The 72089-nt window shown below is 36.7% G+C and overlaps 4 protein-coding genes across 4 annotated transcripts; 2 read left to right on the top strand and 2 right to left on the bottom strand.

Annotated features, from left to right (window-relative positions):
- Positions 1-16755: 16755 nt before the first annotated feature.
- On the top strand, positions 16756-21262 carry LOC104088008 (cytochrome b-c1 complex subunit 8-like). The gene is made up of 2 exons (XM_009592611.4): positions 16756-17039; positions 20822-21262. Exons 1-2 carry the CDS (start codon positions 16870-16872, stop codon positions 20868-20870), a joined length of 219 nt encoding a protein of 72 aa, XP_009590906.1. The 5' UTR covers positions 16756-16869; the 3' UTR covers positions 20871-21262.
- An 11706-nt stretch (positions 21263-32968) lies between these two features.
- Positions 32969-59623, bottom strand: LOC138906231 (uncharacterized). Its single transcript, XM_070194762.1, has 5 exons — positions 59287-59623; positions 36086-36760; positions 34575-36036; positions 33984-34104; positions 32969-33145 (listed from the first exon to the last, which is right to left on the bottom strand). Exons 1-5 carry the CDS (start codon positions 59621-59623, stop codon positions 32969-32971), a joined length of 2772 nt encoding a protein of 923 aa, XP_070050863.1.
- On the top strand, positions 57365-62529 carry LOC104088007 (putative B3 domain-containing protein At5g58280). The gene is made up of 8 exons (XM_009592610.3): positions 57365-57484; positions 59948-60050; positions 60410-60487; positions 60582-60677; positions 61100-61158; positions 61235-61394; positions 61795-62001; positions 62110-62529. Exons 2-8 carry the CDS (start codon positions 59973-59975, stop codon positions 62311-62313), a joined length of 882 nt encoding a protein of 293 aa, XP_009590905.1. The 5' UTR covers positions 57365-57484; positions 59948-59972; the 3' UTR covers positions 62314-62529.
- Positions 62530-64429: 1900 nt separating this feature from the next.
- LOC104088006 (large ribosomal subunit protein uL16-like) lies at positions 64430-67284 on the bottom strand. The gene is made up of 4 exons (XM_009592609.4): positions 67145-67284; positions 65372-65873; positions 64752-64833; positions 64430-64651 (listed from the first exon to the last, which is right to left on the bottom strand). Exons 1-4 carry the CDS (start codon positions 67152-67154, stop codon positions 64580-64582), a joined length of 666 nt encoding a protein of 221 aa, XP_009590904.1. The 5' UTR covers positions 67155-67284; the 3' UTR covers positions 64430-64579.
- Between the last annotated feature and the right edge of the window lie 4805 nt (positions 67285-72089).

The raw sequence follows: 72089 nt of genomic DNA, 5'->3' as shown, positions 1-72089 counted from the left end.
CATACGAAAATGGGGGATGTAACATCTTATTTCCGATATTTCGTTAATTTATTTATGGCGTACGTTCACGTACGAAAATATAGGGTGTAATAGATTCGGGCAGAGTCCCCGAGTTGTTGGAGATCGAAGATGTTTCCCATCGAATCCAACGTATGGGGGGATATGTCTGAAGGGGGTCTCCTCGAATTTCTTCGAACCGAAGAGAATACTCCAAGTGATTTACTTGGGGCAGTAGCAATCGAGGACTCGTCCACCTTCCCCGTTTTTTTCCGCAGGGGTGATTCAGGAAGCCCAAGCTTTGGGGGCCCTTGAACTATATATGCCTCATGATGGAGAGGATCCTTTTCATGACCTGTTTACCGGTATCAAGGATGTTGCCGGTACTAGTGATGCATCAGACCTTTTTCACGGGGTGCAGCAGGTTTTGAATCAGATAAGCCTTAAATTATTTTGTTGGTATTACTTTAATGTTTGCTCTTCTTTTCTAACTTCGTTTCTTCTTTCTTTGAAGGCCGCGGCAGCTCATCGAGAAACGTGTTCTCGGTCCCGAGCCGAGCTATGTCGATATGAGGCCAATCTTTAATGGGTTACTGAGTTGAGTTGGCCAAGGCTCACCAAGATCAGATCGATCTGTCCGAGCAGGTAATGATACTTTTAAAATCCTATGGGCTTGATACCGGAACGATGGCTAATTTTTCAGTCTCACAGCTGCAGCAGAAAATCGAGATGATCGAAAAACTCTATGAAGAAGTTGATGTGATAAGAGCGGAGTCTTTGAAGTGGAAAGAAGGAATGAACCGCTTTGCTGTAGAGAAAGAAACGGCTCGAGTCCAATTATCATCGGCCAAAAACCAACTTCAAAAAATGAAGGAGAAAAACTCGGTTCAAGCAAGAAGAATAGAGGAGCTTGAGGCTCGGTTGGCCTCTGAACTTGCTAAGGCAATCTGACGCCGAAAAGGCAAAGGCCAATGCGGATGCACTCGTAGCCATCTATCGGGCCGATGCTGAAGCTGCCCAGGTCCAAGCAAGAGAGACAGCTGAGACTGCCGATATTCGAGCACATTGTGTCACTGAACTTGCTAAGTGCCGATCTCGGAGTGAGACCCTCGAGGAGATCCATGCTCGAGGTTTTGACCTCGCTGAAGAGATAAAAATGGCCAAAGAACTCGAAGCCGATGCTAAAGCCTTGGTTTTCGATGACGATGTTGATGATAATGATGATGATGGGAGTCATAGCGGGTCTAAGAACGGGGGGAGCCCGATAGAGAAGAGACCGCTCCTGGGGATAACCAGGAAGCTTAGTCCTTAATTTTTATGTTGTAATCAATCATGTAAACAATTTTGTATATAAAAAATATCCCTTTTTGCCGACTTGCTTATGTTCTGTTTCCTGTCTTGTGAAGATTTTATTCACGCCTTATGAATATTTTCACAATGATTTAAGCAACTTAATCAAGTTTGGACTCCGTAGCCTTTATAACCGAGTGAGCGCTTACTCAAACTTGAAATAAGGTAGCTCATACGCTTAGTAGTCGAGTGAATGATTCAAACTCGAAGTAATGTAGCCCGTAGGCATAATGGCCGAGTGAGTGCTTGCTCGAACTCGAAATAAAAGTAGCCTGTAGGCTTAGTAGTTGAGTGAATGTTTCGAATTCGAAGTAATGTAGCCCGTAGGCGTAATGATTGAGTGAGTGCTTGCTCGAACTCGAAATAAAAGTAGCCCGTAGTCTTAGTAGTCGAGTGAATGATTCGAACTTGAAGTAATGTAGCCCGTAGGCGTTATGTTCGAGTAAGTGCTTGCTCGAACTGGAAATAAAAGTAGCTTGTAGGCTTAGTAGTCGAGTGAATGATTCAAACTCGAAGTAATGTAGCCCGTAGGTGTAATGGTCGAGTGAGTGCTTACTCGAACTCGAAGTAATGTAGCCCGTAGGTTTAGTAGTCGAGTGAATGTTTCGAACTCGAAGTAATGTAGCATGTAGGCGTAGTGATCGAGTTAGTGCTTGCTCAAACTCGAAATAAAAGTAGCCGGTAGGCTTAGTAGTTGAGTGAATGATACGAACTCTAAATAATTTAGCCCATAAGCGTAATGGTCGAGTGAGTGCTTGCTCGAACTCGAAATAAAAGTAGCATGTAGGCTTAGTAGTCGGGTGAATGATTCGAACTCGAAGTAATGTAGCCCGTAGGCATAATGGTAGAGTGAGTGCTTGCTCGAACTCGAAGTAATGTAGCCCGTAGGCTTAATGGTAGAGTGAGTGCTTGCTCGAACTCAGAGATTTTATCTCAATCCTGTTTGCATAATCAATCTCGACATAGAGGAATATTTCTTGGATATAAGATATCGGTAAAGAAGAAAACTTTCTTTGCAAGTCATTATACATGTATTCACGATTTATGTCAGGGCTCGGGCTAACTACATGAGCATGGTTCGTTTTGACCATTTGGCTTTTACAACTTTTTTCCTATTAGAACCCTGTTGTTACGAAATAACTTTCTTGCATCAGAAGTTGATATATTTGAAGGCTAATGCCCCCCAGTATTCGAGGTTGATTGTAAAGATGCCTCACATACTGTTGAATTGTCTCCGAGTATAGCACGATTATTGGTTTCCTCATTAAAAACCTTGCCGAAAAACTCATTCGGAATAAAACCGGTCTAAGAGAAAAAGAGTGCAACACGTGCTTTCAGACCTAGGGCTTTGCGTCGAAGGATCCATCCTGGCTCCTGATCGGACTCCTGCAGGGGTTAGTTTCGAAATGTACGAATATGGGAGGGTCGTACCTTAGCAGTAGTATTGTTTTAGCTACGACACATTCCAATTGCTTGATAGTTGTTTGTTGTTTACAATACCGAGCTTGTATGATCCTTTTCCGACGTTTTCGAGAACCTGACATGGTCTTTCCCAATTCGGTCCTAGTTTTCCTTCGTTTGGATTTCGGGTACTGAGGGTGACTTTCCTTAGCACTAAGTCCCCGATTTTAAAATGGCGAAGCTTGGTTCTTCGATTATAGTATCTTTCGATTCGTTGCTTTTGGGCGGCCAATTGGACGAGAGCAGCTTCTCGATTTTCATTCGATAATTCGAGGCTAGTGTTCATAGCCTCGCTATTTGACTCTTCTATTGTATACTGAAACCTGGCACTGGGTTCCTCGACTTCGACCGGAATCAAGGCTTCGGAGCCATATACTAAGGAGAACGGGGTTGCCCCCGTACTAGATTTTGATGTTGTTCGGTATGCCCAAAGAACTTCGGGTAGGATTTCTCTCCATTTTCCTTTAGCGTCGTTCAGCCTCTTCTTTAGGTTTTGAATGATAGTTTTGTTTGTTGATTCGGCCTGTCTGTTCCTACTGGGGTGATACGGTGTTGATATTATCCTCTTTATTTTATGATCTTTGAGGAATTTCGTCACTTTGCTGCCGACAAACTGTTTCCCATTGTCACACACTATTTCGGTGGGTATCCTGAATCAACATACGATATGATCCCAGATAAAGTCTATAACCTCTTTCTCTCTTACTTTCACGAAAGCTTGTGCTTCAACCCATTTAGAGAAATAGTCAGTCATAAATAAAATGAATTTAGCTTTACCTGGGGTAGATGGCAGAGGGCCGACGATATCCATTCCCCATTTCATGAATGGCCATGGGGATAGGACTGAGTGAAGTTGCTCTCCAGGTTGATGGATCATTGGTGCAAACCTTTGACATTTGTTACATTTTCGAACAAACTCCTTTGCATTTTTGCCCATATGGATCCAATAATATCCTGCCCTGATTATTTTTCGGACTAATGAATCGGCACCGGAGTTATTCCCACAAGTGCCCTCGTGCACCTCACGTAGGATGTAATCGGTGTCTCCTGAACCTAAGCATACTGCCAACGGTCCATCGAATGTCCTTCAGTATAGCATTCCGTCTGTAGTTAACGTGAATCGAGCAGCTTTGGTTCGTAAGGCTCTCGAATCTTTGGGGTCCGACGGGAGCTTTCCATTCTTTAAGTATTCAATATACTTATTTCTTCAATCCCGGGTTAAGCTCGTAGAATTTATCTCGGCATGACCTTCTTCGATCACGGATCTCGAGAGTCGAACGACAGTCCCTGAGCTTAACTCACCTTCCTCGACCGATGATCCCAAATTCGCAAGTGCATCAGGCTCACTATTTTGCTCTCGTGGAACATGCTGTAAAGTCCATTCTTTGAAATGGTGCAAAGTGACCTGTAGTTTGTCCAAATACCTTTGCATTCTATCTTCTCGAACTTCGAAGGTTTTGTTTACTTGATTTACCACCAGTAAAGAGTCACACTTGGCTTTAATGACTTCTGCTCCCAAGCTTTTAGCTAGCTCGAGACCTGCAATCATGGTCTTATACTCAGCCTCGTTGTTAGTTAACCTGGTAGTTTTGATAGATTACCTAATAGTGTTACCCGCGGGTGGCTTTAAAACGATGCCTAGCCCGGACCCCTTCACATTCGAAGCCCCGTCCGTAAAAAGGGTCCATACCCCTGATGACGAACCCGATTTCAATAAGAGTTCTTTCTCGACTTTGGGTACGAGGGTTAGCATGAAATAGGCCACGAAGTCTTCTAAAATTTGAGACTTGATGGTCGTACGGGGTTGATATTCGATATCGTACCTACTGAGTTTGACGGCCCATTTGGCCAATCGGCCTGATAGTTCGGGCTTGTGCAAAATATTACGAAGCGGGTAAGTGGTTAATACGCATATGGGGTGACATTGATAGTGCGGTCTTAACTTCCTAGAGGCGTTTATTAGTGCAAGTGCCAATTTTTCTAGGTGCGAATATCTAGTTTCTGGTTCTCCTAAGGTCTGACTTATATAATAAACGAAAAATTGCGTACCTTGCTCTTCTCGAACTAGGACACCGCTTACCGCGATCTCTAACACTGCCAAGTAAAGCAAAGTTTTTTGTCTATTTTTGGAGTATGAAGTAGTGGTGGGATCGATAGATATCGTTTTAATTCCTCTAATGCATGTTGGCATTTCGGGGTCCAAGCGAAATCGCTCTTCTTTTTGAGTAGAGAGAAAAATTTGTGACTTCGATCTGACGATCTCGAAATGAGTCAGCCTAAAGCTGTAATCCGTCCCGTTAGACTCTGTACGGCTTTCACGCTATCCACGATGGTGATGTATTCGATGGATTTGATTTTATCGGGGTTAATCTCGATCCCCCGATTTGACACCATGAAGCCGAGGAACTTGCCCGAACCGACCCCGAAAGCATATTTCTCGGGGTTGAGCTTCATGTTGTATTTTCTTAAAATCTCGAATGTTTCGTGTAAATGGGTCAAATGGTCCTCTGCACGTAGGGACTTAACTAGCATGTCATCAATATAAACTTCCATCGATTTACCTATTTGTTTTTTGAACTTTTTATTTACTAGGCGTTGGTAAGTAGCTCCTGCATTTTTTAGCCCGAAGGGCATCACATTATAACAATATGTTCCATATTTGGTGACAAATGAAGTCTTTTTCTGGTCTTCCGGGTTCATTTGGATTTGATTATACCCGGAATAGGCATCGAGAAAAGTAAGGATCTCGTAGCCGGTCATGGCATCGATCATGTGATCGATGTTGGGCAGTGGAAAGGAATATTTGGGGCATGCTTTGTTCAAATCCTTATAATCTACACACATTCTAAGTTTGTTCCCTTTTTTAGGCACTACAACTACATTGGCTAACCATTCGGGATATTTTACCTCCCAAATGGACCCTATCTTGAGAAGTTTGGTTACCTCGTCCTTTATGGATGCGTGTTTTACCTCGGACTGGGGTCTTCTCTTTTGCTTCACCGGTCTAAACCTAGGGTCCAAACTTATCTGATGCGTCATTATATCCGGTGAGATCCCTGTTATATCTAAATGGGACCAGGAAAAGCAATCAATATTATAGATAAGAAATTGAATAAGTTTTTTCCTGAGTTCGGGGGTCAACCCCGTTACCAGGTATACCTTCCATTCGGGCTAGTGCTCGATAAGTGTGACTTGCTCCAATTGCTCAATCGTTGATTTGGTAGTGTCGAAATCATCGGGAATCATGAAGGATCGAAGGATCCTCTGATCATCATCTTCTTCGATTTTCTGATTATCTGGTCGGGTTAAAGCCGATGTCTGTGATTTCTATTTGGTATCTCGTTCACCTTTTGAGCCCGATCCCTTTACTGGTGAAGGCGAGGATATTAGATTCGCTTCCTCGAAGACGAACATTTCTCTTGCGGCCGTTTGTTCTCCGTACACTGTTTTGACTCCTCTCGATGTTGGGAATTTAAGGACCTGGTGTAGGGTCGAAGGTACAGCTCTCATGTTATGGATCCATGGCCTTCCAAAAGGGGCGTTGTACCTCATGTCGCCTTCGATTACGTGGAACTTCATTTCTTGGATGGTTCCGGCCACGTTTGTCGGTAGAACTATCTCACCTTTGGTGGTTTCACATGCCATATTGAATCCGTTTAGAACCAGGGTTGCAGGTACGACCTGGTCCTGTAAACCGTGCTATTCTACGACCTTCAATCTAATGATGTTGGGCGAGCTACCTAGATCAATTAGCACACGCTTAACTTTAGTTTTATTCATAAGTACGGATATTACCAGTGCATCGTTATGAGGTTGTATGACTCATTCTACATCTTTATCATTGAAGGACAAAGTTCCTATGGGTGTGTAATCCTGAGTTCGAGACCGTTTTTCTCTCACAATCGATGTCTTAGTGCGTTTAAGAACCGGTCCCTGAGGGGTATCGGTGCCACCGACGATCATGTGAATGACGTGTTGTGGTTCCTCTTGTTCGTTTTGCTTGTTAAATCCCTGTTTTTAAAATGGTTCTTTGCCCTATCACTCAAAAGATCTCGAAGGTGACCTTTGTTGAATAACCGGGCTACCTCCTCTCTTAGTTGCCCGCAATCTTACGTTCTGTGGCCATGAGTGCCATGATATTCGCACACTTGATTAGGATTCCTCTGGGCTGGATCGGTCTGCATGGGTCGAGGCCATATAGTGTCTTTGATGCATCCGATAGCCGACACGATGGTGGATGCATTGATGCTGAAGTCGTACTCCGATAACCGAGGCACTTCCTTAGATCCGATAGGCCTTTCGAACCTACCTCTATTCATCAGCCCCCGGGATCCTTGACCTCGATCACTTCTTTTATTATTTTGTCCGGGGTTATGTCTCGATTCACCGATTCTGTGGTTTTCGTTATACAGTCGGTATCGATCATTGATCGGACCTTGTTCTCAATTAATATCCCTTCGAGCAGCGGGTTCCGACCCCAACTGATCATCTTCGACGCTAATTTTTGATTGGTACCGATTGTGCATGTTGGCCCACATGATGGCTGGGTATTCGATCAGATTATGCTTCAACCCCCGTGAAGCCGTCGAACTTCATTCGTTCAAACCTTGAGTGAAAGCCTGAACAACCCAATCGTCTGTGACTGGTGGCAGATCCATTCGTTCCATTTGAAAACGAGATACGAACTCCCTCAGCATCTCGTTATCCTTTTGTCTTACTTTGAAGAGGTCCGATTTCCTTGTTGCGACTTTTATGGCGCCAGCATGTGCTTTCACAAAAAAATCTGCTATAACATTGCGAATGACTCGATGGAATTTGGTGGTAGGTTGTGATACCAAATCATTGCTCCCTTCGAGATGGTCTCTCTGAATTTTTTTAACACAGATTTGATTTCATCGTCTTCTAAATCACTGCCCTTGATGGCACATGTGTAAGAAGTGACGTGCTCGTTGGGGTCGGTCATTCCGTTATATTTAGGAATTTCGGGCATACGAAATTTTTTGGGGATTGGTTTTGGGGCTGCGCTCGAGGGAAAAGGTTTTTGCACGAATTCTTTTGAATCCAACCCTTTTATCATTGGTGGAGCTCCCGAGATCTGATCGACCCTGGAGTTATATGTTTCTACTTTTTTTATCGTTGGCTTCGACACACTTTGTGAGCTCCTCGAGTAATTTAGTAATTTCGGGAGTAGTCCCCGATTCTTACTCATTTGACTTCACTATGGCTGGCTCTGTTATGTGAGTGATTTCTCGAGGTGGATTGGGTTCTGGCCTGCTCCGTAGCTGGTTTGGCTCTGCAACTGAGCTATTGCTATCTGTTGAGCTTGCAACATTTCAAAAATCATACGCAAGCTAACGACGTTTTCCTCGACGTTATGGGTATCTCGATCCGTAGACCGAGTGCCACCATGAATGCTATTTTCGGGTTCATAATGTAGGTTCACCTTAATGGCCACATGCGAATTGATATCTATCAGCACTTCGATTCGAGCTCCGACGGTATTGACAAGCGGTCTTTCGGTACTGGGTGTCAAGTTATTTTTCTCATCTTGACGACCGACTTCGTTGTCGATTGGTGAGGCCATTTGATTGGTAGTTAGTCGTTGCTAATCCGAAATCCAAGATATTTTTGGAAACAAGCGCAAAATACAACGGTGTGTTTTTGCCAATCTCGAGTTTTCGGTTTTGACTTGAGCTCTCAATCTTAACTTGAGTCCGATTCTGACTTGGATCCTTGAATTGATTCAGGGTCAATATTGATCGGTCTCTGAATTATAAGCTCGATAACTTTACTTTGCATCATAGTCTGACTTGGATTCGAGCTTGATAATGATATCGAGCTCGACATTGATCGGTTCCTCGGGTTCGAAGCTTATTTGTATCATCTTCGGAACCTATCTCGAAGTCTTACTTCGATCCATTATGTTTTGACCTTGATCAATCGTACGAAAGCCGAAATCTATTTCGATCATATACAAACATATATATAATCTGACCAAAGGCTATTGGGTTCATGTGAGTTTGCTTGCTTTATGCTAGCTCCACCCAGAGGCGGATCCAGGATTTGAAGTTTATGGGTTCCTATTATAATCTAAAATTAATATACAATAATAATTGGGTTCACAGTTATATATTTATAGACATTTAATGGATTTTTAAAAATAAAAATACAAGGTCTCCGCAAAAGTTATTGGGTTCCCGTGAACCCAGTAACTATACTCTACATCCGCCACTGGCTCCACCTCAGTTACATATGTTATTGTTTACCCGTAAAACAGTACAACTAAATTTGTAATATGATTTATAAATAACAGGGGCAGAGCTACATTAGAGTGTGCGGGTTCGGACGAACCCAATGATTTTTTTTCGACCCTGTATTTGTGTTGAAAACTCTGTTTATGTATATAGATAGATAAAGCACAGAACCTAGTAACAAAGTAACTAAAAACCTAACTAAGAAATAAAACAAACGAAGTTCCAAAAGTTAAAAAGAAACATTGAAGTTCCAAACTTGTGTTTTTTCGGTTAGTTTTTCTTCTTTTTTCCTTTTTTTTTTATTTAAAAAAAAAAAAAACCAACTAACTAAGATATAAAAATTAGTTTTAGGTCATGATCTTATCTTAAAATTTAGAACTCATACACTTTAAATTCTAGTTCCGCCTCTGATAGACAAGCGAATCGATTTGATCCCAAAATAATAATTAAATTAAATAAAATGCAAGACTCAACATTAAAATCGAGATAAAACAGTAGATAACTCTGGTTCCGAGAGCAGAGTTTCCGAATGCAGTGATGCAACTATTAAGAGACGAGAAATAAAGTATTATTGAGCTTTTGAATATTATATATCATAAGTTTATCAGAAAATCACCCCCTTACCATGAATGTTGAAAACGCTATTTATACTTGCACACAGGGAACAAGGTCCTAGGATCAAACCCCTCTTAAATGACATTTTTGGGGGTGATTGAAGAATGTGTAAAGTTAGGCTATGAATGACATATTCTCTATAACTGACTATGTATTTACTTTTGCAGAATATTCTTCATGGAATACTATCGGGTGGCAGGCATTCAATTATTTTCATGAGTAACATTCCCTTCGGGGGTTTCCCAGTGCTAACCGAAACTGCTGTCCCCGGTTTTGATTTTCACCTGTCACGCTTTTTATCTGTCTCCGGTTTCACGTGTCGCTCTATTATATGAGTATTTAATACGAACTAATTTTACTCTATACAACTACGAGATAGAAAGTAGTGTGGGAGCTACATAGGCCGAAAAAATACACTATTTAGATAGGTAAAAAATATTTTTTAATGTACATATACTATGTAGTGAATCTCTTCGACTTATTCGTATATTTATTTCATTAAAATTTGACATTCCTTAGTGAAAATTATGGACCCACTGCTGATAGAAAGTTTACCTCCAAATGCAAGTAATATGAAAATAATAAGAGATAAAGAGTGAATAAATAGAAGAGTTATTGTTTTATTAACCTCAACTACCAAGATACGAGAATACTTATCTTTGGTTTTCATTTTTTACGAGACTATGTGGGCGTTTCGACGTAAGAATTGTAAAATTCCAAAAACAAAGTTTAAAAAAAAAATCAAGTGAAAATGGTATTTGAAAATTAGCGTTGTGTTTGGACATGAATATAATTTTGGGTTGTTTTTGAAGTTTTGTGAGTGATCTAAGTGAAAATTTTGAAAAGTAATTTTTTGGAGTTTTTTAAATTTTTGAAAAATTTTAAAATTTATTTTCAAGTGAAAATTGAAAAATTTATAGCTAAACACTGATTTCGTTTTTTTTTTTTTTTGAAGGTCAAAAGATGCTTATGTCCAAACGGCTCTATATATGGATAAATGAACGTTATGTAGGAAGGAAAAAAAAAACTTTGTTATCACTGAGTATACGACTTTATGGAAACGATTTTTCTTTAGGCAAATGATGATCCTTTTGAATTCCTTAGCCCCACCTGGTTCTGTTGAAAAGTTGAGATATGAAGAAGATAGGGTTGTCATGTCTAATCACGTAGGGCTCGTTTGGTACATGCGATGATAATAATAATTTCGGGATAAAATTTGGGATTAACTTTATTTCATATTTGGTTTGAGATATTAGTTAATTTCGGAATAACTTTTACACTAAAGTGGTGAGATTATCTATCCAGCGGATCTACATGGTGACTGGTGGGTGCTCAAGCACCCATTACCTTTGAGAAGATTTTATAAATTTGTATAGGTAATTATAGAATATTTGGATAAATATTGAGTGAGCACCCATAACTAAACACTTTTTTTTCTCTTATTTCAGGAATTTTATGAGCGAGCATTTATGACTTTAAAATTTTAGATCTGTCACTATATATAAAAGATGGGATATCCCACCATTATACCAAACAACTCCGTAGTGCAATTGTTGGAGTTCTTTTGCTCGTAGTTAGAAGTAGTGTCGTTTCAAGCTATTGGCATGCAGTGATGAATCTTTTGCCTATTTGGCACAAATGAATTTTTTTTATTTTTCACATTTGGTTGCACAAAAATAGTTTGGAAAATATTTTTCTAGATATCACATTTTTCTGAAATTTGAAAAAAATGACTTTCTTAGAAAAAGTTAGGAAAATATTTTTTAAAAAATTCTGCGTACCCTCACATCTAACCCCAACCCCCTCCAACTTCAATTTTTTATTTTTTTTTCGTTTTTCTGCGCCACCCATCCCCACCCCGTCAACCCTCCCCCTCCTAAATTGCCTTGATTTATCCCAAAGATTTTATTTCAATTGGAATCTGGTTATTCCCTCGCAATTTTTCATTTTTTTTTACTTTTTTTTTTTGTATTTTCAATATTCTGTTTTTTATTTTTCTGCACCACCCGTCCCCTCACCCCGCATTTTTTTTACTTACTTTTTGTATTTTCAATTTTCTGTTTTTTCGTTTTTTCTGCACCCCCCCCCCCTCCCCCCCTCCCCCACGGGCAATTTTTTTTTATTTTTTTTAAATATTTTCAGTTATAGGTTTTTCATTTTTTAATTTACAGGTTCGAAATTTTACGAGTTCCAAAAATTATGAGTTCAAAGGTTTATATGTTTGGAAGTTTACGGGTTCGAAAATTTAACGGTTCAGAAGTTTATGAAATTTGTGGGTTCGAAAGATTGTTGGTTCAAAAGTTTATGGCTTCATGTTTATTTTATCCGAACCCCAAATGATTAAACGAAAAGGTCTACCTGAAAACCTGAGTCTTGTACAAAATTAATCATATACGAAAGTTCATCTAACTAATACCGTGTTTAGCTTCTTCTTTTTTGGTTTACCATAAAGCGCTATATTATATCAGTGATACGGTGGTGTTTAGTTTCTTGTAGTGAATCTGACTTGTTTGGTGTGCAATAGTAAGTAGTAACGCTGTATAAATAGTTTTGAAATTATACCAGAAATCATTGGATTATAATCTTATAGATCATATGCTAGATAAGAATATATGTATTAATAATAGATTAATAAAAGTATTTAATTTGAAGTCCAAACTTGAAATAGACAATCTCTGCATAATAATTTGTGTATTTTGTATCTATTACATGCATGAAAATATATGTATTCAGTGGTGAAACTAAGTTCAATGAAGATGTTTAATTGAATCCCGTTCGTTTAAAAACTTTTTAGTGTAAATAGAGGAAAAATAATGCAGTATTTTTGTTGTTTATATGCAAGTTTTTAAATTCCCTTGACATAAAGGAAATATTAAACATAGTGAAAAAGAGAATTCAGAAATTATTTTAGATCACAATTCCGAATCCATATAATATTCTTATTAGAATTTCTGATTTCGCTGTATTATTATTTTCCCATAGCAATACGTACATTTGATACCTCCATTATCAGTCCACAAACCAAACGAGTTCAAATCATTTCACTTTTGTTTCTGCGACGAAGAATGGGGGTAAATATATATAAAGAGAAAATGAGAGAAAAAATATCTCTCATTTGAAATAAGTTTTAAAAAATTTAGAAATAATTTTTTAAAACATAAAACTCGACCCTTGTGCATGCCTAGCTAGTAATAACGCGAAAGAAGCCTAAGTTAGGGTTAGGGTAGGGAGACAGCAGTTGCAATTTTTGACTGGCATTTATTGTTCAAATCTTCTTAGATAACTTCAATTTGTTTAACTGTTAGATCCAATTACGTAGGTACTTATTTGAATGTCATATTTTGTTTATGCATTTTCCTCGATACCAACTTCTATTCGTGATTATTCAAATAAAATTAGAAAAAAAATCGATCAACTAATTTATGTCACATTTGATCCAATTTATAGTTGCTAAAGCGATCAACATCAAATAATGAGTTTCAGTTAGTCTTTGGTTAAATATTTGAGTCGATTGCTCACCTAACCACTCAACTTTGAATATTTAAATTAAGCTAAAAATCTTTTCCACCAGAAATTTTCCACAGTTAATAAGGTAAAATACGATACACTTGATCATTTTTTTTGCCTCATGTACAATCTACATCATACTATATTATAAGTGGGAAGACCCCGAGTTGTAAAGTTAATTTACTAAAATGTCCATAAAAAACTGAACGACACTTTTACCCCTCATCTATATATTACTCCTATAATATTTTTGTACCAAATAGTTAATTTAACTTCCAATAAGTGATAAATAATCAAATTTAATGAGAAGTGGCATGAAGTTTCATGTATCTATCTGCCAAGCATTTTGTGTAGTCTATTCATTCATGCACAATGAAGTTGGCTAATTAATTTGGATCCTATTAAATGGTAAAAGATGGCTACAAAACGTGAGAATATAATTGGAATGAATTTCTTATTACCATCTGAGCGTTTTCAACTCCTGCAAGGATAAATGCATAATGAAGTTGGTTAATTAATTTGGATCCTACTAAATGGTAAATAACGGATACAAAAAGTAGGAACTGAAATGAATTTCTAATCACCACCTAGCATTTTCAACTCCCACCATTAACGTTAGTTACAAAGTGGTGTTTGTAAACTTTTGGTTTCCCATGCTTTCTCAATCCGCAATAGTGATTCAGCTGAAACATTAATAAAGTTAATTATTATCAAATTTAATTGCTAATTAATTACCTTATTTGCTAAAGACAATTATCTGATGACCTTATATAAATGAATTATAAAACAATAATATGCATAACCATCACCATTAGAAGAAACAGTAGAGGAAATATGCATATTTTCTAGGTAAATTCTTTTTCCTTTATTACTTCCTATAAAGTATTCATGAAATTGTATACTTTGGTTCTTGCTAATTTTTACCAAGCAATACTCTCCACTGTTATTAATCATTTTTGCTGCGATGAATGATTAGAAATTTAAGCTATTTTCTATTTGACTCTACACCTGAAGCTTTGTTTACAAAGATGTTATGCGCCTATAGACTATTGTTTAACAAATTCCATGTTTAGCATCTTGTTCACTACTTAGTATGTTGAAAATGTGCCTCCGTTTACCTCAGCGTTTTTTTTTCTACGATCAGCAGAATTATGTTTTAATCCATTAGATGTCATCCTTTTAGTTTATATTACATAAGACACCATGCTTAAAGTTCATATTTTGGAGTTAAAATTTATGTGGTTCTTTTAAATTTGATTATGTGAGAGTGAGACATGTGTTTACAGCTTGGTTTTAGCTATTAAGAAGTTCCCCTTTGTTTCTGCTAATATGGAGGACGCTAATAAATCCTTTAATGTGATTTAATATAAAGGGGAATACCACAGATCATATTTCCTTTTGTTATAAAGATCTTAGAGTTATGTTATAATAAGACGGTGTAAGAATTGTGATTTAGGAGCCTTTGCTGATAATTGTACTAATTAAAATTAATGTATAACTTTTTAATTATAGATACACTCAGTTCCTTTTAACAAAATCATTTATATATTTCATCTGTTTATATCAAAGTTCTTTGTTTATGAATAGACAACATAGCAAATGAGTTCTTCCTAACATAAACGTTTTATTATTTTGTATGGGTATCGAATTTTTTATTATCTGTTAAGGCTTAATTTTATGTTACAATCATTTTAGCATGTTACTTGGATAGCTGCATCACAAAATCAGCGACAATTCTACACCTTTACAATTTCTTTTTTAAACAAAATTATTAAGATAGTCGTACATGTTACCAGTTGAAATTGCTCGCTTTTCCAATCGAACCAAAATAATTAATAGTGTGTTTATACCATTTTATTTTGCAGAAATTAGATAAGAAAAAAATTGTTTGAACTACTTGCATGGACTCGTTGCACGTATCCAAAAACTAGTATAGATGATACATATTATCCTACAATATTTATGAGTGATAAGTATTTCTTTATTATTAATTCGATACCTCGATTAGGTATGAAATCATTTTTGTTAGCGGGTGTTTTATCATTAACGTGGGACTCCTTGGGAGGGCATTTGCATATGTACCCATTTTTGGGGGCTACCAATGAATTTATACTCGCATTGCACAAAACTTTATAAAGTGTATCCGCTTGAATCTGAACTAGTTCAATCTCTTCAATGTAAGTTGAAAAATTAAATCTAAAGTTCTCGTGTCTTTCAACTGCAACTTTCAAAATTCAAATCTTAAGTAGTTCAAGCTCTTCAAAGCAACTTCACATTTCGAATCTGAAGTTGTTCTATCTTTCAATTGCAACTTCAGAAATTCAAATGTTAAATAGTTTAATTTTTTAATACAACTTCAAATAACTTCAGATTCAAAATCTGAAATTTTAAGTAGTTCAATTTTTCAATACAACTTCAGATTCAAAATCAGATTTTTAATATGAAGTTTTGAAACATAAACTAGTTATTCGAATTTCAACAATCTAACACCTAAATCTGCTCCGATAAGCTTAACTTTGAAACATAACTTTCAAATATCATAAATAACAAATCTTGATCATCAAATTGTTAAAACAACAATAAATTTAACAAACCCATTTTGCAACTAAGAAGAAGAAGAAGAAAAAAACCTAAACACAAAGAAGAAGAAAGCAACATCGAAGAAGATAAGAAAAATGTATGTATATTGAGTTACAAAAAAGTTGTGTATCAGTTACACTTTTTTTTTTTAAAAAAAAGTGGGTACAGATTCAATCGGTGGCGCAAAATTGGGCACCGCAAGAAAATTTGCGGACTTCTTGACGTGAATCCAAATTTAGTCGGACCCCAATACATATATCAAGCATCGGGCCGAAAATAAAAAGGAAATAAAAACGGGGCAAGTGCACAAATAGTCATTTTCAGGGATGTCATTTAGAGATTAGCAGTACTTATTTGTTCCTGAAATTTTAAACTAAAAATCTTAATTTCAGGATAATTCAGGACACTATTATCCCGAAAAATTGAACTAAAAAACTAAAATTTAGAATGTATTGGCTAATTGCTAAATATCAGCCCTCTAAATGATTACTTGGTGTCATTTTTACAATAAAAACATATCATCCCACGAGAAATCACCATCACCTACACCTTTCCACGGTTGGCCCAAATATTTTCTTTTGCACTTGGTCCGCTAGGTCCATTTGCTGTAACTCAAACCATGGCATTTTTTCCTAATTTTGTATCTATACGAAAAAAAACTTTTTAATAAAAATAAATGAATATTAATGAGACTAGATGCCCATACTAGTTACAAACTCAAAATAAACTCATTTTACTTTAATAACCCATTTTAATCAATGTTTACGTATTTTTTTTTACCGGTTTTAGCGAATTAAGTAGTTCTGCGAAATTGAAGGAATTTTGATTCTGAATAAAACATATTTTTATACATAACTAATAGTATATATTTGGCTAGCATGTATAATTTAGTTTTGGTTGACCGTACAAATGTGTAACTTGGTGCAGATGGCCCATTTTTTGTTGACTGACAAATATAGGGCCCATTATTCTAAGCCCAGAAGCCCAACTATTTGTTCACCAAGCACTCACTCATACCAGAAATGAACCCCCATTTCTTCTCAATCACAAATCGCAAACCCTAGAATCCTTTCAACGAACAAAGAACGATCGGAGCAATCACGCGATGGGGAAGCAACCGGTGAAGCTGAAGGCAGTTGTTTATGCTTTATCGCCATTTCAGCAGAAAGTAATGCCAGGTCTATGGAAGGATCTTCCTGGTAAGATCCATCACAAAGTTTCCGAAAATTGGATCAGCGCCACTCTCTTGCTCGCTCCCCTCGTCGGAACCTACTCGTAAGTCCTTATTTATTTTGTTTAGTGTGTTTTTTTTGCTCAATTTTGATTGTGTTTTTTTGCTCAATTTTTTATTGTGTTTTTTTGCTCAATTTATTAAATTCACTTGCTTCCATTTTGGGCTCAGACCTGAATAGAGCGTAATGGATATAGAGAATTTCTATTTAACCGATTTGGACTAATTTATTATCGAGTCACATTTGATTGATTGTTTTCATAAAGCTAATTTAGTATTAAGGAACTTTCTCATAAGTACTTTTGTTTTTTGCCTTAATTTGTATATAATTCACTTGTTATTGTTTTGGGCTCGGAGCTGAACAGAGCAAAATGAATATAGAGGAGTTGTATAACTAATTCGATCTAATTTAATATTGAGGTGTACTCATAAATACTTATTGATTGCGTTTTGTTTGCTTAATATTTTAGAAGTTACTTGTTTTTGTTTTGGGCTTGAACTTCAATAGAGCTAAATGGATATAGAGGATTATATAACTGATTTGAACTAAGTTAGCATTGGGGCGTATTCGTAAGTACTTATTGATTGTGCTTTTTTTAAGATAATTTTATTCATGATTCACTTGTTTTTTATTTGGGCTCGGACTTGAATAAAGCGAAATGGATATAGAGAATTTATTTAGCCGATTTGGACTAATTTAGTATAGAGGTGCAGGTGATTGATTTGTTCTCGAGTTATGAATTGAATAGAGCAAAATAAAGGGTTTTGATGGCTTCAGGGCTTTGGTTCAAATTCAATTGGCATTTAATTTATGCCTCCGACTCGAATAAGGGGAAACGGATATGGAGAATTTTTATAACCGACTCAAACTAATTTCGTATTGAGGTGTGCTCGTAAGTACATGTTTGTGTTTTCTTTGGTTAATTTCTTATAATTTATTGTCTTTTTTTGGGGGGGCTCGGACCCGAATAGAGCGAAATGGATATATGGGATTTATATAGGAGATAAGTAATTTAGGATTGAGCCACATTTGATTGATTGTTTTTTCTCGAGTTTATGGTTCGAACTGAGAGAAATGATATAGGGAATTTATGGCTCCGAGGGTTTGGTTCAATTGACATTTAATTTAGGGTCGATGAATAAGCGAAATGGATATGGCGGATTTATATAACTGACCGAACTAATTTAGTATTGAGGTGTAATAAATTGATTGTATTTTTCTCGAGCTTTGGCCTGAATCCAAATGGATATATAGGGGATTTATGGCTCCAAGGGCCTATTATTCATTTGGAAGCTGAAACGGTGGGTTTCTCGGTCATAAAAAATGGATACAGGGGATTTATATAGCTGACCCTAACCAATGTAGTATTGAGACATTGTTGATTGATTGTTTTGTTTCGGGTCTATCTTGAATAGAGTGAAATGGATATAGAGGATTTATAGCTCCTCAACATTGGCGATGGTCGGGAGGCCCCTTTACCTATGCAGTTCCGGAGCTGAAACAACAGATTTGTTGGTCATAAAAAATGGATATAAGGGATTATTATAGCTGATCCTAACTAATTTAGTATTGGGGCGTGGTTAATTGAATGTTTTGTTTTGGGGATCTGTCGTAAATAGAACTTAATGGTGAATATAAGTGGTTTATGGCTCCATGGATTTGGTTCAATTGGCAAAGGTAGGGCGGGCCATTATCCATTGAGTTCAAAGCTGAAACCGCGGATTTCTCGGTCATAAAAGGAATGGATATAGGGATTTATATAGCTGATCCTAACTAATTTAGTATTGAGGCTGGGATGTATTTGTTTTGTTTTGGCACTCTGGCCTGAATAGAGTTTAATGGATATAGGAGATTTATATAACCAATCCCAACTAATTTACGATTCAGGTCTAGTTGATTGATTGACTTCTCCTTGGGCTCTGATTTTGACAGTCTGTACCAACTGACTGCGTAGATTGATGTTGTTATTGATGGTTTGATTGATTGTGTATGATATGGAGAGGATGTACATGTTGCTTCACCTCTGATTACGACACCTCACTGATCAGATTCTTGACCACATGAATTATTTATGAAGTGTGGAAAAAGACTTCAAGATATGTATTTTTTTTACATGTAAAATCAAAACTTAAAGTTTCTTATTGATTTGGTGTCTTCCTAGATGTTGCTTTCTAGACTAGCTAATGGAGTGGTTAATTCCAATCAAACTAGTCTCGAGGCTGCTCATAGGTGGGTCCAGGATTCTAGATCGATATATTGTGGAGTATGACTGCATTCACTATATCTTTGTGACAACAAGCGTGGAGTTAGTATAGATATATAATTTGAAGAAAAAAATTAACTCTTTATGCAACCGCAACCAACATGACAGGAAAAACTTCTTTCTGTATATTATTTTATTATTTAGAATAATGGAATAACTCGAACCGCAACCTCTGTATGTGCCTACAATATGTTTGAGATGTGCTAAAAAACAATGAGAATAACAAAATGTAACTCCGACTGAGGAGTGTAGATTAGAGCAGAAACATACTCTTACTTGGGCTTTAGTTGGGTTGCAATACCCGATATGCCGCTTGTAGAGAGAATATGCATAAGACGATGGTCGCTAAACTCCTCCTTACAGCAAAACCAAACCGTGGTTAAACTGGTAGATTTTTTTTTTCACCTATTAAAATGTTGTACCCTTCACATATTACGAATTGCAGAACGCAGTTCCAAACTGGCTCATCTCTGATTCTACTACAAGGATTTAATTTGCTGAAGTTGAGATCCATGTTTCTTTCAAATATACGTATGGGCTAGAAAAGGCATTGAAATGGACATATACCTTGATTGGTGGAGATAGTTTTTTTTTTTATATTCTGATGTAGTGAAGATAACTGGATATAAATTTTTGTTTGGAGTTTTCTGTTGTTTGATATCATTCTGCCTGCGAGAATCTTTTATTCGTACTGAGGGAAATCAGTATTGTGTTGCCTGTTCTTAGAGCATAATATGATGACACAGAGGAATACATATCTAGAGGTTTAATGTAGAGGGTCCAAGCCTTAAATTTAATGAGTTTCAAAGCGAGATTACGCCCAGCTTAACTCAGTAAAGTAGATGAGCAGTTTTATTAGAACATTTATAAAATTTTACAAGGGGATGAACATTTTCACACTAATAGATAAATTTACTTTGATCACCAATGACATAATGTTTCAGAGAAAGTCCAAGACAATATATGTATTAGATATTTTCCTGTTTTTTGTAAAAACACAATTCTGTGCAAACATAAATGAGCCAAGTTTACAACTCTCGTCATACCATGCTTTATAAAGTGAAACTCAAAGTTCCCTGTTTTTCACATTCATTATTCGATCAAACAGAATGTCATCGAATGTTTATCTTCTACTTTTTCCTTTCGAGTGTGATAAATAAATTTCCGTAAATGAGGATGTTACTCTCGAGTTAAATTCTCAATTTTTATTTTGTCATCGCTTTCTACATCAGGCAGCTCGCCTACCCTTCTCTAGTTCCTTTGGCTAATAATGAAGTAAACTTGTTCTCTCCGACTTGCTACATAAATTTGTTTCAACCTCATCGGTTACAAAGTTGCGATGAGTTCTTTTGACAAGTTGAGGTGCTAGAGATGCATATATGTTGGTTGGTATTCTAACAAATATATCTGTACAAAGAAAAAAGGTATCAAACTAAATATATATCTGGCTCTTCCTTCTCAAAAAAAAAAATCCTTCTCAAAAAATTATGTCGGGTTCTTGAGTTTGACTTGGTTGATATTCTTGAGTGTCTGATCCTTTCCTCCATTCTTTATGCATGCAGATATGTGCAGTACTACCAGGAAAAGGAGAAGTTAGAACACAGATACTAAAGCTATTTTCTTCATATGTCTGGAAAAAACCTCTAGCTCCTTTTGCCATTTTCAACAGGAAATAAGTTACTATTGTTTGTCATTTTTTGGAACTTCTCATTCTGGAGATACTCACTTTTTATGGCCTATAAAATGCAGTCAACCTCTGTATGGTCTTTTGAACTTTTTGTGCATTCCAATCTACTCCAGGAATGGAGTCTGAAAAAATAATTTGTAATACCTTTCATTGACATGCTATTAGATCCCATGGACAAGGTACTGTGTTCATATTCAGTTGTGCTGTTTAGGCTTGATTAAGAGTATGTAAGGGAATGGTCATAACCTCTGTTTTAAAACTTATAAGTTGTTTTGCCATGTGGGATGACATGAAAAGGGTGCTGCATTTTCTTCTATTTATTTTTTTTCGATGGATGTTGGAAAATGAGACTTGTGCTAGTGGGAGTTAGTAGGTATCCTAAAAAAATAGTCGGACGCGCACAAACTGGATGATTTTGTGGAATCTGCTAAATATTGTATGTGTGAGGACTTTGACTTGGACTGTCTTGACATTGTACTCCGTAGTAAGCAATTCTTCACTGTAAAATAAAATAGAAAGAGGTGAGAAATGGGTATGTCTCGCAAATCTAGCTTCGTGTACCCCGCTAATTTGATGCAAAATGTATTCTTAGAAATAAGAAAGCTCTGGGGATTGGAGCAAATGGAATAAATCTTTAGTGGAATGTTTTTTTCTCCTTTTATGGAAAACAAATTCAAATTTGTCCTTGTACTTTGCTAAAAGGTCTACAATTATACTATGTTAGAAGTTGTGTTTATTTGGGTCTTGACCTTAAACTTTTGATCTAAAAACGTCCTTATTTTATTGCATCCGTTCAATTTGAGATATAAAAGTAAATGCACAACAGAGATCATACATTAATATGACAATAGCAGTAGCGGCGGTAAAGCTAATTTTATAAAGATATCATGACATTGTAAAGGTTATTCCAATAAGCTACTACTTATTAAGAAATGTAAAATCTAAATCTATCTATATATTATTAAAAGGAGAGGAAAAAATATCCACATTAAGCCAAGTGACAACCTAACAATAGGCCACTTGACAATTTAGGACAAAGTTAGTTAGGTTAGGTAATGATTATTTTTTAAAAATTATGCATTATGTGTTGTTAATAATTAGATACACTTTTTGAGTTAACAAATTTAGAGTTTTAAAATTACTCTAAAATAAAAAAAGAATAAGAAGAAAAAAACTGCTAATATGGTAGTCTATATCTATAAAATACTACAAATTGTTATAAATATATATTATATTATGGATGGTCATTTAATACTCCGTTGTAAATAAGCTTCCTGAAGAATCTTATCTATATGAGACTCCGCCGTAAATATGTTTATCTATTTAGTATTCTATTGGAAATAAGCCTCATGAAGAAACTTATTCTTTCGGTATTCCGTTATGGATAAACATCACCTCCGGTAGAAGATTATCTATAACTGTTACAATGAGCTTATCCTTTCGGTACTCCGTTATGGATAAACATCACCCCCGATAGAAAATTATCTATATTTGATACAATGGGCTTATCATGGTACTTTGTTATGGATAAACATCACCCCGACAGAAGATTATCTATATCTCGTACAATGAGCTTATCATTTCGGTACTCCTTTATGGATAAACATCACCCTCGGTAGAAGATTATCTATATCTGGTATAGTAACAGCTTACACAACAGCTTCCTTTATTGTATAAATAGAGGATATTTTAGTTCATTATGTACATAAGTTTGAAGTTTGAATAATATATTAATTTCTCTCTATACTTGTCTTTACTTTACAATCTTTATTTTATAACACAAATATATTTTTTGATAAAGAAAATAATTTGATTTCGAATTTAAAGATAAAAATATCTATATATTATTAAAAGGAGAGGAAAAAACATCCACATTAAGCCAAGTGGCAATTTAGGACAATGTTAGTTAGGTTAGGTAATAATTATTTTTAAAAAATTATGCATTATGTGTTGTTAATAATTAGATAATCTTTTTGAGTTAACAAAATTGAAGTTTTAAAATTACTCTAAAATAAAAAAGAATAAGAAGAAAAAAACTGCTAATATGGTAGTCTATATCTATAAAATACTACAAATATATTTTTTGATAAAGAAAATAATGATTTCGAATTTAAAGATAAAAATATTATTTTAAATTTATAGATAGAAATATTTGAGTTGAGATAAAATAAAAGCTCATTTGCTTATGACAAATAATGCAAAAATAAAAATTATTAAAAATATTAGTAAATGTATGACAAAATAGTAAAATTACTTATCTATTTATATTTTTAAAAAATTAAAAATTATAATTTAAATATGATAGTATTTTGATTGTATGTAAAATTCAAAATGAAAAAACTAATTATAATATTACAGTAGAAAAAATTTACAAAGATGAAAATAGAGATAATGTTAGGATATTTTAACTTTGAATTAATTTATAAAAATAAAATAAATTAAATAACTAATATACAAAGTATTATTGATAAATTTAGAATATTGAAGTATTGTGAACAATATAAAAATAAAAATAAAAAACTAAAAAAATGTCAATTCTAATTGAGGAGTGGTTTCTTTCCAATAAAAAAATAATATTGGATATTTAAAGTTTCTTACTTAATAAAATCTTACTACAGCTTTAAATTAGAAACAATTACAATTTTTATTATTTTTGAAGGAAAGGTAAAAAATTTAAATATATGTGTTAAGATTAGAGTAGCTTTCAACTCTATTCAAATTAAAATTTGGATGTTTATCACATTTTTTATTTTCGTTTATTTTTCTCTAATCATTATTAATTGATAATAACAATAATAATAATACTAAAACTTTTGAGTTTGATCTAAAATTTATCCCACTGCGTATCGTGAAAATAATAAAATTTATTTAATTTTAAATATACTTAACTATGTTTTTATGTAAATAATAATTTATATATTTTTAAAATTATTTATTTTGAAACCTTTTTAATTTTAAATTTGAAGGTTACCCACACATAATTTAACTTCATATATTATATTAAAAAAGTGATAGTGAAGCATGAGGTCAAGTCAAGTATCATATAGAGAAAAAAATGCTACTTCGCACTTTAAACTTTAAATGCAAAATTTAACTATTTATGACAAAATTTAATCTATATCTATATTATAGATTTGTATAGATAATTTGGAATGCTAACAAAATTAAAATCTAAAACACAAAATTTTTAATATTCTTATTAGATTATATCTTCGAGATTTTGTATATATATTTAAATTGATATAAAAAAATATTAGTATCGCATGTCATTATCGATTTAAAAGGTATATAATAATGAAATAATTACAAATAGCATACATACATACATACATACATATATATATATATATATATATATATATATATATATATATATATATATATATATATGAGAAGTAAATAATTATATGATTTCAAGTGGCATAACCATAAGACGATATGTGTATTTCTTTTTTTTTAAATAATTTAAAAACAAAATTTTAAAAAATAAAAAGTTTCCAATTCAAATTGGGGAGTACTTTCAAGTTGGAATTTTAAATTATTTTAAAATGAAAAAAATGCAAATAATGAAATAAATTGTGGGAAAATATAAAAATAATAAAACTTATAATTAAAATTATTATGAGAAAATTTGTACATATACACGTAACTAAAATCATAATAAACAAATAGTCATAAAGGAAGAATACTAAAAAAGAATCAAGTGATAAAGTTAAAATATATATACTAATTTAATTTCTGATGTAGGAAATTTTAGTTAATAGAAAGAACTCATAATTTTATAATGATAATACAAAAATATAAAGAAAATATTAGGATACTATACATAAGACAATATATTATATATAAAACGTAAATTATTAATTATTAAAAATATTAGCACATTTTTTTATAAAAATAATAAAATGCTTATCTCTTGATAATCAAAATTATAATTTAGTATAAAAATAAATTATTTAAATTCTCAGTAAAATACAAAATAAGAAAACTAATCATATATTATTGTAGAAAAGAATGTACGAAAAGAGTGGGATAAATATAATTTTATAGTATTTATATTTTGAATTAATTAATAATAAAAGATACTTAATAAATAACACTCAATAAAATTATTGATAAACTTATACAATTGAAGAATTTTTAACAGTATAACATAAGTATAAAAAAAATAAAAGTATTTCTAGAATAAGAAAACATTTACTTATATTATATTAAAAGAGATGCAGTATCAAAATATTAAGCTAATAAAAAAATCTATATATTATTAAAAACCAAGAAAAAAGGCACCACATTAAGCGAAGTGTTAGATATAATTTAACTATTATGTCTTAATTTTAATAAATAGTTAAACTTTTATATTAAATATAAACAGGAAGATTATTTAATTTCTTATCTATCTATATATAATAGGAGAGACAAAACAACGATAGGATGACAAGTGTCATCATTAGAAAAATCTCACTTTTAAAAAAGAAAAATAAATAAATAAAACGCTTAGCAAAATTCAAGGATAGGATGACAAGTGTCACTACCAGGAAAAACCTATTTTTTTTAAAATAAAATAAAATAAATCAAACACTTAGCAAAATTAATAAATAAAAACATGGAGGATAAAATCTATATTAATAATTAATTAATTAATTAATTTTTTAAAGAAATCTATTATAAAAAAGAAAAAATATATAAATAAATAAATTCAATGTAGATATATGTAAAATGATAAGACTAGTTTATTTTTTGGGATGAGAAATGTTTTGAATAATAATTCATATGGTCATGATATATTTATAAGATCATATAACTAAAAATATTATAATAGATAAAACTAAAGACAAAAATATAAACAATAATTTTAAGAAATAGATAAAATATATAAATATAAAATATATATGTAGTAATTTAATTAAAAAAATTAAAATTTCATGTTAAATACAAACATGAAGAAGAATTTAATTTAATTTCTTATTGAAAATAATACAAAAATAATAATTATTACAATTATTAGTAGATTTATGACATATAATAAAAGATCTTCTCTATTTAATCTTTGAACTAATTCACAACCATAAATTTAGAAAAATAATATAATAGTATTTGTATTATAGATAAACATTAAATGAAAAAAGTTATAATATTGTAGAACAAAAACTAATGTATAAAAAGAAGAATAGATATAATGTGATTCTATCCACGCCTTAAATTTATTTGATAAAATAAGGTAAATAAATAATACTCAAAAATATTACTGATAAATTTAAATATCAACATAATTTTAAAAAGTCATTCAAAATAAAATCAAGTTAAATTTCAAGAGTAATAAGAAATTATATTCATTGTATTATATTAAACTGAATATTTATTAAAAATTCATATTACTATATAATTTAGACAATTGAAGAATTTTGAACAGTATAACATAAGTTTAAAAAAATAAAAATATATATCTATATTATACTAAAAGAGAAGTAGTATCAAAATATTAAGCCAATTGACAAGTTAATAAAAAGTCATATTAGTAAATATATAATACTAAGTACTTACTAATTTAATAATAACAAAGAATAAATAAGGAACAAACAATTAGTATTTGATTACTATATAATGTATATTCTTTGATTTTGTATAGATTTTATTACATTTCTGTATACTATATTACAAAGGATAAATTAACAACTAATATCTATTAAAATAATATGATATATTAAATCATAATTTTATAAGATTAATATTCTGTCAAATTATCCGCGCGATAACACTGGCACTGTAGTTAGTGACTTGTCTCTGCTCGCCCTTGATCAAACTATCAATTGAATAAGAGAAGAAAGCTCAAGATTCACCGTTTTCGAGCTCCCCACTTTTTCCTCAATTCGTAGATAGAGAATTTGATTCTTATCCATGGCAAGTGGCATCGTATAAATGGAGATAGTGTACAATAACAATCCTATATTTGATGCCGGGGTGGGGCTCGACCTCCGAACCGTACGTGGGACGAGTTTTTGCCTCATAAAGCTCGGGCCGAAGACCGGGGGAAGTTTAGAAGAGATGGGGAAACCTAGCGACCCATAATCATTGACGAAGAGTAAGGCTTGGAAATGGATCAAACATATTGAGGAGGAGCTTTCACAAAGGCCAATAGCCGATATCTGATGTCACTAGCCTTAACTTCTTTATCTACTTGAAAGCTGTAAGCTGATGGGAGTACGACTTTCTTCAAGGATCCTTCCCAGTAAAACACGGCGTGTTCGAATTCTGATCGCTTTTACGCGACAAAGGGGGACCACCCTCTAAGCCTAAGTATTCCTCAATGACCAATAGCGTACAAGTATCGTGAGGGAAATATGAAAACAACCCTATTTTAGGGAGTGCAATAGAAAACCTGAGATCCGATGCGAACAATCAGTCGAAGGAGCAGAGCTTAAAGCCTTTACTTTATGTAAAGCGCACTTACTCTAATGAAATAGCTTTTGCATGTTGGGTCAGCGAGGAAATGGGAACAACAGCTTAATCCATTAGGTGTAGGCGCTTTCCAGAGGTGGAATATTCTAGTTCTTCCTATTTGACCTGAAACCGATCGATCTAGCCATGAGCAGGTTGAAGAGAGCTCTAACAGGCCTTGGAGGACCGAACCCACCCAATCCCTAGTTGTACAAGTACAACCCAGAAGCTTCCTCTTTCATATTGATGAAAGCACATATGCAACAAGCTCTTATTTGGATCTCCCTAATCTAGAGGGTTCTCACGCCAAGGGGTCCAAAGGACACGTAGCCGGGGACGAGTCAAAAATAGAATTATTCCATTTTCCTTCTTGTTCATCAATCGTAAATCAAGACAAAGCGGGCACTACGGTAAGACGTGAAAATATCCGATCCCATTCCGACCTCTATATGTGGAATCGTATGAGCTCTTTCTTGTTCCGGTTCAGAAGAAGTTCCGCACCTTCAATTGCTCTAGTTGATTGAATAACCTTTTTTAGTGCCAACAAAGTGCATGTGTTCTTGGTTAATAAAAACACAAGTATAGGCTGGAGGACTGATACTATAAGTAGGATGTTGTGTCTGTCGATACCCACCTACTCGGAGCAACAGTAGAAGGGACGACTTTGTCTCCCCGGAAGAAGAATAGCCCCGCTCTCTAGCCGACTGATCCCGTTGATCATATAACTGGGAGGGAATGTGTCACATTAGAGGTGAACGATCAGAGGTGTCCTCTAATCACCACGACGAGGCTGGTCCCTCTTTTAGTATACTGAGCTATGGATATTCATGAAGAAATGAATGTCAGGCTCTTTCTTTCACTGCTAACCCCAAGAAGTTTCAACATGCTGAAACTTTCCATTTCGTCGAACCCCAAGCTTGTGGTCCTCATTTGAGTGTGGGTTCAACACTAGTAGCTTAATAATGGAAAGAAATGAATGATCTTTCTAGGTTATGCACAACAAAGGTGTAACGACCCGATCGGTCATTTTGAGCTCTAACATATCGTTCGGTGGTTTGGGGCCATGAGTAATTTCACTTCAAGTATTATGACTTGTACGTGTGGCCGAAATTGAGTTTCGGGAAATTCAGAGACGATTTGGAAAGAAAATTCTAAATTACAAGCTTTAAGTTGGAGGAATTGACTAATGTTTGACTTTTGATTAAACAACCTCAGAATTAGGATTTGAAGGTTTCAACAGGTTCGTATGATGATTTTGGACTTGGGCGTATGTCCGGATCGGATTTTGGATGACTCGGGAGCGTTTCAGCGCCTATTGTGGAAAGTTGGCATTTTGGAAGGATTTCATAAATTTGGGTTGAAGTGCATTTCAATATTATCGATATCCGTTTGGGATTCCGAGCATGGGAATAGCTCTGTATGGTGATTCTGGACTTAGGGGCGCGTCCGGAAGTGGATTTGGAGGTCCGTAGGTCGTTTCGGGGTCATTTGGCGAAAAAAATAGAAATTTGAAGTTTTTGGAAAGTTTGACCAAGGGTAGACTTTTTGATATGAGATTTGGATTCTGGTTCCGGAAGTTGGAGTAGGTCCGTAATATCATTTAAGACTTTCACGCAAAATTTGGCATCATTCCGAGTTGATTTGATAGGAATCAGACGCGCAGAAGTATTTTAAGAAGTTTTTGAGCTCATGAGTTAATCCATGCATTTTGGCATCCGATTCTTTTTTTTTATATGTTATTTCAGTGTTTCGATCGCTCGAGCGAGTTTGTATGATATTGTTATACTTGTGTGGGTGTTAGGTGTGGAACCCTGAGGGCTCAGTGAGTTTCGGACGTTCGGGAGGATGAGAAAAACTTCAGTTTTTCTGGTGTTTCTTGGCAGCTATTGCAGGTCTCGCAAATGCGAGAATTTGTTCGCATTTGCGAGGAAGGCTTCGCAATTTCGAAGAAGCCTGAGTTGGGCAGTGTTCACATTTACGACACTTTGGTCGCATTTGCGACCTTGACAGTGTTCGCATTTGCGACCTTGGAAGTGGGAGCCCAGGTTCGCATTTGCGATGAGTTTGTCGCATTTGCAAACCAGGTGTCGCAAATGCGACATCTGAGACCTATGCACAACTCTATTAAATGCGGGACTTAGGCCATTTAGCTCATTTTGTTTCATCTCTTGGGCGATTTTGGATCTCTTGGAGGGGGGGGGGGGTGGGTTCAACTAGCACTTTGAGGTAAGTAATTTCTACACAACATGAGTTAAATACATAGATTATGGGTAGATTGATATATAAAAAATTTGGTAAAATCAAGGGTTTAGATGAAAACCTAGGTTTTTGGATAAAAATGGGATTTGATCACGAAATTGGTTATGGAATGTAGTAAAAATCATATATTTGAGTTCGTGAGGTTATTATCACGACCCAAATTCTGGTTTAGGCCGTGATGGCACCCAACACCGTTGCTAGGCAAGCCGACTGTGAAAAATCTAGTGATTTCCATTTTTTTTAATAAGATTTTCAAACAGCTAATTTTCCTTAAAGTTAAAGAATTTAACAAATAACGAAATTTAAAATGAGCAAGTGAAATCATAACGAAAACAGCTAAATGAAATCATAACCGTAGGAATACAATCCTAAAATCATAAGTCTACTAGTGTGTGCCAAGACCCGGTGTCACAAGTATATGGGCTACTAGTATAATATACAAAAGAACTCTAATCTACTGTCTAAAATGGGATAGACAGAACAAATAAACAAAAAAAAATCTCTGGCTGCTGCAGAACGGCTCGGAAGGGCAGCTCACTGTGTAGTCCTGTAGCAGGATCAAATATGCGCACCAGACTGATAACTAGATGTAACTGCCTCAGATCCTTCACAATCAAGTGTAGAAGTGTAGCGTGAGTATATAAACAACATGTACCGAGTAAGTATCCAGTCTAACCTCGAAGAAGTAGTGACGAGGGGTCGACTTTGACACCTACTATGGGCCAACAATGATTTATCAAATATATACTAAGCATGGATTTCATGAACAATACTGAAAGCTCAATATCAGGAAATAGTAAATTCTTCTTTCGCAAGTATTAAGTCCCAAGCTTAGTTTCATTACTTAACAGCTTATAATTCAAGGCATTTAAAGCAATGTAAATCATGAATAGTTCCAAAGATTTTCATGCCCATATTATGCCGAGGTCGTACGGCCCGATCCAATATAATATTTAAACTGTGCACTGCTGAGGGTCGAACGACACGAACCATAGATCCATCTATCTGCTACCGAGGCATACGGCCCGCTCCACAAATAGAAAACATTTCAAGTAACACATAAATTCTCATTTACAGTCAAGTGTTCTATTCGCAACTTTAAATAAGTAACTTTAACCCTTTTCAATTCTTTTATCAACTTTCAATATGCCTTAAGCAATTAAATCAACAAATGGGAATGCAAACATTTCAAGTATAGCATGGTATAGGTCCTAGACTACCCGGACAAAAGCATAATTAGTAACTACGTACGAACTCTCATCACGTCGTACGTACGTAACCCCCACACGTAGGAGCACATATTAGTTATAATTTACCTTATGGGATTAATTCCCTATTACAAGGTTAGAAAAGAGACTTACCTCGTCTCAAAGCCCACTTCCCAATTCAAGAATGCGCTCAAACCTCCAAATTTGATGCCAAACGACTCAAAACTAGTCAAATATTACATAAATCAATCAATCTATGCTCAAAAGTTCATATCTCCACTATTAGAGTGATTACCCAACCCAAATTGCAAGATTCCTAAAATTCACACTCGGGCCCACATACCCGGATTCCAAAAAAGTTTGAAGAAAGTTGTTACCCATAACCTTAGGAACATAATTATATGGTTTTCACTAAGTTTCATAATCATTTACGTGGTAAAATATCATTTTTTTTAAACCTTAGGTTTTTCATCTAACCCCATGATTTCTATCAATTTTTATGTTGAAATCTATCCATAATCTATGTATTAAACTCACATTAAGGTAGAAATTACTTACCCTCAATAACTAGGTTGAAGTCCCCCTTTTTGAAGCTCTAAAATTGCCCAAATGTGTGAAGAATGGGAGAAAAATGCCTAAGTCCCTTATTAAATGAAGTTCACTGCCTCCAGTGATTTCCGCACCTGCGGTCGTAAGGCCGCACCTGCGCCCTCACTTCTGCGGACAAAAATCCGCATCTGCGGAACTCCCCAAGGCCGGCTGGCGTCGCTTCTGCGGACGGGTTTCCGCTTCTACGGTCCCGCTTCTGCGGAGGATGGGCCGTACTTGCAGAATCAGGGTTGCCTTTCCCTGGCCGCTTCTGTGATGCTTGGCTCGCACCTGCGGCTGGCCAAGCGCAGGTGTGATTATGACACACCTGATGCTTCATCTGTTGCTCCAAATTCTCATATCGGTCTGAGCCTCGTCCGATTGACACTCGGGGCCCCCGGGGCCCTGCCCGAACGTACCAACAAGTTTGGAATCATAAAACGGACTCGCTCGAACTCTCGGAACGCCCGTAACAATATTAAAACTAAGAATCACATCCCAAAACCAATTGAATCGAACTTAAGAACTTCAAGTTCTTCAATTTACTTCCAATGCGCCGAAGCGTACTTAAACTACTCGGAATGATACCAAATTTTGCGTGCAAGTCTTCAATGATATTACAGAACTATTCTCGGTCTCGGAATTCTGTTAGGACCTTGATAACACCAAAACCCACTCCAAACCAAATTTAAAGAACTTCTAAATCCTTCAAAGAACCAACTTTCACTATTAGGCGCCAAAATGCTCCGGGTCATCCAAAACCCAATTCGAACATACGCCCAAGTCTGAAATCATCATATGAACCTATTAGAACTGTCAAATCCTGATTCCGATGTCGTTTACTACAAATGTTGATCGAAGTCAAACTTGGCCCTTTTAGCCAAACTTAAGGAACCAAGTGTTCCGATTTCAACCCAAAACCCTTTACCTTTTCCAAGGCATCTTTCACCAAATCAGTCCCACATAACCTAGCCTCACCGGGCTTAAACCACCCAACGGGAGAATGACATTGCCGACCATATAAAGCCTTGAATGGAGCCATCTCGATGCTGGACTGATAGCTGTTATTGTAAGCAAACTCGGCCAAAGGCAAGAACTGTCCCACTATCCCCCAAAGTCAATCACACATGCTCTGAGCATATCCTCCAAGATCTGAACTGTCCGCTCTGACTGCCCGTCGGTCTGTGGATAAAACGCAGTGCTGAGCTCTACACGGGTCCCTAACGCACACCGTGCAACCGAACTATCTCCCGAATATAAAACTGGGCCAACCTTTCTAAAGTATAAGTAGTCATCACAAGAATAAAGTGTGCCGACTTGGTCAATCTGTCTACAATGACCCAAACTGCATCAAACCACCGCAAAGTCCGCGGCAACCCAACCACGAAGTCCATAGTGATGCACTCCCACTTCCACTCGGGTATAGTCATCTGCTGGAGTAGGACTCCTGGCCTCTGGTGCTCATACTTAACATGTTGGCAATTTAAGCATCTAGCTACGTACTCAACTATGTCTTTCTTCATCCGCCGCCACTAAAAATGCTGCTTCAGGTCGCGATACATCTTTGTAGCACCTGGGTGAATGGAATATCGAGAACTGTGCGCCTCCTCTAGAATCCTCTCCCTCACGTCATCGACTTTAGGAACACATAGACGACCTTGGAGTCGCAGAACACCATCCTCGCCAATAGAAACCTCCTTGGCACCACCCTGTAGTACCGTCACTCTGAGAACTGCCAAGTGCGGATCATCAAACTGTCGAGCCTTAATCTGCTCAAATAGTGAAGACTGGGCAACGACGCATGCAAGAACTCGGCTGGGCTCCTAAATATCCAACCTCACGAGTCTGTTAGCCAAGGACTGAATGTCCAAGGCTAGTGGTCTCTCCTCTACTGAAATGAATGCCAAACTACCCATACTCTCTGCCTTTCTGCTCAAGGCATCCACAACCACATTCGTCTTGCCCGGATGATAAAGAATAGTGATGTTATAATCCTTCAGTAACTCAAGCCATCTGCGCTGCCTCAAATTAAGATCCCTTTGCTTGAACAAATGTTACAACCTGCGATGATCAGTATAAACCTCATAGGACACCCCATAAAGGTAATGTCTCCAAGTCTTAAGAGCATGAACAATCACGGATAACTCTAGGTTGTGCACAGGGTAATTCCTCTCATGAATCTTCAGCTGACGCGAAGCATATGCAATAACTCGCCTCTCCTGTATCAGTACACAACCCAAACCAACGCGTGAGGCGTCGCAATAAACTGTATACATCCCCGAACCAGAAGGCAACACTAGAACCAGTGTTGTAGTCAAAGTTGTCTTGAGCTTCTGAAAGCTCGCCTCACAATCCTCGGACCAACAGAACGGAGCACCCTTCTGGGTCAATCTAGTCAAAGGTGCTGCAATAGATGAAAAGCCCTCCACAAACCGGTGATAATAACCTGCTAATCCCAAGAAACTCCTTATCTCAGTCGCCGAAGTGGGACGATGCCAACTCTGAACTGCCTTAATCTTCTTGGGATCCACCACCCTCGCCTGATACCACATGCCCCAAGAATGCCACAGAATCTAACCAAAACTCACACTTGGTGAACTTAGTATATAGCTTCTGTTCCTGCAAGATCTGAAGCACTACACTCAAATGCTGCTCATGCTCCTCCATGCTACGTGAGTAAATCAAGATGTCATCAATGAAGACAATAACAAAGGAATCGATATAAGGCCTGAACACCATGTTCATCAAATCCATAAACGCCGCTGGGGCATTGGTCAAGCCGAAGGACATCACTAGAAACTCATAATGGCCATATCTAGTATGGAAGGCAGTCTTCGAAACATCCGAATCCCGAATCTTCAACTGATGGTACCCCGATCTCACGTCAATCTTAGAAAATACCCTAGCACCCTGCAATTTGTCAAACAAATCATCAATACGCGGTAATAGGGACTTGTTCTTAATGGTGACTTTGTTCAACTGGCGGTAATCAATGCACATCCGCATGGTCCCATCTTTCTTCTTCACAAATAATACTGGTGCATCCAAGGTGATACACTCGGCCTGGCGAACCCCTTTGCTAACAACTCCTCAAGTTGTTCCTTCAACTCTTTCAATTCTTTCGGAGCCATACGGTACGATGGGATAGATATAGGCTGAGTGCTTGGAGCCAAGTCAATACAGAAATCAATATCATGATCTGGTTGCATGCATGGAAGGTCCGAAGAAAACACATCGGCAAACTCCCGAACTACTGGCACTGAATCAATCGTCGGAGACTCAGCGGGAGTATCCCGAACATAGGCTAGATAAGCCAAGCAACCCTTCTTGACCATGTGTCGAGCCTTCATAAAAGATATAACTCGACTAGATGTACTGACAGATGAACCCTTCCACTCCAATCTCGGCAATTCTGACATCACTAAAGTATCAGTCTTGGTATGGCAATCAAGGATGGCATAATATGGGGATAGCCAGTCCATGCCTAGGATGACCTCAAAATTTGTCATAACAAGCAACAGAAGATCCGCCCTAGTCTCATATCCATAAAATGTAACTATACAAGATCGATATATCCGATCCATAACAACAGAATCACCCACATGAGTGGACACATAAATAGGAGTACCCAAGGACTCACGTATAATATCTAGAAAATGAGAAAATAGGGATGACACATACGAATGGGTAGATCCTGGATCAAATAATACTGAAGCATCCCTACCGCAGACAAAGATAATACATGTGATCATGGCATCTGAGGCTACTACATCTGGTCTGGCATAAAATCTGGCTAGAGCGCCCCCCGGCTGGCCTCTGCCTGCCTGACCTCCACCTCTGGGATGGCCTCTACCCACCCGCCCTCCGCCTTTGGGCGGCCTGACGACTGGTGCGGCCCTGTTGCAGTGCCTTGCCCCGAAGCCTGGGCAAAATCTCCGCATATGACTAAGATCCCCGCACTCAAAACAACCTTTCGGCGCGGTGATTTGCTGCCCTGAAGTTTGACCCTGATGGCCTGAATACCCACCGGAAGAACCCTGAATAGCTGGTGGGCGATATGAACTCTCTGGAATGGCACTGAAGTAAGCACTAGAAGAACCCTGATGACCGGAGTACCCACTGGAAGGACCCTGAACAGCTGGAAGTCGGTAAGAACTCTTCGGCATAGCGCTGAAATAGGGTCGCGCTGGAGCAACTTGTAAAGGCGGCGGTGCTGGATATAGTGGCCTACTGGGCTGACCCCTCCTAAACTGACCTCTGCCCCCAATTGAGGCACCTATGAACTCTCCGGAGTAACGGAACCTCTTGTCCTGCTGCATCCGCTCCCTACCCCTCAGGCGATAGCCCTCGATCCTCCGAGAAATTTCCACTACTAGCTGGTAGGAAGTCTCTATCTCTACCTCTCGGGCCATACTAGCCTGAATACCTGAGTGCAACCCCGCAACAAACCTCCGCACCCGCCCCGCCTCAGTAGGGAGTATCATGAGCGCATGGCGAGATAGCTTATAGAACCTCACCTCATAATCAGTCACAGACAGCTGACCCTGCTGGAGCTGCTCAAACTGAAACCGCAACTCTTCCCTTTGAGAGGTGGAATATCCTGTCCGAGAATAGGCATGTAAACTGGTCCCAAGTCCTAGGAGGAGAACCTGCTGGTCTACCAAGAAGATAAGACTGCCACCACCTACGGGCTCTGCCCTCCAAGTAAAGGGTAGTGAAATCCACCCCGTGAGACTCAAATATCCTCATGTTGTGCAATCTGTCCCTGCACCTATCAATAAAGTCCTGAGGATCCTTATGTCGCTCACCCCCAAAGACCGGAGGGTGAAGCCTAGTCCATCTATCTAAAAGCTTCTGCGGCTCACCGGTCGCAGCTAGTCTAGGCTCAGGTACAACTGCTGCGACTGGCTGGGCTCCGCCCATGGGGAGAGTGCCCGAGGTATGATATACAACGGTTGCATGCCCAAGAGCCTGATCGGTAGGGGTCTGTGCTCCCCCTCCCGCCTGAGAGGTGGCGGGGTCCACTGGAAATAAACCAGCCTGAGTCATAGTGTCCATGAACCGCAACATACGACCCATGACCTCCTGAAAGCCCGATGCTGACATGAAATCTACCAGGGCTGGCTCTGCTACGGGCACCTCGCCCTGCTCCTCAATTATGGGATCCTCTACTGGATCTGCTGGTGGTGCAACTGGGGAAGCTCTGGGACGTCCTCGTCCCCTACCTCGGGCTGGTACCCTCCCCCGGCCTCTGCCTCTGCCTCTAGCAATGGGGGGGCAGTTCTTCCCGGGTCTGGAATGTCCGACGTAAGCGTTCTCACCATCTGTGAGAGAATGAGAGAAATGAACTTAGTATACCATCAACTGCACGATAGGAGATAAATAAAGAGTAGCTTCCTAACACCCTATAGCCTCTCGAAAGATAAGCATGAACGTCTCTGCACCGATCCGCAAGATTCTATTAGGTCTGCCCATAACTTGTGAGACCTACGTGAACCTAGTCGCTCTGATACCATGTTGTCATGACCCAATTCTGGTTTAGGCCATGATGGCGCCCAACACCATTTCTAGGCAAGCCAACTGTGAACGGAATTTAAAAATTGTAACAAATAACGGAATTTAAAATGAGCAAGTGAAATCATAACAAAAACAGCTAAATGGCATCATAACCATAGGAATACAATCCCAAAATCATAAGTCTACTAGTGTGTGCAAAGACCCGATGTCACAAGTATATGGGCTACTAGTAGAATATACAAAAGAATTCTAATCTACTATCTGAAATGGGATAGACAGAACAAATAAACAAGAAAAAGACTCCAGCTGCTGCAGAACGACTCGGAAGGGCAGCTCACCGTGTAGTCATGTAGCGGGATCAAATATGCGCACTGGACTGGTAACCAGATGTAACTGCCTTAAATCCTGCATAATCAAGTGCAGAAGTGTTGCGTGAGTACATAAATAATATGTACCGAGTAAGTAGTGACGAGGGGTCGACTTTGACACCTACTATGGGCCAACAATGATTTATCAAATATATACTAAGCATGGATTTCATGAACAATACCGAAAGCTCAATATCAGGAAATAGTAAATTCTTTGTTTGCAAGTATTAAGTCCCAAACTTAGTTTCAATATTTAACAACTTATAATTCAAGGCATTTTAAGCAATGTAAATCATGAATAGTTCCAAAGATTTTCATGCGCATATTATGCCGAGGTCGTACGGCCCGATCCAATATAATATTTAAACTGTGCACTACCGAGGGTCGAACGGCACGAACCATAGATCCATCTATCTGCTATCGAGGCGTTCGACCCGCTCCACAAATAGAAAACATTTCAAATAACACACAAATTCTTATTTATAGTCAAGTGTTCCATTTACAACTTTAAGTAAGTAACTTTAACCTTTTTCAGTTCTTTTATAAACTTCCAATATGCCTTAAGCAATTAAATCAACAAATGGGAGTGCAAACATTTCAAGTATAGCATTGTATATGTCCTAGACTACCCGGACAATAGCATAATTAGTATCTGCGTACGGACTCTCGTCACCTCGTACGTACGTAGCTCCCACACGTAGGAGCACATAATAGTTATAATTTACCTTATGGGGTTAATTCCCTCTTACAAGGTTAGAAAAGAGACTTACCTTGTCTCAAAGCCCACTTCCCAATTCAAGAATACGCTCAAACCTCCAAATTTGATGCCAAACGACTCGAAACTAGTCAAACATTACATAAATCAATCAATCTATGCTCAAAAGTTCATATCTCCACTATTAGAGTGATTACCCAACCCAAATTGCAAGATTCCTAAAATTCACACCCGGGCCCATATATCCGGATTCTGGAAATGTTTGAAGAAAGTTGTTACCCATAAACTTAGGAACATATTTATATGGTTTTCACTAAGTTTCATAATCATTTTCGTGGTAAAATCTCATTTTTATTAAACCCTAGGTTTTTCATCTAAACCCATAATTTCTACCAATTTTCATGTTGAAATTTACCCATAATCTATGTATTAAACTCACATTAAGGTAGAAATTACTTACCCTCAATAGCTAGGTTGAAGTCCCCCTTTTTGAAGCTCTAAAATCACCTAAATATGTGAAGAATGGGAGAAAAATGCCTAAGTTCCGTATTAAATGAAGTTCACTGCCTCCAGTGATTTCCGCACTTGCGGTCATAGGCCCGCACCTGCGCCCTCGCTTCTGCGGACAAAGTTCTGCGCATGCGGAACTCCCCTGAGCCGGCTGGCGTCGCTTCTGCGGACGGGTTTTCACTTCTGCGGAGGATGGGCCGCACCTGCGGAATCAGGGTTGCCCTTCCCTGGCCGCTTCTACGAGGCTTGGCTCGCACCTGCGGCTGGCAAGCGCATGTGTGATTATGACAGACCCGATACTTCATATGTTGCTCCAAATTTTTATCTTGGTTCGAGCCTCATTCGATTGACACTCGGGGCCCCGGGGCCCCCGCCCGATCGTACCAACAAGTTTGGAATCATAAAACGGACTTGCTCGAACACTCGGAACGCCCGTAACAATATTAAAACTAAGAATCACACCCCAAAACCAATTGAATCGAACTTAAGAACTTCAAGTTCTTCAATTTACTTCCAATGCGCCGAAACGTACTTAAACTACTCGAAATTACACCAAATTTTGCGTGCAAGTCTTAAATGACATTAAGGAACTATTCACGATCTCGAAATTCTGTTAGGACCTCGATAACACCAAAACCTGCTCCAAACCAAATTTAAAGAACTTCTAAAGCCTTCAAAGAACCAACTTTCACTATTAGGCCCAAAACGTTCTTGGGTCATCCAAAACCCGATCCGAACATACGCCCAAGTCTGAAATCATCATACAAACCTATTCAAACTGTCAAATCCCGATTCCAAGGTCGTTTACACCAAATGTTGACCGAAGTAAAACTTGACCTTTTTAGCCAACCTTAAGGAACCAAGTGTTCCGATTTCAACCCGAACCCTTACAAATCCCGAACCAACCATTCCCTCAAGTCATAAATTAATAAAAGCACATGCAGGAAGTTTTATTTAGGGGAACGGGGTTCTAGAAAGTAAAATAACTGATAGGGTAGTTACAGTTATGGGTAACAACTTTCTTCAAAAAAATTCGAAATTCGGGCACGTGGGCCCGGGGTGAATTTTAGGAATCTTACATTTAGGGTTGGGTAATCACTTTAATAGTTGGAATATAAACTTTTGAACATGTATTGATTAGTTTATATACTATTTGATTAGTTTTAGATTGTTCGGCACCAAATTGGGGGTTTGAGCATAATCTTGGACCGGAAAATAGGCTTTGAGGCGAGGTAAGTCTCTTTTCTAACCTTGTAAGAGGGAATTAACCTCATAGGTGAATTGAATTAAAATGTGCTTCTATTTGTGGGGGCTACGTATGCACGAGCTGACGAGAGTCCGTACGTAGCTACTAATTATGCTATTGTCTAGGTAGTCTAGGACTCATATCATACTATACTTATAATTTTTGTACCCTACTTGTTAACTTAATTGCTTAAATCTTTTGAAACCTGATAAAAGAAATAAATTTAACTTACTTGAAGTTGTGAATGAAACACTTGACTGTTATTGAGAATTTGTGTTTTCCTTAAAGTATTTTCTATTTGTGGAGCAGGCCGAACGCCTCGGTAGCAGATAGATACATCTACGATTCGTGACGTTCGACCCTCGGCAGTGCACAATTTAAATATTATGTTGGATCGGGTCGTACGACCTCGACATAATTTGCGCATGATAAATCTTTAGAACCAATTATAATTGATATTGCTTCTTTGGCTTGAGATATAAATTATTAAATGATGAGAATAAATTTGGAAAAATTTCCTATTAATAAAAGAATTGTCCACTCACTTCTTGTTATTGAGTTTACTGTTGTTTCATACAATCCATGCTTAAGTATAATATCGGTATTTATTGTTAGCCCATAGTTAGTGTCGGAGTCGACCCCTCGTCATTACTTTTTTGAGGTTAGACTAGATACTTATTGGGTACGCGTTGATTTACGTATTCATACTACACTTGCTGCACATTTTTGTGCAGGTGCATATATGTCTAGCAGACTTGTGAAAGCAGAGGCGCGTCTATTTCGGGGAATTAGGTGAGCTACATCTCATGTTGCGAATTTGCAACACACAGAGTCTCCATCAGAGTTATCTACCCTCTTCTGTCTAATTGTACTTTCAGACAGATGTTGTATTTCTAATATATTTCTTAGTCGATGCTCATGTACTTGTGACACCGGGTTTTGGGAGTGATTATGGGTTGTTCAGTATTGTAGTTGTGAAAATACTATCATTTACTTTGTAAAGTCTATCCCTTACTATTTAATTGAAGAAAATTATGAATTCAAAAATACTGAAATGAGTAATTAAATTAATCAATTATTGTTGGCTGGCCTGACAGCGGTGTTAGGCGCCATCACGACCTCTAATAGAATTTGGGTCATGACAACTTGTTATCAAATCCAGGTTCACTTAGGTCTCACGAGTTATGAGCGAGTCTAGTAGAGTTTTGTGTATCGGTACGAAGACGTCTGTACTTATCTTCGAGAGGTTACAGGGTTGATAGGAGCACTTCCCTTCTTGATTCCTCATCGTACGATTTGATTCCTTTGAGACTTGTGCCTTTATTTCTTTCCTACTCAATCTTATGCGACGTGAAGCGCTTGTTATCAATTGGGAATCGAGGAATTTTAATGGTACTACAAATGTGGTGCATGATGTTTCTCCCTGCATAATTGTTTGGGCTATGGTCATCGCCTTGCAGAAGGCTATCCTATCATTTCAGCTCAGTATCAGTAATTCCTATGGTTTTGAAGTTGGGCACTGGTTGTTATGATGATTCATGAGTTGTCATCGCATAGTATTGATGTAATGGTAAAATGCGTGTCAATGTGTCGGGGTAGTGAATGACTTGAAAGGAGGTTTTTATTAGTGCATGATTCAGAGGTTAAGCATTTTATTTCCAGCGTAGGAAAGACAATTGGAATATGAATGTTCAGGGTTGGGTTAATAGAGTAACGAGACTTAGGTATTTTCGAGCATGGCAAAATTTTCATCTGTGATGTGGCGTTATTTTCCTTGTTGAATGTGCTAAGTTCGCCGGTGTTATGGTTTTCTTAAATTCGCCTTCGGGGCAGGGTATGGTGGAATGGTGCCGGGGAAACGGCTGTCAGAGATCGCGATGTGCAGTGGTTCAGAATCGAATCGGCGTTCCTAGTGTTGATGGCTCGAGAAAAGTGATCTACATGGAGGTTTAAAGTTGGTAGCGATCTATTAATCCAAGTGCTACAGAGATGGATTTTGATTTAAGGCAACAGTTGGGCAGCGAAGGATGAGGAAGGACGTGTGGGAGGTGTCTTGCGGTGGTTAAACTTCTAGAAGGCCAAGTGTAAGAAAACAGAAGTCGAGTAGTTTCTTAAAGGGGTCTGACCAAAGTGGGAGAGTGGCCGGGTAGAATATGGGTTCTGTGGTAGGATAGCTACACGCGTTGAGGAAAGTTTAGAGTGATTTGGAACTCATGGTGGACAGTGACTAAGTCTACGAACTTAATCTGGAATATTGGCTGCTAAACGGAGAAAGGTTAGATACGACGGAAAGGAGTTGCTTGATATGAAGAAGGATACAACATGACTTTGGACTGAAATGTATTGTCGCACCTTTAGTTGATGTCCATGAGGAGTGAATGTACTTGTACAGCTGGTGAATGAGCACGGGTTTATTGGTCTCGTGGTAATTGTACTCGGTGCAGCGTTGTTGGAAGATGTCGACATGGAATTTCCACAAGTGGGTTATTTCCGGTGAGCAGGCTAACGATTGCGTGGTGTTGACGAAGCTTCTGTGAATAATTCTATTGGCTACCCGGTAAGAGGTCGAACATGTGAATGTGGCTAGGGATTCAGAGCATTCATGAAATGGTTAACAGGAAGATTTCGAGGAATTTTGCGGGTCGATTGTGCGAGGTCATGTCAGTGACGAAGAAGGAATCTTGGTAGGTTCCAGGGTTATGTAATGGTAGCTTCAAGCTAAGTGGGAGAGCCCTACCGCCTATGATTGGATTGCATGGTTGTCTACTTGTGAGGTTTCTGGTCATCGGCATATTGGTGGGTTATTACGACTAAGGAAAGAGAACGCCAGTGGTGATTTGAGCAAAGGATTTGAGGAATGTATGCTATAATTGGCCTTATTGATTCATGTCCACGCTTTGGGAAGACTCAGGATTTATGTTTCGTGTAGATATGATGTACAAGAAAGGTGATTCAGCCGGGTGCTTCTTTGAGAGGGCGTTCATGTGCTAACAGAGCCTTGGAGTTTGATCATATTTGGGAACAAGTCAGAGTGGGTGAATCTCAACAACGGACGGTGCCTAAGGATTTCGAGTCTGTGGTATGGTTAAGTATCGAGCTTTTGTAGTGGATTATGAAAGGGGCTTGGAGTGTTCTATGTTATTATTGGTCTGAGGTGCAACATTGGGAGGAATAGGAGGAAATAACTTTAGATTCATAGAGAAATTATCAGAATGGGTATACCAGTTGAAGATGTGAATATGCGCACAAGGAGTGTAAGAGATGGTTCGTGGGTTTTGAGACAACGTGGTCTCGAGAAATGAGGTCACTCGGGATGAGTCCGGATTTGGGTTGGTTATGTTTGAAATGGAGCTACTATTATTCCTAAGGCAAGTCCAAAATAAATTAGGAGAAGTCGGATCGGTTAGCAATGGTTGAATTGGCATGGTGGTGGCAACGATCAGTTCCTTCAGCTTGTTAAGTTATGCACGTGATTTATGGCGGTACGTGCGAGGCTTGACGGCCGCCGTAATTGATTTTATTTAGAGGCATTTGAGTATTATGGCATGTTATGTGTATACGGATCCCGGAAGAGTTATGGCGGTTTAGACCACTACTAGAGGATTGTAATTTTTGCAGTTATGTGAATTCGGTCGCGTGTTGCTATGGTTCTCCTGAAATGAGTTAAGTGAAATGTTCTTATATGATGAAGTGTGTATCCTACTAGTGGTTCAGGAGTTATGCTGAAATTCTTATACTCTCACGTATTGGCATGTTAGGTGCAGTGAACGACTTGGGAATTTGAAGTTAAGGATCAAGGTTGCAGTTTGGTGTCGACAAGAATGTCACGAGCTCGGACGAGCAGGAAAGAATTTAGATGGTTAGAATCAGCTGGTATTATCTTTAGCGTCACCTGAGATCGGTGTCCTATGTAAGAGGCTCTGTGTACTGATTTGTGGATTCTTGATTTGCTTTATAGCATTAATGTGGCCGGCGGTATGGAGGTGCAGACTTGTTACCTAGTGCAAAAGGTCGTGGGAGCGTATCCCACGAGAAGATTGTATAAGTGTGACATGTAGTCACTTGATTGATTAAAGATTTAAATCGAGTATGGACATTTTTGTACTATCGCTAATGTGAGGGTTTAGGCCTGAAAAGGCGCTCTATTCAATTGGTTGTGAATTGTGGAAGTTTATTCCGAATTCGACGGTTGTTCTTGCGTGTCATGGGAAAAGGGTCATTGTGGATCCTTGAGAGATTATTTGCCCAAACATGGTATGATCAGAATCGGTTTGAGGTTCGTTGATGGGTCCAAATGTGGATGTGTACTCTACACAGCCTGGGTGTGTTCATTTCGCATAACATTCCTTATGGAAGAGTATTCGGGCATGGGATGTTAATTTCGTCGCCAGCTATTTCATGTAATACTCTATTGTGCCATGTGGGTTGTGAGACGGCTTGATTATTTGTATAATGTGTTGAGGTCCCGCGTAATGGTGGTGTTATGTGAGCAGGATGGCTCTCGAGATGTAGATCATATATTGCACCGTAGTTGTGCTTGAGTTTTATAGCGTATGACGCTACCCGTCTCCCCAGGAATTGTATTATGCACTTGGTGTGCTTATGGTTGATATTCGGGCATTTCGTGAGTATAAGCGTTACGGCTCGATATGTGTCTTCTTTAGATTATTATGTGTGGATCGGGTGGCACGCCACCATGGGTATGTTGTTTGGATCGGGTGGCACGCCGCCATGGGTATCATGGTTGGATCGGGTTACACGCCACAACGGTATCATGTGTGGGTCGAGTTGCACGACGCAACAGTGTGATGTTGAGTATAGTTTCCCATAGCTATTCATGTGTGTTTTGTGTCTCATTTCTGAGGATGATTCATAACATCTTTTCGGTTACTAAATTAGTTACGTGGGTTGAGTAATTCATTCCAGAGTTCGTTTTCCTTATGTATCACATTTGAGTTTGTAGCTTGTTAGCACAATGTGGCATCATATGAGGCTTTTGAAGTATCTGAGGTGGCTTATTGCCTGAGCAGCTTGTACTGGGTGAAACAAGATTATTGGACCTGGGATCAGTGCAATCAGATTTATATAAAGCATATTAAAGAGTAAATATTGTTATTCAGTCCAGAATGAGGTAATGGTTCTTGTCGGGAGGAGAGACTCCATAAATTGTGAATCGGCAGGTGGTTATAAGTTCTACACATCTTCTCTATCGTGGCTGTATTGCGAGAGTTAAAGCAAGGCTTAATTGGTCATGTGGTACATTACGGGTTTCGGGTTAGTGGAAATTTTAGTCGTTGTGCTTTGGAAAGATTTCCTTGGGCAAATGAGTTACGCGGTGCATGGTAAGAATTTAGTAAGGGTGTACAATCGTGTTTGGTGCAGTGTGTAGTGATTGATACGGTGTTCGTATGTTGGAAATAAGCCTGGTGGAGAATTTCGGATGTTGGAATTTGACTCTAAGGCTTACTTGACTAAATAAAGGGGAAGATCTTCAGATTGCCTTGAGCTAATGTGCTTAACTGAGTTGTGGTAGAACGAGTAGGTGCACGATGTGTTAAACGGTGATTTCAAACAACTCCAAAACAGTTCTTAGCACGTTCGAGGACGAACGTATATTTAAGTGGGAGAGAATGTAACAACCCGACCGGTCGTTTTGAGCTCTAGCGCGTCATTCGATAGTTTAGGGCCATGAATAGCATCACTTCAAGTATTATGACTTGTACGTGTGGTCGGAATTGAGTTTCAGGAAGTTTGGAGTCGATTTGGAAAGAAAATTCTAAATTCGGAAGCTTTAAGTTGGAGGAATTAACTAATGTTTGACTTTTGAGTAAACGACCTCGGAATCGGAATTTTAAGGTTTCAACAGGTTCGTGTGATGATTTTGGACTTGGGCGTATGTCCGGATCGGGTTTTGGATGACCCGAGAGCGTTTCGGCGCCTATTATGGAAAGTTGGCATTTTGGAGGAATTTCATAAATTTGGGTTGAAGTACATTTCAATGTTATTGATGTCCGTTGGGGATTTCGAGCCTAGGAATAGCTCTGTATGGTGATTCTGGACTAAGGGGCGCATCCGAAAGTGGATTTGGAGGTCTGTAGGTCGTTTCGGGGTCATTTGGCAAAAAATAAAAATTTGAGGTTTTTGAAAAGTTTGACCGAGGGTGGACTTTTTGATATCGGGTTCGGATTTCGGTTTCGGAAGTTAGAGTAGGTCTGTAATGTCATTTAAGACTTGCACGCAAAATTGGCATCATTCCGAGTTGATTTGATAGGAATCGCACACGCGGAAGTATTTTTAGAAGTTTTTGAGTTCATGAGTTAATCCATGCATTTTGGCGTCAGATTCGTGGTTTTGATGTTATTTCAGTATTTCGATCACTGGAGCGAGTTTGTATGATATTTTTAGACTTGTATGGGTATTTGGTGTGGAGCCCCGAGGGCTCGGGTGAGTTTCGGACGTTCGGGAGGATGAGAAAAACTTTAGTTTTTCTGGTGTTTCTTGGCAGCTGTTGCAGGTCTCGCAAATGAGAGAATTTGTTCTCATTTGCGAACCTTGCATTTGCGAGGAAGGCTTCGCAATTTCGAAGAAGCCTGAGCTGGGAAGTGTTCGCATTTGCGACCTTGGCAGTGGGAGCCCAGGTTCGCATTTGCGATGAGTTTGTCGCATTTGCGAACCAGGTGTCGCAAATGCGACATCTAAGACCTGTGCACAGCTCTATTACATGCGGGGCTTAGGCCATTTAGCTCATTTTCTTTCATCTCTTGGACGATTTTGGAGCTCTTGGAATGGGGGTTTTCACCTATCACTTTGAGGTAAATAATTTATACATGATATGAGTTAAATACATAGATTATGGGTAGATTGACATGTAAAAATTTGGTAAAATCAAGGGTTTAGATGAAAACATAGGTTTTTGGATAAAAATGGGATTTGACCACGAAATTGGTTATGGAATGTAATAAAAATCATATATTTGAGTTCGTGAGGTTATGGGTAATAACTTTCTTCAAAAATATCCGAAATCCGGGCACATGGGCCCGGGGTGAATTTTAGGAATCTTACATTTAGGGTTGGATAATCACTTTAATAGTTGGAATATGAACTTTTGAACATGTATTGATTAGTTTATATACTATTTGATTAGTTTTGGATTGTTCGGCACCAAATTAGAGGTTTGAGCATAATCTTGGACCGGAAAGTAGGCTTTGAGGCGAGGTAAGTCTCTCTTCTAACCTTGTAAGAGGAAATTAACCCCATAGGTAAATTGAATTAAAATGTGCTACTATTTGTAGGGGATACTTTCGCACGAGGTGACGAGAGTCCGTACGTAGCTATTAATTATACTATTGTTCGGGTAGTCTAGGACCCATATCATGCTATACTTACAATGTTTGTACCCTACTTGTTAACTTAATTACTTAAATCTTTTGAAACCTGATAAAAGAATTAAATTTAACTTACTTGAAGTTGTGAATGAAACACTTGACTGTTATTGAGAATTTGTGTTTTCCTTAAAGTATTTTTTATTTGTGGAGCGGGCCGAACACCTCGGTAGCAGATAGATGCATCTACGATTTGTGACGTTCGACCCTCGGTAGTGCACAATTTAAATATTATATTGGATCGGGCCGTACGACCTTGGCATAATTTGCGCATGATAAATCTTTGGAACCAATTATAATTGATATTGCTTCTTTGGCTTGAGATATAAATTGTTAAATGATGAGAATAAATTTGAAAAAATTTTCTATTAATAAAAAAATTGTCCACTCACTTCTTGTTATTGAGTTTATAGTTGTTTCATACAATTCATGCTTAAGTATAATATCGGTATTTATTGTTAGCCCATAGTAAGTGTCGGAGTCAACCCCTCGTCGCTACTTCTTCGAGGTTAGACTAGATACTTATTGAGTACGCGTTGATTTACGTATTCATACTACACTTGATGCACATTTTTTTGCAGGTGCATATATGTCTAGCAGATTTGTGGGCGCAGAGGCGCAGCTATTTCGGGGACTTAGGTGAGTTGCATCCCATGTTGCGAATTCGCAGCACACATAGTCTCCATCAGGGTTATCTACCCTCTCCTGTCTAATTGTACTTTCAGACAGATGTTGTATTTCTAATATATTTTCTAGTTGATGCTCATGTACTTGTGACACCGAATTTTGGGAGTGGTTATAGGTTGTCCAATATTGTAGTTGTGAAAATACTATCATTTAGTTTGTAAAGTCTATCACTTACTATTTAATTGAAGGAAATTATAATTTTAAAAATATTTAAATGAGTAATTAAGTTAATCAATTATTGTTGGCTGGCCTAACAGCGGTGTTAGGCGCCATCACGACCTCTAATAGAATTTGGGTTGTGACAAAAGGATACTCCGTATCAAAAAGAATAACGACATTACCATAAATTCATTCTTTTATAATAACTTTTCATATATTTTTAAATATTTTTAATAATGAGGTATAACTAATACTTTTTCATATAGTTTCCTAAGTTTTAAGCTGATGAGTTTTCCTAGATGATTCAACCATTGTAAATCGGACCCCATAATTCCTTTTTAAACGTTGGTACGTGATATAGATGTCTAATTAGAAGATTTTTAATCACTCATCATTTACACAAAATCAATGTATGTATAGTAGTATATATTTTTTCTCCACACCTGGGGGTTCGTTTAGTTAGTCAACATGTTATACATATAGATGTTTGATTCGTTTGACTAGAAATAAAATAGACTAATTATAATGTAAAATATGTATTTGACTTTACACTAGATAAAATTTTTATTTGTAACCTTATCTTTCTTAAAAGATACTGAGAGAAAATGTCACACTCACACCCCAACCTTGGGGTGTGGTCGGCACCCGGTGACCTAAGGCCCGAGCATACCAATCCTCATACGTGTAATATACTCAACCATTCGTGGGCCGACAAGACATCTGACGAGTGATTACCTGATCAAAAGCCATAACTACATGCACGCATAAAAGGCCCAACATACATATATATATATATATATATATATATATATATATATATATATATATATATATATATATATACACACACACACACACACACACACACACACATACACACACACACCACATGGCCGACAAGGCCAATATAAACACAATGGGTCCACTAAGAAAGCCGACAAAGCCACACAAGACTACTATATACAAGACGACTGTCTACAAGCCTCTATAGAGTACATCAATAACATCTGACCAGGACAGGACCCCGACATACCTAACTATGTATATACATACAACCACCATACCTATCAGCTCACTAAATAGCTGTGGAAGAAGGAAGCGTGACAATCTTCAGCTGAGTCGAGTCACATACTGTGAGGTATCGTCTGAATCTCTATCTGTACTTGCGGGCATGAAAAGCAGTGCTCCAGCATAGGGTCGTCAGTACGAAAGATATATTGAATATACAAGGCAGGTATACACATAAATAAAATATGAAATGTGAAGGAAGAGTATAGAAGTCAACCTGAAACTCATAACAAGCCTCTAAGGGCATACACTGTCACAATCATGGATACATATGCATATCTGTAAAAATCAAGCCACTCAATTGGGCCATAGAATATAGTATCAAGCCACTCTATAGGGCAAATCATGTCATAACATAATGTACCCAGCCTCGAAGAAGACTCGGTCGTACCCGGCCTTAATAGGGACTCGGTAATGTCTCATGACCGGTTGCAGTAGTGTGCACATATAAGTGCCATACTCGGCCGATTATAGTGCGGCTTGGTAAGAATATATATATTTTCCAACGTAGGGTACACCATTTCCTAGTTAATGATATTTTAGACATAGGGTACATCATTTCCTAGTCTCCTTACTAGTATAGGGTACACCAATCCCTAGTTGTATTTTTCAACAAAGGGTACACCACTCCCTAGTTGATTTGAGCTTAAACGCAGGGTACACCACTCCCTGATATCATTACCAATTGATCTTAAATATAGGGTATACTACTCCCTCATATCTTTGATAATATAGGGTACACCATTCCCTAGTCTGTTTACCAGTATAGGGTATATAAACCTAGATGTGTTTTCCAACATAGAGTACACCACTTCCTAGCTGATTGAGCTTAAACGTAGGGTACACCACTCCCTGATATCTTTGTTAAATAGGGTACACCATCCCCTCACCGCATTTTTCTAACATAAGGTACACCAATCTTTAGTTGAGGCATCATTTTGACAATGAGGAAACATCATCTCAAAAAATAAAAAAATCATCATCATGACCTCTTCAGGGACAGCGTTCCCGACACTTCATTGCTTTTAATAAAAAAAATTATTTAGAATTTTGTTAAAATAACTCACGAAATTTTACTAGTAAAAACTAGGGCAAAAACTTTTCGTTCGTTTGTTTGTTTTGGTATATAAGCAGGTTTTATCTCGAGACACAGGGTTCGAGATGAACAAAAGAAGAAGTCTCAATCCAGAGTAAAGAAAAAAAAAGAAAAAAAAAGAAATGAATCCAAAATGTAGAAGCAGATGAAAAGGATATGGACTGCTCAAGACATGACTGAAGTCACGAGCATTGCATTTCCCATTTTGATCAGAAGAAGCCGTAGAAGAATGAACAAGCACCTATATCTAGCAAGCATCAAGGTTCATATCAGAGTCTGCATGAAGAACCAGTCAAGACTCAAGATCAAGTTTCATAAGACTTATAGATAGGAATATTGTAACTCATAGCTAATAGGCTTGTGTAGTTTCTTTTAATTTTGATTTTGGTGTAATAAGGAGTTTAGCAAGCAGTATCAGCAGCAATAGCAGTGAAATCACAGCTTTTCGGTAGTCCCAGCTACCAAATTTTTCAGAACTACACTAACCTGATTCCTTTATAGCCAAGGATATGTAAGGAACCTCGGAAGCAAGGTTCGGTAAAAAAATTTCAAAATGCTTCCCATGGAGTATCATACGGGGAAATATTATTCATAATTGCTCACTTTATCTTTGCCCGAAAACTCTTCATATTCTCGAGCAAAGAGGGGCAGCTGTGAGCACGTAATATTTGCCCCATATATGAAACTACTCCTAAATATAGTCCAAAAATAATTTTAATTGCTTTTATAGAATTTTAGGAATTTTCTTTTATTTGTTTTGCATTTATTCACACTGTTCATGCATATTTAGAAATGTTTTAAATCATAAAATCATCAAAAATATTTCATCTTTCATTTATTGTCTTAATGGCATTTAGGAATTAATCATAGATTAAAATCATGGTTAAAATAAAATTCACAAATATATATATATATATATATATATATATATATATATATATATATAAAATAAAATTCACAATATATATATATATATATATATATATATATATATATATATATATATGCAATGCAAGCAATAACTCTAAAGGGTCTTACGGATCTGATCGGGGTATCTCAATGTTGTTATCCTCCGATTATCGTTATGTAATTGTGCATGTATCAATTGTCTGGGAATCAACAAGGATCATAAGATAATGCAAATCAAGAAGCTATATTAGCCTTTTGTTATGTAGCTCGCCAAAAACAAGTTCTTATATGCCCACAAATAGGCGTGTGGACGTGTCTTCAAGTTCAAAAAGCCCAAGATTGATTTCAAGAAGTCAAGATCCTTTCCTTCTTAAAATAGGATTTATTTTATTCCGTTTAGAATAAGGATTTTTCTTTTAGTAGGATTCTAGTCTCTTTTCCTTGTAGAATAAGGATTTTACTTTCCTTGTCTCTAGTTATTTTATTTCCTTATTAGAATAGAAATTGTAATCATCAAAGAAGAGACTCTAGGCCTATATAAAGGATTCTCTTGCCTTGTAGAATGCAATTCACGTTTTTAAGGTTTGCCTAGTTTTACAATAGATTGTTTTTCTCTATTTTGTCTTCTTTATCCTTATTTTTGGTTCCAAACAAGGTAGTGATAGTCTTTATCTTATTTTTAATTGCGTGTGGTATTTCTTTATCACGTTAATTGATTTCAAGTGGTGACTTTAGGAACTTGGTTAGTTCTTGATCTTTCAAGAACACGTTTCTTGATCTAAATTCGTTCTTTTGATATCATAGATTCATACCTTCCATTGAACTGGTGCAACATCGTTATTTACTTGTTTTGAACGAGTAAATAATCTTTCTTATAGTTCAGATTGTCATCTTTTACCTCATTTTTGAATCATCAGATTCCGAGTCCTAAAACTTGAGATACATTATTTCTTGAAATCAACCCACAAACCACGTTTTCGTTTCAAGATCTTGATCCTGGTCAGTTGATTCTTTGTTAACTCGAAGAATCACATCATAAGAAGACATAAGATTCAAAGGCTATCAAGACAGAAAGTGGTCCCGACAAAGAGCGGCAATAAAAGCTATGATATATATATATATATATATATATATATATATATATATATATATATATATATATATGAAACAATGAGATTCACAAGCTTTAATCTTAAGAATAAAGTTCCTTTTGAATGGACGTTATTTTGGTTAGGTTTATTCGTAGATCATGCCAAAAGAATGAAGGGGTGAGCCTTAACATACCAGTAGGATCTCTTCCTTATTCCTCAACCAAGCTTAACACAACTTCTTGCGTCTATAACAAGTGAAATAATATTGTCAACATATAATGTCATAACCATCGTATTTGGCTAGTCGTATAACTTATAGAAAATCGAGCAGTAACTCCCTTGTTCTTACTTATACAGGAACTACAACTCGAAATCCAAGCTTCTCTTAGCTCACACCGACCTTTAATCTCACCACAACATCATAGAAGCGCTTTTCGCTATCGTTACGAGATTCTTGATGTTAGATATATGTGATTTATCTTAGAAATCACGCTTAAACTTTTGAGAGCTATTAAAGAGCCTTCGGAGAGATATGGGGTGTGCTCTCATCAAAAAAAATGAGAGAGATAAGGGCCTCCCCCGTTTTTGTAATAAAAGGATAAGTTTTCACCGCCTAGGTGGGTCCTATAGGGGCTGCCTGTGCAGTCTTGTAAAAATGCGAATATCTCTCTACTCAGATATTGTATCGACAAACGATTTAATACGTTGGAAACTAAACTTGTAGATCTTTAATTTTGTGGGTGGATCCCGTAAATACAATTACATTGAGATAAAATCTCAGTAACATTAGGCCAAAAATTTCAGTAAAATTGTAAACGTAACTTGCGACCTTTTATCGACTTTTGCTTCGTAACTCGCTTGACTTCAAAACTTAACACACGACTATCATACGACTGAAATACCTCATAACATCACGTTTTTATCATGTTAAGCACCCTAGTCTCCCCCAAAAGTACGGATTATAACATTCCCAACTTGCCGACTTTCGACGAAACTTATTTTCTTCAATTCGTTTAACTTCTAAACCTTACAACATGTGCTATGCATGGTTTTATACACTCAAACTTGAGAATAGTCTTGATCTCCGAGCTTATGGCGACTAAATTACAACATACTTAAACGTGTGAAAATGTGGGATGTAACAGAAAAATTTGAGAAAATGATTAAAATGGTCCTTAATGTATATGGGTTAATCTGTTTTGGTCCTTGCTATACACTCCTTAATTGAAATAGTCCTTAATGTACGTAAAAAGTGGATCATTTTGATCCTGTACCTTAAAACTAATGGTTCCTCCTCAGTCATCATATATCTATTAAACCTAATGCATTTCACATTAGAAGAGTACCCAGGTTCGACTACCATAGGTTGAGGCTTTTATACTCTATTTTTTCTCCGAGAAAGTTCAATTTCCATGGATTAAAAATTACCGGTGTTAGTGCCTCATTTTGTTATCGGTCTTACTAATCCAAGTCCCGCCTGAAAAAATCTCATAGCTGATTTTGGATAAAAATCAACATCCTTTTTTGTCCTCTCTTTTTTCTTTTCTTTTTTTGGAACTGAAGGTTCCTCATTCCCTATTTTTTGCTCCCATGTTGAGCATTTTTTGCTCCTATTCGATGACTCGAAAAATTCTGCAAATACTATTGATTCTATAAAATAGAGTTTATTCACTTCTTCAAAATTATTAAATAGTAACAGCTCAAAAGACAAATTGCATCTAAAACCATGGGTTTTTTTCTTTATTTTTTTGAATGTGGACTTCTTTTCACCCAATTAGTTTTATATTCATACATACAAAAATTTATCTTCTCCACTTGATTCTTGGTATTTGTCTGTGTTTGTGAAAATCACAAGGAGGTTGTTCTAGAGGAAGAGGAGGATAAGAAAATCAAGAAAGTAAAGGGAGGAGTGGCAGTAACGTAAGTGAAGAAAGAAGAAGAATGGAGTTTGTGGATCAAAGCTAGAAGCAATGTTGTCAAAGGGGAGGTTACTTGATTCTAACTTTGCACCATTAAGTTGAACAATATTTTAACTTTACACCATTAGTTTTAGGGTATAAGTAGGGCCCTCTAAGGGGAGGGTATTGGATTCTTAAAGGGACAGGGTATAGGGGCGCTACCAGTGAGGGAGGGTTCCTTAACGGGACTGTGATTAAAGGGATTTAAGGGTAAAGAGTAAGGGTACTTTTAGAGGTACCGTACTGGGTACCCCTACCGGTCCTAGGGGAGTATTTAAGGGCGCGATAAGGGTACTTAGGGGTATTTTTAAATTCAAATTTTAAAAAAATATTATATTTAAATTCAAACAAACTTTAATGGATGAAAAAAATTCAATACTTTTATTTTAATACTTATAAAAATAAAATTATTTATTTTTTTTAACAATTTACGAAAATTTTTAATAACTTTTATTAGTTCTTTGCTTGAAATTGATAGCACATGTTCTTCTGCGTCCCTGCTGTCTCTGGTAGATAATATTTCACTATAGGTATCGTCGTTTTCTTAAATTATTTCTGAAAAGCCAAAGTTTCTTCTCTTCTAATATTTCAACAAGTCTTCATTTCCTTCATCATTGCAAATATTATTTTTAACAGTTGTTCTAGGAAAATATTGAAAACATGATTATATGTTTCTTGTATGTAACGCCTAAACCGGGACTGGTTAGGATTTGTTTCATAATGAGGAGTCGAGGACCCCCTTTTTAGCATTACCCTTAGTCAATCTATTACACACTTTTTTTACCAGTTTAAGAGCTATTTTTAATAATAAATAATTAAAATAACAACAAATAGCAACACAAGTATAATAAAAATAAATGTGAAACTTAATAATAGTGCTAGAATATTAATTGCAGTTAAAGATAGAGAGAGATAGAGAATAAGAGAGATAAAAGAGTTTTCTGTGAAAATTGAAAGAATGAAATGGAGTATTTATGGTTTTAAAATAGGGTCAAAGTGTATTTGAACAAACTTAAAGGTTAAAAATATAAATTAGGGGGTATGGGGTGTTAGGGGTCTTGGAAGGCAAAAATAGACATTTTTGACCTTTGCCAACAGCTATTTTGTAAAAAAGAACTGCTGGCTAACGGTACAAAAACAATTACCTTTAAAGAAAACGTTAAGGATATCGGTTCGGTACCATACCCTGTTCCCTTTAACCAAATCCCTTACCTCTACCCCCAAAGCAGACTGGTACAGAGCGGTACCGATACCGGTTTCGATACTCCCCTGACCCTAGATAGCCCTAGGTATGAGATCAAAATGATCCACCTTTTACATACATTGAAGACTATTACATTTAGAGTTAATACCCTAAAACCCGCTTAAATTATATAACTTTTGTCAGTTGCCTACCTAAACTATCGCCTATCCCCAAAAACTCCCTGAACTATATCCCTCTTCATAATAAAACTCCATCGTCGCTTATGTGATAAAATATATATAAAAAATTACCCAAGAGCGCGTGAAGACTTTAAAAAGGCCATTAAAATGGCGTGTCTAACAGCTAATTAGTCCTTCTTTTTTAAAATTTATATTTCCTTTTATTTTCTCCACTTTTTCTTTATATTTCACCTTCCTTCCTCATTTTTTTAAATCTTTCTTCTCCATTTTTTTTGTCTTTCTTCTCCATTTCTTCATTTGAATCAATACGAAATTCTCTCTCTCATTATTTCTTATTTTATTTCTTATCTTTCTCGTTTTATCCATCCTTCAGTTTTCACATAAATTTATTTGAAAGAAGGAACATCCTTTCAAGTATTTGTAAAGCATGAGGTTTAATGCCTTCCAAGAAATTAGGAAATAAAGAAATAGGACATGTGTGTAGCTATCTTCTTTACCAATTTAGGTATCTCCTTTCAACAATCTTCAGAATTTAGGTCTATCAGAACCCTAATCTTCTATACCGATTTAGGAGTAGAAATCTTAGTTTTTATCCCAATTTTTGAAGGGAAGCAAGAATAGACAAAGCAATCAAGGTTAGAACGAAGATTAATGGAGAAAATTGCTACTGAGAGATTAGTGTAGCCATTCTCCGATAAGAGCAAAGAGAAAATGAGTTTTTTACAATTGACCCACTAGTTTTAACCCTAGCCCCCTTTTTATTTTTACCATGTAATTTTTTATAATGATATAATAAAGAGTATTAAAATCTTAATTAAGTCTGTTTTTAGATTAACATAAACAAATATTCATGTAGATTGTCACGTGGCAGATTTTAAAATAATTTGGAGAGTGTATTACACGCACTAGTAAGAATGCGACGAGGGGTTTTTATTATGAAGAGGGATATAGTTCAGGGGTTTTTCGGTGACATGTGATAGTTTAGGTAGGCAACTGACAAAACTTGTATAGTTTAAGCATGTTTTAGGGTATTAACTCTTACATTTAAGGGGTATATATCAAGGACCAAATAGTCCAGCCTGTATACATCAAGGACCATTTTGATCATTTTCTCAAAAAAGATTAATAATATCGGGTTGTTATCCCACATTCAGGGGAATATTTATATGGAGGGGTATGGGTTCACGTGAACCCATACTCCCGTCCCTAAATTATGTATAGCACTGTAATTATTATGGTAAAATAATTAAATACATCTGGTGAACCCGTGCACAACACACCACTTTGATCCATTGGTGGCCGTGTGCCCTTTTGATTATCCGGGTTAAGGGTTCGAATCCCCTGTCATGATAAGTTTATCCCCCTTTCTGTTTCTCTTTTATATTTTGTCTTCTCTTTTTCGGTTTCTAAAAAAAATCAAAACTTGCAACTCCTCATTTGTCCCAACATTTTTACGAACATCGATCACCCTCTAACCATTTTTTATCACCCTCTAATCACTTTTAAAGTACGAAAATTTTGTTAAGAATAATCGTGAACTGATGTTTTCTTGTGATAATAGTATTAATCACGATTTGCTTGATAAGTTGTTATCATGGCAAAATTTTGATGCAGTCAAACCAAACGATAGTATGGTGCACCCATACTCTTAAAATACGCCTCTCAACACATTATTAACCGTGGTTTAAGAACAACAAGACAACTGTGAAATAAATAATCTCAAGATTACTATCCCTATTCTTGTAACCAAACGAGTCCTTGGGTTAATAAATGTCCTTTTTTAGCTTAGTGTATCACTTAACTAACGTTAATAAGTAATCCTTTTTTTAGCTTAGTGTATGCACGAAACTCAAAGCTGTAAGGCACATGTACTCACTGTTTTCAAATTTCAAAAAGGCGCTCTCTTCTCTGTGTTTCTCCACATTCGGCCCCTTCAACACCGCTGCATTTTCGCCTCAGGTTTGATTATTCCTGCTCTCAAAAATATTTTTAATTTTGGGGTTGACGATTTTATACTCTATGGTTTTTTTTTTTTTACCCATTTTTATACATTTGTCTTGTTATGTAGTAATAGGCATAGGAAATCTATATATATGTGCAACAGTATTCGTTGTTGTGAATTCATTTCTGAGGGTGTTTTTTTTTTTTTTTTTTGTGGCTAAAAAGATGACATTTTTACGTATGCCATTGTACATCTTAAGGAAGTGAATACAGGATTTAAAAGTAGTGAACCCTCTTAATGTATATGAACAAATTAAAATTTTAATTTATTTTTTTTAAGCTTATGTATATAATCCGAGTTCCAGATAGTGGGTTGCATCCACTACTAGTGCTGCTCGAAACAAGGTTTTTTGTGTAGTGATTTGCTAATTGCTATTTTCGTATTTCAGCTTCTCAATCTTTTGATTTTCACCCAAAAGATTCTTTCTTTTTAAAATTAAAAAAAAAAAGGAAAAAGGATTCTTTATGTGAGGTTGAACTCAGTGTATGTGAGCTTCCAAAAGCATAGTCAATTATGAAGGTTGATAACAAATATAAAAGTAGTCAATTATGATGAATTTAATTTTCAATTAGTTTGGAATTGCGGCATAATTGAATGATTCATTGATTTCTTTGTGTGGAGTAGAAGAGTGGACTAGAGAGGAATTAACTATAGTTCTGTTTGGTGCTTTTTTGTACTAGCATTTACTAAAGGTAAGCAGGATTATACGAATTTTTCTCTTTTTTTATTTTGGCCATTTGCTGATAAAAAAGTCATCTCAACATTTCTTTTGGGATGGTATGATTCAAGAGTTTTTGCTTTCTGTTATAACATAGAGAACTTTAGTGTTAGGAGACCACTATTCGTCTTGAAAGACAAATTTTGAATAACTGGAATGAAACATGTCCAAATGGAGCGGAATGAATATAAAGGATTCATATAGCCGACCCCATTGAGGCTTAGTTATTCTAATAGTTGTAGTTGTTGCTAAACGCTTCTTTTTGGTCACTTCTGGAGGCATTTAGATTTTATGTTAAATTAGAGCTCCTGATTGGTCCACTGTGGTCAAAGGCGCGCTTAAAGTGCGCTTAAGCCTAGAATCAAGGTGCAAAACACGTTGAGCACTCCACCTTGCTTAGCGGGCATTTGTCATCAAGGCTCTAAGGCATTCTTCTCCTTGCCAACGGGCATAATCCAGAAGAGGCGACACTAAACAGTTGATGTTTCACTTTATTGTAATTTTCTAAAAAAAATTCTTTATCCATATATTTGTTATTCATGCTTATAATTATTAGTCTTGGACTACATATATGTATTTGTAGTTCTTCTCAATTTGCACCTTTCTTCATTAAAGCCCTCACTTTATTTGCTCTTTGCGCTTAAAGCTCCAATGGATCTTAGAGTTTCTGCGACGTTAACGCTGGATTGGTCAATTGTTGGGAATTTAAATAGTACTGCACTGCAAAGCCACTAGTTTAAGGGTGTTATCCATGTATAACAACAACAACAAACTAAGCATAATCCCACGAGTGGGGTATGGGGAGGGTGGTGTGTATGTAGACCTTACTCCTACCTTGAGGGTAGAGAGGCTGCTTCCGATAAATCCCCGGGTCAAGGAAAAAAAAAAAGCAGTAATAATAACAAGATAATAAGAGAACAAGCAGTATCAATAGCAATATAATAAGAAATCATGTAGTAATCAAGACTGTCAATACCGAATACAAGGCTGACTACTAGTGCTACCGGTATGGGGAAGACACACACTCGACTACCTACTAACCTTCTACCCTAATCCTCGACCTCCACACCTTCCTATCAAAGGTCATGTCCTCAGTGAGCTGGAGCAACGCCAAGTCCTGACTAATTACCTCTCCCCAATACTTCTTTGGCCTAACTCTACCTCTCTTCAGACCACCCGAGGCCAACCTCTCACACCTCCTCACTGGAGCATCTGTGTTTCTCCTCTTCACTTGCCCAAACCACCTAAGTCTTGCTTCTCGCATTTTGTCCTCCACCGAGGCTACTCCTACCCTGTCCTGAATATCTTTATTTCTAATCTTATCAATCCTAGTAGGACTGCACATCCATCTCAACATCCTCATTTCTGCTACTTTCATCTTCTGAACATGAGAGTTCTTGACTGGCCAACACTCTGCTCCGTACAACATGGTAGGTCTGACAACCACTCTGGTAAAACTTATCCATGTATAACATTCTTGAAAAAAGTTTGAATGTATTGGTATTGGTAAACAGTACAGTAACTAATCTTCCAATTGGCGACAGTAATTTCTGCTTCCCAAGATTGGTTGGTTATCTTCATGCAATTAGCAAATGACCTGTACTTAATATGATTTGCAGGTGAAAAAACAGTTAGAGGTGTTTGTTTCACTTTTCAACTCCAAATTGCATTACAGTAAATACTCTTTTCTTTTTCTGATCAGGGAAGTATTTTGAGTATTACAATCAATGGCAAATGAAAATGGCACAAATAGTTACGAGGAGGTCCGAAGGCAAAGGGTTCTGGACAATAAGAAACGATTCGAGGTAGTAATCTTGTTAAGGCAAAATATCTTTTACTTCGGTTGATGGTACTTTTGGATGCTTCTTTGAAGGAGAAATTAAGTGATCGAAGGCTTACATGTGGATGATCTACCAATATCAACTTTATGAAATATTAGGCGGTGTTTGGATTTGTTTTGGTTCAAGTTTTTGAAAACAATTCTGGTGGAAAGTAGTATATGTGGATTAGTTTTTATGAACAATCTTTTGGGGAAAAGTTGTATGTGTTCATAAAACCTACCTTTTGTTGCCAACAACAAATATGCTGCAGAGTTTACATCTTTTTGTAGGACTTGTAATGATTGCCTTCTCTTTTTCTTACTATGTTGCTTTCCTCTTTGAAGGATCTGGGGATTTTGAATATATCTAAAAACCTTTCTGATCTTGCAAAGTCCGAGAAGAAGTCCGAAAAGAAATATGAGGTGACATGTTATGATTATTTTCCTTTCTATAAAGATATAATGTGGCTCTTATATAAGAATGCATTAGCTGATATTATTTTCTTATCATGCATAGGTAACCCGAGTTAGACAAAAAGCAAACGATGTTTACATGTTGGAGCCAAGAAGGTCTGGACGGGCTAGAAATCCTGTTCCATCATACCGCGATGAGGTAAGATTTCATGTTTTCCTTTTAGTACACGGTACATACTACATAGTGAATGACACATCTTTCAGAATTAAGATAGTAATTGTTAAGAATCTACATAATGGTATACTCATGTCATTTTCTACATAATAGTTTACATGTGCACCTCTTCTATGTAATCATATTGAAAGAGCATCAAGATTATGGTTATTATTATTATTGAGATTACATGAAATATTTAAGCGCTGATGTCTCATATTGTAGTTCATTGTAGGTAGAGATTGAAGTTTCTAATATGGGGTCTATCTTGGGCTAAGAGTCTAGGAAATGGACTGCTTATGTTGCTAGTGAAAAATTTTCGTCTCAAACATTTGTTTGCTAATTTTCTTGCTCTGGTTATCAGTTGTTTATTTTTCTCATTTGTTGCTAATCAATCCTCATCTCAGATTGATATGGAACTTCCATCTTTTCGGAAAAGATCAAAATTGAGTTCCTCATGGGCAAGGTGAGATGGTTAATTCTGAGTCTGGACACCATTGTTTTACGTCCCAGTTATGGAATAATTGCTTTTGCGTTGGCAGTTATCTAGCAAGACCGTTGGAAGAAGTAAAACTTGCTTCATGTCAAGAGAGAGCACAAGCTATCAAAAGTGCAGAAAAGCTCCAGAGCAATCTACAGTCTGGAAATCCATCTTTTATCAAGTCTATGGTCCGATCTCACGTCTACAGTTGTTTCTGGTTGGTAAGTTTTCCATACTCTAGCTAGTTACAAAAGCCAAGGATACATGGAGGAAATAACAAGGGCTTTTTTCATTTTTGGCCTATGGGCCCAAACTAATTACGGATGGTAGCTCAAATATACAAAAAACATATACATGGATTATGTATATTTATGTAAACAATATGTATATTATATGTATATTCATTTAACATACAGAGCATATACATTTGCCAGCTATTATTTTGGAAGGCATCCCAGTAAGGTAATTATCCCTAATAACAAAAGGAAAAAATAATAATAAAATCTTGCTAGACTCGTATGATCTATCCTTTCAATAAATTCTTATTTTTGATAAATATATTGCTTGTGAAATGAGCTGACATTCTATCTTTTCACTAAGCCTACTATGAAATGATATCAGGGACTTCCTACAAGATTTTGTGAAGATCATCTTCCCAAGTCTACCGTAGATGTTCTGTTAGTGGATGAGGAAGGTTCAGAGTATGAAGCTCTCTTTATTGGCAAAAGAACTGGACTAAGCGGAGGATGGAGAGCATTTGCGCTAGATCATAAGCTGGATGATGGGGATGCTCTAGTATTTGAATTGGTTGAGGCAACAAAATTCAAGGTTGGATTTTGGTGTGCAATCCTTTTGTCCTTTTGTCCATGAAATAAATATAGTCATATAATATAGTTCAAATTCAATGCATTACTTTCTTATTTTTGAGATTCACAGGTGTATATAGTTCGGGCATCCCATTGTTCAAGTAGAGAGGATAAATCTGGTGCAGAAAAAGGAGAGAATGAAGCTGAAGAAACATCAAAGAGTGTGACAAAGAAAAGAAAGAAAAGTAGCAATCAATCAGAAGTTCCAACGGCAGCTAAAGAAGAGATTTCTGTAGTGGCTTCAGCCACGAGACGCAGTACTAGAAGAAAGTAAAGAAGCATCATTTTGTAGGCATGTTAAAAATTTAGCCTTTGTTGAGGTAAGCATATCAAGTTTACTGAAACAATGTGCAAGACATGTTCAAAACTAATCTTGACATTGGCACTAATGGTACGTAAATGTAGCTCGTTGTTCAAACAACTATTCAGAGTTCCTAGAGCTCCTCGTAAGGCTTATGAAAGAAATACAACTGCAGCTCTTTTGCACAAATTTTACTAGCTTGTTAAGGTTAAGTGATTCATCCTTAATAGTGCTCGGACGCAACTTATGTTGTTACTATTGTAAGTAGGGGCGGATTTAGGAGGGCACAAGGGTGTTCATCCGAAACCCCTTCGTCGAAAAATTAAGGAAAAATTTGATTTTTACCTTTATATATTATGTTTTGAATTCCCTTCACACAGCCCAAAAGCATGGCTTAGTGGTCAAAAGGGTTCAAAACCATTGAGGTAATTGGTTTCATTCCCACTAGCTACAATCTCTTTAAATTTTTTAACTTATTCCTTTTTTGAACCCCCTTAGCAGAAGTCCTGCATCTGCCACTGATTGTAAGAGCATATTCATTGTGTTATTATGTGAGTAATCTGTCTATATGGTCTTGTGTCAGATCATCTCCAATAAATGATTGATAGAATTTCTCCCAATTCTTGTCCACCATTAGCAGCCTTTTAAGATTGCTTTGGATCATAGTAGGCGGTTTGTTAGTTTGAAGCCTTCAACTAGATGGGAGTTGTCTGATTATACAATGTGTTACTACTGCCTCACCATCTGTTTAGATCAATTGGCTCACATTCTACATTTTCACTCCCATCTTGGACTAGGGATTATGTTGCTCGGATACGACCGTGGGTATTCGATTCATTATCACATAAATTTTAGGATCTATGGTATAAATTGGCACATGTTTTTAGGGTTGAAATATAACATATTTTCTCTCTATTCAGTTTACGTGAACCTATTTCCTTTTTAGTCTGATTCTTTTCTAAATTTAAAAATATTTTAACTTGAACTTTCAATTTTACCCTCAATGACAAGTTTTTATAATCACAAAAATACTATAGCATATTTAAGACCATAAGTTTTAAAAGAATTATAACCACGCCTGTTTAGAACCACAAATTTCAAAAGTATTCATTTCTTTCTCAAATTTCGTGTTCAATCAAGTAGATGAAGTAATTTTAGTCAACAGTGTCATTTAACTTCATGTATAATAAATAAATGGTCTATGATTATTATGTAACTACGGCTTGATTTCTACACAGCTTCATTGACGGGTTTTGGGATAGCGTTTGCATATTTGTAGGATTGACCTTTTATTTCTCACTTATTCTTTGGAAATGAGAGCCATTTTCAAATGACTGAATTCCGCTTGCATTTTTATAGCAAAGACCTGATGCTTTCCAAGAAACTCATGATTATTGTCATTCCCTTAATATTCTTCCTACCTGAAAATCTGGAAAACACTTAGGAACCTTACTAGATATGATAATTGAGAAAAGGTAATAATCTCACAAGAGTTGAGAAAGTTTATGCAAAATGTGCAGGCTCAATTTGGCTAGTAAACTTACAACTCTTATTTATCAACTCACCATACACAATCCCAAGTACTGTTCATTGTAGGATCGACTTGATTTTCCGAAAACAACTGGTGTTTGCACTTTGCACTAACACTCGCAATTTCAACTTGAGTTCCACTATCGTTTCTTCATCAAACAAACCATTGACTGGACACGTCACTGTAACATTCAAGCCTTTTCTCACTTTTGTGTTTTCCTGATTTCTACACTACTGCATTTCTTTTCTACACTGTTGTGATTTGCATGCTTGATTGGAGCCGAGAGTCTACCTGAAACAATATCTCTACCTACACAAGTCAAGCCAAGGCTGCATATATTCAACCATTCCCTATTTGTGGCTTTACACTGGGTTTTTTGTTTTTACATTCAAGCCTTGGAATGATAATCTTTCCAAGGAATGATTCCCCAGGACTAAGAAGAGATTTACGCTGCTTTATCAATTCATCAAAAATAATGTAGGAGGAACATGACAGCTCCCATAAGAAACAAAGTCAACAGCAGAGGAAAGAATATATGTAAAACAAAACTCAACCAAATAAAAGCAAGCCAATCTTTATCAGTAAACTAAAATGTTCAAAGCAGTAACAACTCAAGTAATGGTTCAAAAGTAGATCGATGATCAGGACACAAAATTTCATTCAACAGAAGTAGAAAACTACAGGTTCAGTTTGGTAAATTCTGCAACTTCAATTCCCTACTGCTTCCAAAAAAGCTCTTCCAGGTTGACGTGCAGCAAGTCGACCATGGCAACCAAGAAGCTGCAAAAGCATAAGAAAAGCAATAAGTTTTCACATACCACCTCGGGCAACAAGATCCAAACTTGTACTATGTAAACAATAGACTATGAACAAAACATACCTTGGCATTGACACCATCTGGAACAATACGATTCTCTGACTTGTATTTCAGATAATCAGTACGGCTGAACTTAGTGAACCCCCTGCAATCAAAAGAAAACAACTGTGATGCAAGCACAACTTCTATCCAGAGGAGCACCTTGGAAAACCAACCAGATTAATAATCTAGTTTTTTAAGAGAGAAAAATAATATGCCAAAACTTTTTGACATTAGCGCTCAAAGATGCAGGGGTACGAGCCTATATAGCAGATCCTGTTTCAAGTATATTGTTAAAGGAATAGAGCAATCAGCAAGCTAGGTTTCTAGGCAGTTCATAAGTTTTGGAAGGAAGCAGATCCTTATCTCCCATTAACGATGTTAAAAAAAAACTTTGGGTACAGGGCGCCAAAAAAATTACTGGAATTGAATGTTAGTGGGTGTGATCGCTCTAGTATTAGGTTATGTGTGATATAAGATTAGTACATGTTGATCCTAAAATTGTATAATTGTCACAACAAAAGAATAGCTCCAAGACATGTCAATCCTTCATAAATCAATCAATTTTAGTGTGTGAACATATAAAGTGCTAAAAACATGTGCAGTGACATAGATTGAAGTGATACTTTAGATAAACGTCTTACCACTTCCTGCTGACAATGATCTTTTGACGGCCAGGGAACTTGAACTTTGCACGGCGCAGAGCCTCTTGCGCATGGTTAGCATTACCATCTTTGCAGCGAACAGATAGAAGAACCTGACCAATAGCAACACGGGCACAGACTCCCTGTGGCTTACCAAAAGCTCCCCTCATACCAGTTTGGAGCCTATCAGCCCCAGCACATGACAACATCTTGTTAATTCTCAAAACATGGAATGGATGGACCCTAACCCTGAGGTGGAAAGCATCCTTTCCAGCAGACTTGGTCATGTACTTGTTGCACGCAATACGAGCAGCTTCAAGTGCCTCACTTGAAACATTCTCCTTCTCCCAACTGACCAAGTGCACACAAAAAGGAAATTCATCAACTCCCTTTTTCTTCATACCCACATCATAGATCCTGATCTTTGGATCTGGCACACCACGGCAAAACCGGGATTTTGGGTAAGGCTTGTTCTTAATCTGGCGATAACATCTTGCAGGTCCTGAGAAAAGAATTCAACCCAGTTACATATGTTGTCAATGACACACAGCTACAAATAACTGGATGGGGTCAACTAATTGTTGTATAAAACAATAGTTAATACCACATATGGAGTCTATACCAACAATGCACTCATAACTCCAAATTAGTTTAACATCTGCTTATCCTCCAAAAGGAAAGAGAAATAACAATAATGCAGTGTAGAATACCTTGTCAGCAAAACTAAGGAATGCGCTTTCACTCATAAATAATAACAAAATAGTGGTCAGCGCTTGTCATACTTAAGAGGTTCTGCTTCATACACAAAACTTAATGGATCTTAGATACATTTTTTACCACCAACTTTATTGTTTACAAGGATTAATCAAAAAATTCCCGCAAAATAAGAACTATAAGTTCTTTAACAATTTTATCATTTCTAGGACCCATATGGAGTATTTGCTCTCAAAGACACTAACTGTAGCATGGCCATAAAACTCCTATAACATTTAAGCTTGATAAATGTAAAATGCCAACTCAATTATACCAACTAGGTATTCTTTCTACCCAGAAGCAGACCTAAAATTTAAAATTGATGGGTATAACCTTTAAAATCTTACCAATAAACTTACTGTACTTATGGAATTAGGGTTTGAAATTTAATATTTGTCACGATTTTAATATATATATATATATATATATATATATATATATATATATATATATATATTATTTGTGCTGAAAATGTTGGGTTCAGTTTCTATCAGACAAACAATACACAGCTACAACTAGATCCCAACTATCTCTAGCCGCTATATGAATCCCATTATCCATTCCGCTCCATCTGCATCAGTCAGAAACCCTCAATAATAACTCATCTTACGGATAAATTAGGGTTCTCCGCACTTACTATGAATAAATGAACAAAAAGCAAAATAATGGTAAATCAAATGAACGCCTCAACCGAGTACCATCTAAAATCACCTCTAATATATCATTTCAGCAATAATAATTTGTCTTGGGGAAAAATTAGGGTTCTCTAACACTATAGGTTTTCTACATTTACTACGGACAAATGCACAGAAGGCAAAATAAAAATAAAAATAATCAAATGAATAACAAAAACACATCTAATATATCATTTCAGTAATATATACTAAAAATAACACAAAAGCTATGAACAAAAACATACAGATCCAACAAGTTTTTGGCAAATCGAAACAATAATAGCTAAATGAATAAGAATACGAGAATACGCGTGAAAATAGAGGGATTTGGGAGAAACAAGCTTACTTCTCCCCATGGCTAATTCTCTGCGAATCGTCTGCGGCTTGAAAAAATACGATTATGAAAAAATCCTAGGGTTTACGTTCTTTATGTAGGAGTTGGTAGCAGGTGAATGAATTGATTGGGCCTTATGGGCTTACATCTGGGCTTGCGTCAGCTAAAGGTTAGTGGGCCGATATATGCTGAACTTACTTCATGCCTAAGAATTGACCCATTCAGCGTGCCTCTCCCAAAATAATAGCAACACAATATATATTTTATAGCAATTTTTTCGTTCCTATACACTATTTGAAAGCTGAAACCTTATTACGAAAAATATCCAAATTTTTATATTTACCCGACCTAAATACGTTTTAGCTACAAAATATATACAATTCACCTTAAAAGGCTCTCAATCCATTATTAGTGTCTTCAATCAAGGGATTTAGTTATACCATTTTCCTTCTATCTCTCATCTCTCCCCTCTTCTCTCCAGATTCTGTTTGTTATACCCTTGATATCTAAGGTCTTTTCTTCTCTTTGAATTTTCGATGTAAATTACTTCCTCTGAGTTTTTCTTACGTTTTCTTCGTGCTTGACTATATCCATCGGATTATCAACAGAGCTTTTCCACGTGGCAATTCAGCTTCATCTGCTAGGGCAACAATATGAGAAATTTTTTGTATGCCGTCAAATATCTTGGGGAAGGCACAATTCTCATCAGAAAATAGTTTTTGAAGCAAATAAGGTTCAAGTAATATTAACTACAGTAAAGGTTCTAGAAACTGAAATGAATCGATCTAGCAACTAGGCAGCAGAAGGACATGCTTAAAAAAGATAATACATGACATTTGAAGTTCTCTAACTGACTAGAACAAGTACGGGTTTCATTAGCTACAACAATCTAAAAGGCATAGAGGCAGCTACTAGTTCTTCAAATGACTTGGTTCAAATGGTGTGTGCTTAAATACAACTACAGTATCATACAATTTACATATAATTTTTATACAAATTTTATATAATATGTCTTTTGTATATTTTGTATTTGATTTATACATAGCAATTATATATTATACAACTTATTTACAACTTTCATACATTATTTCTACCCGTTTAAATACAACTACAATATCGTACAACTTAAATATATTTTTTATACAAATTGTATACAATATGTCTTTTGTATATTTTGTATCTGATTTAGACATAGTAAAAATAAATTATATACAACTAATTATATATTATACAACATATTTACAACTTATCTATAACTTTCATACATTATTTCTACCCAGCTATATACAACTACAATATCATACAGCTTAAATAAAATTTTATACAATATGTGTAACGATCCGACTTGTCATTTTAAGAATCTATACCCCATTCAACCACTTGAGGTCCCGAGCTACTTCGTAATACGTATTATGACTTGTGTGTGTGGTCGTTTGATTTTCGAAAAATTCAGAATTTAAATTAAAAGAACAATTCTCATTTTTGAAGCTTAAATGAAAAGAGTTGACTGGAGTTTGACTTTTGAGCAAATGACTCCGGAATAATATTTTGATAATTCCAATAGGTCTGTATGATGATTTCAGAATTGGACGTATGTTCGGGTCGAGTATCAGGTGGTCAGGGAGTATTTCGGCGCCTATTACTGATGGTTGGCATTTTTAAAGTTTAAGAATTTCCTAAGTTTGGGTTGAAGTGGATTTTGATGTTATCGATATCCGTTTGGGATTCCGAGCCTGGGAATAGCTCTGTATGGTGATTCTGGTCTTAGAGGAGCGTCCGGATGTGGATTTGAAAGTTTGTAGGTCATTTCGGGGTCATTTGAGGAAAGTTAGAAATTTAAATATTTTTGAAAAGTTTGACTGGGAGTGGACTTTTTGATATCGGGGTCGGATTTCGATTTCAAAAGTGGGAGTAGGTCCGTAATATCAATTATGACTTGTGTGCAAAATTCGAGGTCAATCGAATTTGATTTGATAGGTTTCGGCGTCGAATATATAAGTTTGAAGTTCTAAAGTACATAAAGCTTGAATTGGGGTGCGATTCGTGGTTTTGATGTTGTTTTATGTGATTTGAGGCCTCGAGCAGGTTTGTTTGTGTATTAGGACTTGTTGGTACGATTGAACAGGGTCCCGGGGGCCTCGGGTTTGATTCGAGGTGGTTCCGGATCAAGTTTGGGTATTTTGATGTTGTTGGTTGCTAGTTCTGGTGTTGTTCTTCGCGTTCGCGAGGAGCCTCTCGTGTTGGCGAAGAAGGATTTTGTTGTTGGGACTTTGTTCTTCGCGTTCGCGAAGAAGGAATTTTTGTTGCCCGTCGTCTAACTTTGGAGGCTCATATCTCACAATCTATAAGGAATTTAGAGATAATCCTAAAATAAAAATTGTAGCCCTTTGTGTTCAGCCTTCATAAAGGTAAACCATTTGTTATTTGGAGTTGTATACAAAAAGTTATGGTAAATATACTACAGACTGTCTGGAAAGAGTTTGGAAATCTCTATTGTACAGGGCTGACTTGGGAAGCTTATATCTCGAAATCTATAAGGAATTGGGAGATGAGCAACAAATGAAAGTTATAGTTCTTGGAGTCTAGTATTTAGAAAGTTAAATCATTCATCATTTGGAGTTTTGTACAAAACGTTATGATCATTATACTAGAGGTTGTCTGAAAAGAGTTTGAAAATATTTGTTGGAGAATTTGTTCATCGCGAACACGAGGGGAGGGTCATGAACGCGAAGAACAAACCCCTGGGCAACAGAATAAAGTCCAAATTCGTCTCATTCTTCCATTTTATACCAAGAAAACTCGGGTGAGGCGATTTTTGAGAGTTTTTCAAGAAAAATACTGGGGCAAGAATTCCTAACCTGATTTTGGTTAAATTACATAAATCTATTGTTGTTTTTATCACTAAATTAGTAAATTGGGTTGAAAATGGTAGAAAACTCTCTTGGTTTAATTTGAAGATTTGAGGCTCGAGTTGAGGTCAGATTTTTGGTAAAATTGGTATGGTTAGACTCGTGGTTGAATGGGCTTTCGGATTTTGTAACTTTTGTCGGGTTCCGAGACGTGGGCCCCATGGGCGATTTTTGAGATAAATTTCGAATTTTCCAATTTTGTTGGAAAATTTATATTTTTTATGGAATTAATTGCAGTAATTTTTATTGACTGAATCGAATTAATTGTGACTAGATACGAGATTTTCGGAGACCAATTCTCGAGGCAAGGGCATAGCGGAATGAGAAAGTACACGGTTTGAGGTAAGTAACATTTTTAAACTTGATTTTGAGGGTATGAATCCCCGAATTTGGTATTATATAAATTATTTGCAGGTGACGCACATTATAGTTAACGAGCGTGTGGGCGTGCACCATTGAAATTGCGACTTAAAATAAATTATGTGGAGTTGAAGAATTAAAGAACCATGTTATTATCCGTGTATCCTCCACGTGTTAGAGAAATTGAGATGAGACTCTTATTAAAGATCATGTTTAGGCTACGTGCTGATATTTTGGGACCAAAGGGTCGTGATGCTGTCGAATTAATTATTTTAAAATATACATTTCCTACTCAGTCATGCTCATCCATTGTGAGGATATTTATGGGATCGGGGCCGCCCGCCTGCAGCAGACCATATCGGCTTTATATATATTATTATTATTATGGGATCGGGTTGCACGCCGCAACATGCCTTATATGCTTTATTATTCTGGATCGGGGTTGCCCGCCTGCAGCAGGCCTTATAGGCTTTATTACTATATGGATCGGGATTGCCCGCCTGTAGTAGTCCTTATAGGCGTTATTATTATTATGGGATCGGACTGCACACCGTAGTAGGACATATCGGCTTATATAGCGCTTAGGCTGAAGGAGCCCCTCCGAAGTCTGTACACACCCCTAGTGAGCGTAGATGATTATATATATTCGGGATGGACTTCCCAGGGCATGGACTTGCCTTACTTATTTATATGTTATGATGAATTTTTTCTAGACATGGATCTTGTCTGTATCATTTACATTTGGGATAAATTACCCCAGGGTTGGATTAGCCTTATACGGTACTGAGTGACTGACTGGCTGTTGATGTGTATATATATACGGGACGGAATATCCCTGGGCTAGATTGGCCATAAATAGTACCGAGTGACTGAATAATTTATGATCGGTATTTACATTAGGCCCTTCTACTGAGATGGCATATCCCTCATATCATGCAGTGTTGATCCATTTCACTTTGTACTGAGTTTAATTGTTGAACTTGAAAGCATTGCCTACATTTTTGTACTATTATTTATACTAGATTGTACCTGCGGAGCTTGGCACTACTTTCAGCCCAGAGGTTAGTCTTGTTACTTATTGAGTTGGTTGTACTCATACTACACTTTGCACCTCGTATGCAGATCCAGGTGCTTCCGGATAATATGACTGCTAGATTTCGGAGTTATTTCTGTTGGAGACTATCAAGGTAGTTGCTTGACGTCCGCAGACTTGATTCCCTTCCTATTTAGTTATTGTACTATTCTATATTTCAGATAGTGGTTTTTATCAGTCAGACTTTGTATTTATTTAGATGCTCATGTACTCAGTGACATCGGATTTTGGGAGTGTTTATATTTGTGTTTGTGAGGTTTTCTTCCGCTGAATTTAGTAATTATGTTTTCAAATTTAAAATATATTGTGGTTTATTGAGATTATCGGCTTGCCTAGTATCAAGATAGGCGCCATCACGACATATGAGATTTTGGTTCGTGACAATATGTCTTTGTATATATTTTTTATCTGATTTGTATATATTTTGTCTATGGTGTGTTCTTCTTCCTCTCTAAAATTCCAATCAAAGCTTACTCTCTTAATACAGTTTTGATACATATCAATAACTTTATGTAAAAAGATTGTATTGATAACTTAGATACAAATTTTATACAACGATTCATACATTATACAACTATTGTTCAACTTTCATATA

This window comes from Nicotiana tomentosiformis, chromosome 2 (assembly GCF_000390325.3).
Source record: "Nicotiana tomentosiformis chromosome 2, ASM39032v3, whole genome shotgun sequence".
NCBI classification, from domain to species: domain Eukaryota; kingdom Viridiplantae; phylum Streptophyta; class Magnoliopsida; order Solanales; family Solanaceae; genus Nicotiana; species Nicotiana tomentosiformis.
This window is presented reverse-complemented; position numbering and strand designations above follow the sequence as displayed.

Bases quoted from the DNA above. Each gene is read 5' to 3' on its own strand.
- LOC104088008 (XM_009592611.4), top strand. From the start codon at position 16,870: ATGGGGAAGCAACCGGTGAAGCTGAAGGCAGTTGTTTATGCTTTATCG. The intron at 17,040-20,821 runs GTAAGTCCTTAT...TTATGCATGCAG, and splicing joins CCCCTCGTCGGAACCTACTC to ATATGTGCAGTACTACCAGG.
- LOC138906231 (XM_070194762.1), bottom strand. From the start codon at position 59,623: ATGAAAGTAGCAGAAATGAGGATGTTGAGATGGATGTGCAGTCCTACT. The intron at 36,761-59,286 runs GTTAGTAGGTAG...ATTCTCTCACAG, and splicing joins GTCGAGGATTAGGGTAGAAG to ATGGTGAGAACGCTTACGTC. The intron at 34,105-34,574 runs GTACCGTATGGC...TTACTCACGTAG, and splicing joins CAGCCTATATCTATCCCATC to CATGGAGGAGCATGAGCAGC.
- LOC104088007 (XM_009592610.3), top strand. From the start codon at position 59,973: ATGGCAAATGAAAATGGCACAAATAGTTACGAGGAGGTCCGAAGGCAA. The intron at 60,051-60,409 runs GTAGTAATCTTG...TCCTCTTTGAAG, and splicing joins ACAATAAGAAACGATTCGAG to GATCTGGGGATTTTGAATAT. The intron at 60,488-60,581 runs GTGACATGTTAT...TATCATGCATAG, and splicing joins AGTCCGAAAAGAAATATGAG to GTAACCCGAGTTAGACAAAA.
- LOC104088006 (XM_009592609.4), bottom strand. The intron at 64,834-65,371 runs GTAAGACGTTTA...TTTTGATTGCAG, and splicing joins ATCATTGTCAGCAGGAAGTG to GGGGTTCACTAAGTTCAGCC. The intron at 64,652-64,751 runs GTATGTTTTGTT...ATGCTTTTGCAG, and splicing joins CAGATGGTGTCAATGCCAAG to CTTCTTGGTTGCCATGGTCG.